At 43.1% G+C, this 72,089-nt stretch overlaps 1 protein-coding gene and 1 pseudogene across 1 annotated transcript; both read right to left on the reverse strand.

Annotated features, from left to right (window-relative positions):
- Positions 1-1,036: 1,036 nt before the first annotated feature.
- ZNRF1 (zinc and ring finger 1) lies at positions 1,037-31,176 on the reverse strand. The gene is made up of 6 exons (XM_060186370.1): positions 31,096-31,176; positions 27,597-27,660; positions 20,480-20,608; positions 5,097-5,202; positions 3,148-3,239; positions 1,037-2,005 (listed from the first exon to the last, which is right to left on the reverse strand). The coding sequence occupies exons 1-5, from the start codon at positions 31,174-31,176 to the stop codon at positions 3,182-3,184; spliced, it is 438 nt and encodes a 145-aa protein (XP_060042353.1). The 3' UTR covers positions 1,037-2,005; positions 3,148-3,181.
- On the reverse strand, positions 15,224-15,332 carry LOC132537172 (5S ribosomal RNA; annotated as a pseudogene).
- Positions 31,177-72,089: the final 40,913 nt, after the last annotated feature.

A 72,089-nucleotide genomic window follows, 5' to 3' on the forward strand; every position in this document is an offset into this window, starting at 1 on the left:
TATAGAACAGGGAGACACAGTTGCCAGGCAGAAGCAGGCTGGGCTGTGAATAGAACAGTGCTCTTTGCAGTGTCAAAGCTATGAGGGAGTTTGCTGTGCATGTGCCAGGGGCTCCTGGGCAGGTTATCAGTGACCTCGGAGCTGTGTGACTTTGCACTTGAAAGGCAAGGAATTTGAAGTTTAGGTGAAGTCAATTCCCACAAGGGCTTTCTGCCAAGCAGTTTAGAAGGCATATTCTTGCCACTGCAGTGATGGTCCCTAGGGTCTCCAGCCAAGAGCCAGACTCAAACAGAAAAACTCTTTAGTATTTTTCTGAACATGCTGAGCATTCCTGTGCTACAGCCTGTGTATGCCCACCAGCCTGCAATGCCCTTGTACAGCGCTGGTACTTCAGGACATGCTTGGTGGAAGATGGCTACAGAGCCAGGGCCTGGGGTATGTGTTAAGAGTCCATGGGAGCAATGACACAGGGGCAGGCAGCAGTCCTTTTCCTCCAGAGCTTTATTTTCAGGCTCTGCAGAAGCTCTGAAATGCTGAGCTTCCCACCCAGCCTGAGGTGTGCCAACTCTTGTCCTGAGTGGCTCCTCAAGGGTTCTGTGCTGGCTCTGGCCCAAATCAAGGCCTCTTTCTGGGCCTCAATGAAACATGCCCATGAGTCAGCACTGTGATGAGAGCTGAGCAACAGGCAGTGCAGGATGAGGATTAGGGGGCTTAAACCAAAAAATGGGGAGGGTCAGGCCTACTATCTGGAAGAACCCACATCCTTGCAGCCTCCATTGGCTGGAGAATCTTTGCCCCCATTGATCTTTCTAGAAGAATTCTGTCACAGATACTCTATGATGCTTGAAAGAATCACAGTACTGGTAGGACTGGCATTTGACCTGCATTCCCTCTGGGTAAGTATTACTACTGAGAACCATTTCACATATCTATAGGCACAAGCAGGAGTCTGGAGGAAGGCAAAGGAGGTGCAGGAGGGAACAGGGACAGGCCATCATCACTCACTGTTTGCTTGTGTAACCATAACTCATTAAAATAAAGTCACACAGTCCATCTTTTATTAGACATTATTTTAATACCATATCAAAACACCTTGACTAAGGAAGAAAGCTTTTCCCCCAAGCTTTGAACATTTTTTTTAAACATAAGGTTTTCTTTGTGTATGTATTTTAATATATAAATACAGAAACCTATCTTGCATGGGCTGATGCCACGTGTGAACATCAATGGCTAAGATGTCCTCAAACAGAGAGTGCCTGAAAATGGGTGGCTGCACATATTCCTTTAATAAGTCTTTTGTTTTTCTGGAAAATGAAAATCCACAAGGGCCTAAGAAAAATGTTCAGGCATTTTTGTAGGACACTTGTGATTGTTTAAGTCCTTTGAACTGACCAGAACCAGAAGGAAAAGAGGGGAGAAGAAATAGGGATGGTGGGTGATAAGGTCCTTGATGGTGGTGGCTTTTTTTTTTGGCAATGAAGTCAAGATATCAGAGTCCCAAGGGGGTAAAGGTGCAAAACCAAGCCAGAAAGTGAGAAAAAGAAAACAAGGCCGAGCGGTTGGTGATGGAAGGCCGGCGAGGGTGCCAGGCCATCAGAACAAGGGTGGTGAGAACCTGGTTCTGCTTGTTTCTGTCACTGAGTGGGTTCTAGCTGGACAGCAGACAGCAATCTGTAAACATCACGAGGGGAAACACCAGTCGACACTAGACTTTTTTTTTTTATAATTTTTTTTTTTTTTGTAAACACTTTAGAGACAGACCCATAACGCCTTTTTCAGCAGTGGAAAAGAAAATGCCCTTTCCCTCCTAGGATGAGGGGTGAGGGGAAGGGTAGCAGTTGATTCTTCTCTCTAACTTGCTCTCGTCCAATTTGATGTCTTCAGGGAGAAAGGGAGAACCATTCTCTGGAGTCAGTGCAGGAGGGGTGTCCTGTTCCCACTGGTGTCCCCAGCGTAGCTCTGCCCAGTGTCCAGCACTCCTCTTGGGAACAGGGGCTGGCTGTCCCTGTGTGGACCGTAACATATGAGTCGGCCTCCTCAGAAGCGTGCATCCAGCTGGGGTGTCTGGTTCCATCAGGGCAGCCCCACGAAGCCTCACATTGTGCCAGGAATGTAGACTCACACTCCAGGCCAGGCTGCAAGCCCTCTGCCTTATTCTCACCCTTGCTGTTTCTTCTCCCCGTGTCCTCACAGTTTTTGAGGTGAAGGTAAAAAGAGCAAATGTCCCTGATTTGCCTGATACCATCAGCTGTTCTGGGAGTTTACTTGGAATAAATAAAATAAACCTGACAAGGAACAAAAGAAACAAAAAACAAGAGAGAGAGAGAAAAGAGGTCCCCAAAACCTTTGGATGTGAGATGAGGTGGAGTCTGAACTTTGGGTATTCTGGGGGTTTGATCTATTTGCCAGATAAACAAGGCAAGTACCAGCCTAGAGCTGGAAGGGGTAGGTGGGGTAGGGGGCAAGAGCAGAATTCAACAATGAAAGAAGGTGCCCAGGGGAGAAAGGGAGAGGTCAGATGCATGGTTAAGTAGGGGAATGTGTATGAGCCTACGGGAGGCAGTGCTGTGCTGGCTTATGCTGGAACGGAAGGCTGTGTAGTATGGTGGCAGGAAAAATTTCTGTCTTGGAAGCCACAGATTGATTCATCTGGAAGCGAGGCTTAGGGGAGGGGCCTGCAGGTGGGAAGAACCAGTAGTGGAAGGATTGCTGACCAGCACTGAAGGCAACTGGTACAGTCCCACAGACTCTTGTTTATCACGAGTGATAACTAGATGAAGAGTGAGTGAGATTTCCAGTGGAGCACAAGACAGAACTGGCGTGCAAACTCCATGTTTAGTCCCAGAGTTCTGCTATTGTCCTACCTAGCACCTTCCAAGGGCATCTTTTTAAGCCTTCTTCAGGGAGGTTTGCCCTAGTTTTCTGGAACCAGTCAACTACTAATGTAATGACCGAGCAGGTTCCTCATACCCATGTAAGTTTATGTCCCTTAGGCTTCCCAGGGAGCCATCTCCCCTAGAGCCACTCATGGTAAAGTGCTCCTCAGCTCCCCTCCACTGAACATGTAGAGCTCAGCTCCCTAGCTCCAGTCTCAAGAGTGACTCAGCCCCAAGCCTTGAGCCTGGAGCACTCCAACCATTTACTCACCTTTGAGAGGAGCCAGCAAGCAAGCTCAGCAGGGTCAGTCCGCAGGGTGTTCTGGACAAGATCTGTTCACTTCAAACCATGAATCTATGCAACTGAAGCAGAGAAGCAGCAAGGGAAACATATTACTGCTGACCAGGATGCTTCTTAGAAGGCTCGCTCCAAAGGTCAATTCTTTGAGCAGGGTTTACCTAAATCTCTCCTGCAAGGACCTCAGGGATAAGTAGTCCTGTCCCCAGATACACACTTTTTGAAGCTAGGTGAAGGGGAAAAAAATGCCAACACCAATGTTGGCTGAGCTGGAGGCAGTTGCTCTGGCATGGAAAACAGTGGATCAGGGTTAATCTGGGCACCACAGCAAGGGGAGTGTGACCTCAAGAGGGACTAAGGCCTTATCTTCCAGGAGCCAAGAGGATGAAAGTAACTACCAGTGAGGAGGTGAGAGTGGGCTCTGCAGGGCATCTAGTCCCTGGGGCTTGGAAGGGGCAAGGGGGAAGGGGGAAGGGGAACAAAGGACTTGGGGCTGGCAGAACTCTGAGTCCTGACAGCCCTTTCCTGCATCAAGGGAACGGTTGTGAGACTTCCTCCACTACTGAGAGACTTATCACAAGGATTCCCCCGCCTGCCTCCCAAATTCTACTGAGCTCAGCGGGCTGTGGCTACAGCAGAGATGGTGATAAGGGGGAGATTTAGTAACACTGTCACACAGCAGAACCAGATGGGAGGCTGACAATAAAACCCTGGGCTTTAAGTATCTTTATAGCAGTGTCTCACCCAGAGAAGGAACAGAGTTTGCCCCAAGACAACTTTCTGATCTGTAAGGCAACATCTGGTTATTTTCAAAAACAGGAACCAGACAGATAATTTACATACTTCTTGCTCAAGGCTAAAGCTACTCTTTTCTGCTTCCAGTTGGTACCTCCCTGGGTCACTGGCGCACTCTGTGCTCCTCCCATGCCAAGACCCCCTCCCCCAGGGCAACCATGAGCCTCCCTGGTGCCACATCCTTGTGCCTGGCACTGGTCACTCTGTGGCTGGCGGCCCCATGAGTCAGGTTTTGGAAGAGCCCATGTTTGGGGAAGCTTCAGGGCTGGAGGAGTTGAGAGCAGGTGGTGGCCGCGGGCGGCACAGAGTGTCCTCCAGCCTGGGTAAGGTGTCTTCTTTCCAGTTGGAAACAAAACCAAGGCTCATGCTAGAGCTGAGGACAACCTCAGTCCCGCTAATTATAGCAGTTTTCCAAGCTCTAGCCCCTCAGGTAGTGGCTGTTCCTGCCTCCCAGCCCTCAGGGAGAGCAGTACAGGGCCAGCAAACATACCCCTCCATGTGGCCTTCTGGGTAAAGCTCAGGGTCCTTGCCACATTGAATCGAGTGGCCCACAGAGGAGAAGACAAAACAAAACAAAACAAATACCACCCAAGGAAATGGAGAATCAGGGAGTCGGGCTGTAGCACAGCGGGTTAAGCGCAGGTGGCGCAAAGCACAAGGACCGGCATAAGGATCCCGGTTCGAACCCCGGCTCCCCACCTGCAGGGGAGTGAAGCAGGTGGTGAAGCAGGTCTGCAGGTGTCTATCTTTCTCTCCTCCTCTCTGTCTTCCCCTCCTCTCTCCATTTCTCTCTGTCCTATCCAACAACGACAACAATAATAACTACAACAATAAAAAAAAAACAACAACAAGGGCAACAAAAGGGAATAAATAAATAAAAAAAAAAGGAAATGGAGAATCAAATTCTGAGGTGAAATTCTAAGTGCTCCAATCTCTGGAGTTCCCCATCAGCACCCATCATGCAGATGTCAGACCAGAGCAAAACCTCCAGCAGTTCCACTCTACTCACAGTTAATGTGTTCCATCTTTTTTCTGACCTCTCCCCTGACCCCACTAACAGCCCAAAGGGGACAGAGTAGCTAGTGAGCTAGTCCCCCTCACTCTAAACCCGCCCCCCCCCCCTGTACCTTTTGTGATAAATGCACAGGCAGGGCAGCCTGGCTATTGTGTCCCCCTGAAGCAGCTCCTCCAGGCAGATAACACACTCACCCGCGTCTTTAGTCAGCACGTCATCTGCAGAGGGGAATCACAGGAGAGCAGAGAGTCAGTTCACCAGTGGCACAAAGTAGGCGTAGGGTCTAGAAACTATTGGTTAACAGTGGCCACAATAGTGTGAGACTCCACACACACACAGAAGCCCAAGAAGGACTATGATCTGAAGACCCTCACTGCAGTGACAAGACATACACAATACATATTCATTTTTAGGACTCAAAAAATGACATTAATCACCAAATAATGTAGTAGCCTGGGTCATGGAGATGAAAAGAGTTTGGGGAGGGGTAGACATGGAGCAAAAGCAGCACGAGGAAAACTGTTTCCCTGGAAAGACTTCCCTCTAAACATACACTCATACTAAACATATCAATTTCTGGTTTGGAAAGATCTAATGATGGGGAGAGTGAGTAGTAGAAGGGAAGAATGGAGGAAATGGATGTTTTAGCATACACTTGTAGATGTATGCCTATAACATCATGATTCTTCACTGTGAAAAGTCTGAAACAACCCAAATTACTACTAGTTGGACAGGATAAACAAAATGTAGTATACCCACACAATGGCATACTAATCAGTCAAGAAAAGGAATGAACTGATGGATGCCACAATGTGGGGAAATTCAAAAGATTTTATGCTAAGTGAAAGAAAACAGATACAAAAAGCCATATACTGTTTTTCTTTCTTTTTAAAATTTTATTATTGGATAGAGACAGAGAAATTGAGAGAGGGGAGAGAGATAGAGATAAACACCTGCAGATCTGCTTCACCATTAATGAAGCTTTCCCCGTGCAGGTGGGGACGAGGGGCTTAAACCTGGGTCCTTATACACTGCAGTGTGTACACTTAACCAGGCACGCTACCTCTTGGCCCCCAAAAGGCCATCTATAGTAGATTCTATTATAAGACATGCACAGTATAAGTAAATTCAGAGATAAAAAAAAGTCAGGGGCTGTGTGTGTGAGAGAGAGAATACTGATTTGTTTATTTAGAGGTTTGCTTTATATGAAAGCTGTAAGAGAACAATACATTATATAGTGCACCAGATATCAAACCTGGAGCCTCATGCATGTAAGCCCTATGCTCTGTCTGCTGTGAAGTGACCCTCCTGCAGGTGGGGAGCTGGGGGCTCAAATCAGGATCCTTAAGCCGGTCCTTGTACTTGGCTCCTCGTGTGCTCAACCCACTGTGCTACTGCCCAACTCCCCAATGGGTTTCTTTCTTTCACTTATTTATTATTACCTTTTTGTGGTAAGACCACTTAATATAAGACCTATCTTCTTTCGAAATTTTTCAGTGTTATAGCACAACACTGCTAAGTATATGTACAATCTATAGTAGATCTCTAGAACAGCCAGGGAGGAGCTGGTGCCAGAGTAGAATGATGGGACTGCAAGCATAAGCTTCACTTCAGTCCTCAGCACTGTATATAGTAGAGTGATGCTCTGGCTCTCTCTCACTAATACGTAAGTAAATAATTATTTTATTTATTTTTTTTTTACCAGAGCACTACTTCTGGTGGTGGTAGGGACTGAACCTGTGACTCTGGAGTCTCAGGCATAAAGTCTTTTGCATAACTACTATGCTATCTCCCCAGACCATAAATAATTACATTTTAAAAAAAGAATGTATTGGGGGTCGAGTGGCAATGCAGCAGGTTAAGCGCACATGGTGCAAAGGGCAAGGACCAGTGTTAAGGATCCCGGTTCAAACCCCCGGCTCCTCAACTGCAGGGGGGTCGCTTCACAAGCGGTGAAGCAGGTCGGCTTTCTCTCCCCCTCTGTCTTTCCATTTCTCTCTGTCCTATCCAACAACGATGACATTAATAACAACAACAATAAAAAGGAAACAAAAGGGAAAATAAATATATAAAAAATTAAAAATATATAATTTAATGAAAGAGTGTTGTAGAGGGAAGGAAGGAGGGAGGGAGGTCAGGAGGGAGGGAGAGAGAGAGATGTGTATCAGAGCACTGCTTATTTCTGGCTGATGGGGTCACTGAGTTGTACCCTGGACCTCAGAGGCTCAGGCATGAAAGTATTTTGCATAGCATTATGATGTCTTTCCAGTCCTTTTTTTTTTTTTAAGATACAGAAAGATACCACAGCACTGGAGCTCTCCCCGGGGTCATGGCACTCCCACTTAAGTGTGCTGGGGCTCAAACCTCAGCCCAGCATGTAGCACAGATAGTAGCCTACCAGGTGAACTATCTCTTTAGCCCCTGGGGTTGATTGTTTTAGATATCTCATGCTAGTGAATAGGGTGTTCTTTGGGACTGATGAAAATATTTGGGACCAGATAGAGATGATGATTGTAAAACAGTGTGAATATCCTAAATGTTACTAAACTGCACATATAACTGTTGTGCAGATAGCTCAAATGGTAGTGTTGAATTAAAAAAAAAAGATTTATTTTTTAATATTTTATTTATTATTTATTCCCTTTTGTTGTTTTATTGTTGTAGTTATTATTAATGTCGTTGTTGTTGGATAGGACAGAGAGAAATGGAGAGAGGAGGGAAAGACAGAGAGGGGGAGAGAAAGAGACACCTGCAGACCTGCTTCACCGCCTGTGAAGCGACTCCCCTGCAGGTGGGGGGTAGTGTTTTCATGCCTGATGTTCCTGGTTTGATCTTTGGCACTGCATGTTGATCAGAGTGGTGCTACAGCTTGCCCCCCCCCCATCTCATGTGAAACTCTCTCATATAAAATGAATAAGATAAATCTTAAAAAGAATGTAACAAGAGAAGAGCAGAGCACTCCTCAGATCTGGAATAAGGTGGTGCAAAGAACTGAACTTATGGCCTTGGGTCTCAAGCATACAAACTGGTGTTTTAACAGGTTGAGCTATCTCCATGGCCTGAGCTGGGGGAACCAGACAGGAGTAACAGTGTCACCTGCCTTTTTTTAAAACTAGGACACTGAAGCCAGGAGATAAATTTGCCTAAGTCTGAGGGTTTATGAATGAAGAAGTGACTAAAGTATAGATCTAGGGACCCTCCTTCCCTATTCTGTGTCCTCTGATTGCTTTGGTGGAAAGGGAAACATCTGAGGCCCATAAAATGAAGGTTCTTTATAGTGTAGATGCTACTGTGACTCAGAGCGCCACTGTCCCACTAGGAGCCCCCAATCCCAATATGTTAGAACCTACCCTTGTGCACAGGAGCTATGAGACAGGTCACTCTTGACTTCCCTGGTGCCATAACAACCTGTGGCCCTTTTTCTCTTACATTTTCAAGTGGACCCAAAGGTTCACCAGAAAGGGCAGCGAGGTTAAAAAAAACATGGCCAGCACAATAAAAAGATATAATCCTATTTTCATTTTAAAGTACTAGCTACCAGATATATTTAAGTATTTGCATGTTAATTATCTTTGTGCACATAAGCACACTTAATAGTGGAAAAGAGAGAATTAGAATAAACTTCAGTGATCCAGAAGGTGGTGTAGCAGGTAAAGTATTGGTATCTCAAGCACAAGGTCATCAGTTCAAGTACTAGTACCACTTGTGCCAGAGTGATGTTCTGTTTTTCTCTTTCTCCTCCTCTTCTCATAAATAAATAGACAAGTAAATAAATCTCGTTTGTTTTTACCAGAATACAGCTCAGTTCTGGCTTATGGTGGTACTGGGGATTGAATCTGGGACTTTCGAGCCTCAGGTATGAAAATCTTTTGCAGAGCCGTTATGCTATCTGCCCAGCTCTATATAAAAATCTTTTTTTTTTTTTTTTGCATGCTTCACTTTATTTTTTATTTATTTATTTTTTACATGCATAACATTCCCCAGATTCCCATTTAGCAATAAAACCCCCACTATTTCATTCATCATTTTTCATGGACCTGTATTCTCCCCACCCACCCACCCACCCCAGAGTCTTTTACTTTGGTGTAATACTCCAATTCCATTTCAGGTTTGACTTGTGTTTTCTTTTCTAATCTTGTTTTTCAACTTCGGCCTGAGAGTGAGATCATCCCATATTCATCCTTCTGTTTCTGACTTATTTCACTCAACATGATTTTTTCAAGGTCCATCCAAGATCGGCTGAAAACGGTGAAGTCACCATTTTTTACAGCTGAGTAGTATTCCATTGTGTATATATACCACAACTTGCTCTGAATGACTCTGAAAATGTCCAATAGTTCTAGGTTATCTATCTCTTCATTTAGCTCCCTTATGTCTTTACTGATTTTCTTCCTGGATGATCTGTCAAGTTGAGATAGTGGGGTGTTGAAGTCCCCTACTATGATTGTGTTACTGTTAATATATTGCTGTAGCTCTTTCAGTAGAAGTTTGATGTATTTAGATGGCTTCTCATTGGGTGCATAGATATTAATAATTGTTAAGTCCTCTTGATTGACTGATCCTCTGAGCATTAAGTAGTGTCCATTCCTATCTTTTTTAATCTTATGTATTTTAAAGTCTATCATGTCAGATATGAGAATAGCTGTTCCTGCCCTTTTTTGTGGGCCATTGGCTTGAATGATAGTTTTCCATCCTTTCACTTTAAGTCTGTGTTTGTCTTGTTACGTTAGGTGAGTTTCCTGTAGACAACATATTGTTGGGTTGTGTTTTCTGATCCATCTTCCTACTCTGTGTCTTTTAATAGGTGAATTCAGGCCATTCACATTTATTGATATCAAAGATTGAAGATATTTTAACGCCATTCTTGTAGAGTTTTAGAGTGTTTTGATATATGTTCTATTTGTGGTGGTCTGGTTGTTTATAGGAAACCTTTCAGAACTTCTTTCAAGGCAGGCTTGGTGATGGTTGCTTCCTTCAACTGTTGCTTGTCTGAGAAGGTTTTGATGCTTCCATCTATTCTGAATGACAGTCTAGCAGGATATAGTATTCTTGGCTGAAAGCCTTTCTCATTGAGCAATCGATAAATATCTTGCCATTCTCTTCTGGCCTGTAGTGTTTGTATGGAGAAGTCTGCTGCTAATCTTATGGGTTTTCCTTTGTAGGTGACTCTTTGTTTTTCTCTTGCAGCCCTGAGGATCCTTTCTTTATCCTTATTCCTTTCCAATCTAAGTATGACATGTCTTGGTGTCTTTAGGTCTGGGTTAATTCTGTTTGGGACCCTCTGGGCTTCTTGAATCTTTATGTCTTTGGTGTTGTCTAGACTAGAGAAATTTTCAGCTATTATGGCCTGGAGAACGCTTTCTTCCTCCCCTTCTCTTTCTTCCTCTGGTAAGCCAATAATGCGTATATTGTTTCTTTTGAAGTCATCCCATAGGACTCTGTTGTTGTTTTCAGTATCTCTTAATCTCTTTTTGAGATCTCTTACTTCTTCTTTAGTTGTCTCTAATTCATCCTCAATCTTGCTAATTCTGTCTTCAGCCTCATTGATTCTATTCTCTCTGCCCTCTACTGCTTTCTGGAGTTCATCTATTTTGTTGCCCTGCTCTGATACTGTTTTAGCTTGTTCAGCTAGTTGCCTTCTTAGCTCAGCAATTTCAGCTTTCAGCTCTCTAATAACCATGAGATAATTAGAATTTTCTTCCATATTCTCATTTGTTGTTCCTGCATTTCTGATTACAATTTTTTCAAATTCTTTACTCACTCCTGTTATTATTTCCTTAGCTAATGTTTGGATGTTGAACTCGTTGTTTTGTGCTTTGCCCTCTGGAGGACTTTTAGCTGGACTCTTGTCCTGGTTCGAGTCTCCATTATTTTTTCTTGTTGTTTTAACCATTTTATATAAGTTAAGAGGTTTTTCAATCCCTGAGTTGGAGTTCAGTGGTGTAAAAGCCTTTTTTTTTCCCCCTGTAGGCTATGGTAGCCTGAGGGCTTTTAAACTATCAATAGGCTTCTTGGCTTAATCAATGACTCCTGACCAAGAGATAAAGCAGGGTGTGGCAGAGGTAATCCAGTGGTTATGCAAAGAGACTTTCACAGCCCTTCAGCTATGCCACCGAGGTATAGGTCTTCTCCTGAGTTTCCCGGTTAGATCTCTGTGCCCTGGTGTCCCTCCCTGTTGCTGCTCCAGATTCTGAGGGTAGTAGCAATGGGGACTCAGAGTTGTACTTGGTGAGTCTCTGGGGAGTCCTTTCCTCCCTTCAGCTGTCCCCTTGTTGGTGGAGCAGACTGGAGGTGGTGTCTCCACTGACAAACTGTCGAACTGTTAGCAGTCACTTAATCTCTCCTTAGGCCCCTCTCTCCTCTCTGTCACCAGCCACGCGTGTTTGTACTCACGGGTGATTTACTGGGTTTCTGTGGTCATTCTAGTCCTGTCTTGTTTCGGTCCGGGTGGTCTCCTTTGGTATTCCTAGTTGATCCGGGAGAGGAGAGGAGAGGAGAGAAAGCGATCTGCTGCTCGTAGCTCCGCCTCCGGAACAGCATCATAAAAATCTTTTTTTGGGGGGAAGTGGAACACCAGGTTGAGCGCACATAGCGTGAAGTGCAAGGACCCAGGCAAAGATCCCAGTTGGATCCCCTAGCTCCCCACCTGCTGGGGGGTCACTTTGCAAGTGGTGTAGCAGGTCTGCAGGTGTCTATCTTTCTCTCCCCATTTTCCCCTCCTCTCTCAATTTCTCTCTGTCCTATCCAACAACAGCAGCAACAACAATAAGAATGAAAAAAAGATGACAGGCAGAAGCAATGAGTTTGTAGTACAAGTACTGAGCCCCATAGATAGCCCTGGAAGTAAAATAAAAGAGAAGGCAGAGCTTTTTCTCACTGTTTCCCAGGCCCCTCCTGAGCTTCCTGATACCCCAAATCCAATGTCACTGTTCAAGGGGGAGTTTTAAGTGTACTTTGGCAGGCTGCCCCTCCAATCAGGAAACCCAACGAGAGGTAAGCAAAGGTCTCTAGTGACAAAATGGGAGCTGTAATACCTGTGTCAGGCCTGAAGGCAGGAGGCAAAGGCAGGCTCTGCTCCCTCCCTCCCTGCTGTTTGTCAGAGAAAAGAGATCTTGGAGGAGATAATAAGCCCTCATTTAACAGGCTGGGGGTATGGGTCGACCTATCAATGCCCATGCTCGGTGGAAAAGCAATTACAACAATTACTCCCATCTTTTGCTCCCCCAAATTAACCTTGATCCATACTCCCAGAGGGGAAGAAGTGATAGGATGAAAATAAGAGGACTCTGCACTCCAGCTCCATTAGCACCCAGCAAGAGAGAAGGAAAAGGAGAGGGACATGTGAAGGTAGTTATGTTGTCATGAGTGGCTCGGAGGGAAAGAAAAGATTGAATCAGGAGAAAAAGGGACAACTATATATAATGTGGACAGATAGTTGTAGAGATGATGATTAGCTCATGTCTACAACCTTAGGGGAACTGTGGTGGATTGCAGTGGGGAGACTTAAGATTCAGAACTCTGGTGGTGGGAATGGTGTGGATTTAAACCCTTGTTGATATGTAATTTTTGTGTAAAAAAAAAAAAAAAGGTCTCAGTGATACAGCAGGAACTTTACAGTCACAGTCACATCTCAGTGAATCCCAAAGACCCTGTGTGTGTGGGAGGGGTGTCTCTGAACTGGCTCCCGAAGCTGCTGAGTGGTCATGACACAGGAGTGTCAGTTCTTTCCACTTGGGTACCTTGCCTCTTTTTCTTAAAAGACTGGGCAACAGGGACTCACCCTGGAGGCTAGAAAGCACCAGCTGTCTTTTTGTAAATGTATGCATACAGGAGGGGAGGAAGGAGGTGCTGTGGAAATTGCATCATTCCCCTCCCCACCCCCAGTACTGACTCAGCACTCCCCAAGGGTCCTGGGCAGGGGCTGCAGGTGTTCGGGTGGCAGGGAGGGGAAAGGGAAGCCCAGCCACCGCTAAGTTTTCCTCCAACTCTCCCAGCAGCTGAGAGCAGGACGTGCATAACACTTTCCCCCATGCCTGCTGGAAGCTTAGGCCCTGGTAGGAGGGGAGGTGGGAGCCTGAGGGAGAACCCCAAGCAACCCAAGCAAATGATGCAGAGGCACAGGCCCCACCCCCTGGCCTCATTTCCAGCCTAGGTGCGGGAGAATCTGTTCTTGAAGCCACTTCAGTATGCACAGAATGGCTGGCCTGGTCCCCTGAAGGGCAGGCAGGGCAGTGCCACCATATGCATGCAGCGCCTTGCCAGCTCCCTCCTTGGAAACACTCCAGGCGAAGGGGAGACTGAGTGGAGAGAGCTCTCTGCCAGTGGTGGCATTCTCACTTCCCCACCCTAGGATTGTGAGGTGTGATCTAATTGTTTTGGTGAGTCAGGGTGCAATGATGAGAGCCCAGAAAGTGAGCCAAGTGAAGCTCAAGTCCAGAGGTTTTCATATTCACTACAGCACCCCACAGCTCTGCATTCTGGTCCCCCCTCCCTCCCCACCCTCACCACAATCACAGGCCTCCCTCCAACCTACTCACTCCTCACTCACCCAGCCCTCTGCCTCTCCCCTGCAGGAGGAGCACTGGGACAGAAACCTCTGCAACTAGATTCCAGTGATAACACCTGACATTAGCTGTTGGCAGTGCTCCACTAGGCTTCCTCTAGTGAGAGGAAAGAAAAGAAAGGCACTTCTAGCCCAACCACAGGGTCTCTGAGAGCAAGAGACACTGGCTAAGTAAGCACCATCTACACACGATTGCTAGCTTGGCTCAGGATAAGCTGGCAGCAGGTATTTCTGCTCTTAGGGGAGACTGATTCCCTCTCCTTCAAAGACTTGTGTGACATTCAGCATTTTAAGAACCCTGAAATAGAGCAATGACCTCTAACAGGACAGGGAGTGGCAGTCAGGAACTAAGATGGTGAGGATGGGTCTACACTCCAGAAAAAGTTGAGGAGAGAGAATTTTTTAAAGCAACTCTAAAAGCTACTAACTTCTTTTTTTCTCTAACAGGACAGAGGGAAGTTGAGAGAGGAGGGAGAGGTAAAGAGGGAGGGAGAAAGAGAGAGAGGGGGAGGGAGAGGGAGAGCGAGAGCTATACACTGCTTCACGGCTCCTGAAACGTCCCCATGCAGGTGGGGACTGGGGGCTCAAACCTGGGTCCTTGAGCATGGTAATGTGTGTGCTCAACCAGGTGCATCACTGTCTAGCCACCCCAAGCTCTCCTTAATACTGCTGGCAAATGAATCTGCCCCACTACAGGCTCCCAGGAACAATAGCCAAGGACCTCCAGCTGGCCACAGAATTAGTGTCCCTTAAGCTTTATTTATTTATTTATTTTCCCTTTTGTTGCCCTTGTTTTTTTATTATTATTATTGTTATAATTGATGTCATCATTGTTGGATAGGACAGAGAGAAATGGAGAGAGGAGGGGAAGACAGAGAGGGGGAAAGAAAGACAGACACCTGCAGACCTGCTTCACTGCCTGGGAAGTGACTCCCCTGCAGGTGGGGAGCCAGGGACTCAAACCGGGATCCTTAGTCGGTCCTTGCACTGAGCGCCACCTGCGCTTAACCCACTGCTCTACTGCCCGACTCCTGTCCCTTAAGCTTTTAACAGACAGCTGGTCATTTGTCTACTGGAGAGAATAGTTGTCCCCCCTCCCCACCCCATAGTATTATAACTCTTCTGTTCACAGTAGAATCAAGTTAAGCATCCTGATCAGAATTTGAATGTATATTCTGGAGGGTAAAAACCTCAGTCTCAGAACTACATGTACAAGCTGTAAGGGAGAGAAACTGAAAAGCCCAAACTAACTACATTTACCAGCAAAAAATGGGTCCAAATACCTCTTTCCTCTCCTATGTAATGTCCTCATTTTCCTTTTTCTTTTTATATTTATTTCCTTTTGTTGCCCTTGTTGTTTTTTATTGTTGTTGTTGTTATTGTTGTTGTTGTTACTGCTGTCGTCATTGTTAGATAGGACAGAGAGAAATGGAGAGAGGAGGGGAAGACAGAGAGGGGGAAAGAAAGATAGACACCTGCAGACCTGCTTCACCACCTGTGAAGTGACTCTCTTGCAGGTGGGAGCTGGGGACTCAAACCAGGATCCTTACTCCTGTCCTTTCGCTTGGTGCCACATGTGCTTTATCCACTGTGATACCGCTTAACTTCCAAGAGAAGCAGGGCTCCAGTGGCAATGGCAAGATCCTGGGCAATGCGCTGTACTGGCAGGCATCAAAAGCCTACAACACCCGGTATTCCCAGGCGGTCTCCCATCCAAGTACTAACCAGGCCCAACCCTGCTTAGCTTCCGAGATCCGGCGTGTTCAGGGTGGTATGGCTATAGACCTCATTTTCTAGAAGTCTGGGTTCAGAGGGCAAGGAAGGGTCAAACATCTAGTGCTCTGAGGTTGGGGCCCTTCTCTTCCTTTTGGCCTGGATTAGGTATTCATGAGCCTTCCCTGCCTGGTGCTGGGCCTGGGCTGTTAGTGGTCTTCACATTTCTTTTTTTTTTTTTAAATATTTATTTTATTTATTTATTCCCTTTTGTTGCCCTTGTTGTTTTATTGTTGTAGTTATTATTGTTGTTGTCGTTGTTGGATAGGACAGAGAGAAATGGAGAGAGATGGGGAAGACAGAAAGGAGGAGAGAAAGATAGACACCTGCAGACCTGCTTCACCGCCTGTGAAGCGACTCCCCTGCAGGTGGGGAGTCGGGGTTCGAACCGGGATCCTTATGCTGGCCCTTGTGCTTTGCGCCACCTGCGCTTAACCCGCAACGCTACAGCCCGACTCCCGGTCTTCACATTTCTATTGAGCACTAGGTAAACCAGTTAGACTAGTCTTGACTTTCCTAAAAAAAAAATTTTTTTTTTTTTTAAATCTGGCAAGCAGCTACTGGAGGCCTTCCAACCCACAGTTCTGGCCAACCCTCATAATAAGAAAAATACTACTTTCTATCTGCCCCATTTAGATGGTTTCTACTTTTTTTTCCCTTCCCTTTGGTGGTTAACTAAATTTCATCTTATATAACCACTGTACTAAAGGACTTCCCAAATTGGTACCAGCAGTTATAGAAAGAGAAAGAAACTCCAGGGCAGTGACCAAGAACTCTGTGAAACTTCATTCTCTTCACTAAGAAAGTTTCATCTTACAAACTTTTTCTTCTTTTTTTTTTTTTTAAATCACAGGCCCTAGGAAGCCTGTTTGATAGAGCCCTAATCATATTCTCTTCTTCCTGTTTTCTTCCTCTTCCTTCTTCCTGTCTTTCCTCTTCCTCCTCAATTCTCCTTCTCTCTCTACTTTTTAGATAGAGACAGAAAGTGACCACAATACCATAGTCCCAAAGCTTCCTTCAATGCAGAATGGACTAGGCTAAACCTGGGCCTCCCATGTAGCAAAGCAGAACATAATTTAAGTGAGCTATTTCATCATTCCCTACTTAATGTGCAGCTTGACGATACGAGAATCCGGCATGAAGCCCAGCCAGTCTATCTTGGCGTTACTCTTGATCGCACTCTCATTTCACGAACATCTCATAAAAACTGCAGCAAAGGTGGGCGCGAGGAATAACATTGCAAGACTGGCCAGCTCCTCATGGGGCGCGAGCGCTTCCACACTACGATCATCATCTCTGGCATTATGCTATTCCACTGCAGAATACTGTGCCCCAGGATGGTTCCGTAGCCCCCATGTCCACTTGGTCGATTCCAAATTATATTCCTCCATGAGGATAATTTCTGGAACCATCCGTTCCACCCCGGTTCCATGGCTGCCAGTTCTTAGCAACATCGCCCCGCCAGATATTCATTGGGATGTGGCATCATCTAAGTTCATTTCCCACGTCTACGCTCGACCGGACCTGCCAATATACGTGGATATCTTCGCCCACCCTGTCCAACGTTTGATGTCTCGTCATCCAATCTGGTCCCCTACGCCTACACTGAACTTCTCTGTTCCAGACTCTTGGAAACAGAGTTGGCAGTCAGCTGAGGTAAAGAACAAACAACCTCATCACAGACCCCTGCAAGCGTCAACCCGGCTTTGACCTAGCACGTTATGATTGGGCCCTCCTCAATCGCTATCGAACAGGCCATGGCCGGTGCACCGCTATGTTCCATCGCTGGGGAGCCAGAGATGACCCGAACTGCCCCTGTGGCTACAGACAGACTATGACCCACATAGTCAACGACTGCCACCTCTCCAGATTCAAAGGAGGTCTCGAAACTTTACATCAGGCTCAACCTGACGCTGTTGACTGGCTACGGAAGAAGGGCAAACGCTAGAAGAAGAAGAAGAAGAATAATGGACTATTTAAGTTCCTTCATAGTTTCTTTTTCTTTCTTCTTTTTTGTGTCACTGGGGCTTCACTGTTCTGGACAGGGGGTGGGGGTGGGTGATCATAGCACCAAAATTTCTTCCCAGTGCAGTGAGGTTTGGTCTTGAACTTGGGCAATGCACATGGCAAAGCAGGCATGCTCCCAGATGAGCTATCTTGCTGGACCTCTTTCTTTTTTAATAGCAAAGACACAGAAAACTAGGGAGGTTCAGGTGATGAGGAAATCAAACACAATGGCAAGACCAAAATCCTGGATAGAAAGAGAGAGAGGAAAAGGGGGGGGGTAGAACTTACTGGTGTTATTATTTTACTATAATAGTCCCAGACCACATTTGCTCCAGAGACTTCTGCTCCATATGCAAACCCCAGATAGTATACATAGGGTCTAGAAGCTAAATGTGAACAGCATAACCATAATGGCTTCCTTTGATCATCAATAGTGTGCACAGAGGGGCCAAACCATGTTTATGAAGTACTTTCCTCACCTGAAGACAAATTCCACTGATACAGCATGCCTTTATCTTAGCACTTGGTCATAAATGACAAGCTTTGCAAAAGGGATCCTGAGTTTAAAGCTTCTAGTTTCTTTTTCCTCAACCTCTCTCTCTCTCTCTTTCTCTCTCTCTTCTTTCTCTGTCTCTCTTTCAGACTTTTGTAACTTTTTAGTTAGACTTTTTAGTTAGTTGAGGAGATTGAAAATGGGAACAAAGGACACCTATTATTATGCCTTGGGCTAATCCTCTTCCTCCACCAGGACTCTGACTTGGAATGTACTTCTGTGGGTGACCTGTGCTCAGGCTGTGCTGCCAAACTTGCTCTGTTTATGAGGGTAAAGGTGAGAGGGAAGGAGGACCCTCTCCTTTGGAGGAGGCCTACAGGCAGTGCTGGCAGTCACTGCTAAGGCAGGGGCAGTGTGTTCTGGGCAGCAACCACCTTTCACAACAGTGTTCAGGTGGCCCCATGAGCACTCTGTCCCCTGCAGCTGCTCTCATAAAGTGTTTCCTGATGAGAGCATGGTCTTCTCAGGATGAGCCCACTCTGAGGCTGCTTTGTGTTTTATGACAGCAGAGGGAATGTCTGCAGAATACTTTCTCCAGAAACCCAGGGGACAGAAAATACAGGCAATGCTTATGTGGAGAGTAAGTGAATACAATTTCTGAGGTCGTGTAAGAGGAGGGTTGTGAGCCACAGGAAGAAACTTCTCTCACTCAATGGCCCCAGGCAGAGACAAGGAATAGAGCTGAGAGGGGCTAGAACATCATCAAAGAACCCAACACTGAGCAGCCTGATGGGAATCCCAGAGTGCACATGTCAACAGACATACATGAGAGTCGTCAGTCTCTGAGAAGAAGGCTTCTGAACACCAAGTAGCATACAAAGGGGGAGGAAATGCTGGGTGTGAGACAGGGCCAAAGATTGCCTTGCAGCTGGCTGCTCACCTATCCTGAGCAAAGTTTGTTAGGCTGAGTGTAGCTGAGACAAGTTGGTGGCTAGTCTGACCACCTGTATCCAGAATCTTTTGGCTGACGGAGCACAAAAGGGTTAAGGGAATGGTAGGATGTGTTTTCAAGAGGTTAGTGTAGGTCAATTATTACAGATTAGTTTAGCAGGAACAATCTGGAGTGATAAGGCTTCCCCTGAAAGAAAGAGCACACCAGGGTGAAGTAACAAGATCCCAAGGACAGGTCTGTTTCCATTCAGGAAGCTTTCATCAAAAGGATGGGGCCCACTGGTCAGGTTCACCTCTGTTCTAATCTTCAGACTGTAATAAATCATAGAACTCCTTTCCTTCTGCCATAATCCTAGCTGGTGACCCAGTGCCAGGATTGACTTCCCCTAACCCCCCTCTGCACACACACTCAGATCCAGTGTTCCTTCTCGTTGAAGACACAGTCCTTAGATAAGTGTAGTCCAAGGACACACTAAGTACATAAAACTATTAACTACAGCAGCCCATGGTAAACAGCTTTAAGAAGTCAGTCCACTCTGGAAAATTATAAAAAGAAACCCCTAGATGGTCTAGCAACTTTCTTTTGTGGTGAATATCCCTATCAACGGCAGCTGTGACTTCCTAAGTTCTGACTTTGTCCTGGGCTCTGTGTTGAAGGGTTTTATGTGAAATATTTTTATTCAAGCAACAATCCTATGAACCAGGTATTGACAGCCAGAAAACCAAAGTTCGGCTATACCAAGTGACCTGTCACAGTAAGTAGAGGCTGGCTTTGCACCCAAATTAGTTGGGCTTTGAGACCTAGCCACAGCATACCAGGCAGACGCTGACACTCATTTTGCATACAGAGGGCCAAGCTAGGGTGATGTGGGCTGCACAGACTAACCTGGTCAATACTTTCTTCTGCATTAGCTGACTATGTCTGAAGCAGTCTCCAAGGTAGGAAGCAGCATGGTTTTGGAGAGGCAGTGTAGCCAAGTGAGTTTTCTTGTTTGTTTGTTTTTTAGTGGAGACAAGAGTTGAAAGAGAAGGGAAAGTAGAGAGGGAGAGACATTTACCTGCAGCACTGCTTCACTGTTCATGAAGACCCCCTGCAGGTGGGGGCCAGGGGCTTGAACCCGGGTCCTTATGCATGGTAATGTGTACACTCAACCACGTGCACCATTGCTTAGCCTGTAACACTTCTGACTCCCACAGGTATCCATGCACTGCACTTATTCTGTGGTGAAAGTCAGGGCTTATGCACTCCATGTAAAACACAGACTCCCTCTTCCCTCAGGGCCCTCTTCTGCTGTTAGGGAGTGTGAATGGGTGAAGGCATTTCTCTGTCTCCCAATCTGAGCTAGAAGAAATTAGGAAACAGAAGAGAGGGGAGCAACCCAAGTGCTCAGGGAGGTGGCGCTGTGGATAAAGCATTGGATTCTCAAGCGTGAGGTCCTGAGTTCGATCCCCAGCAGCACATGTACCAGAGTGATGTCTGATTCTTTCTCTTTCTTCTCCTATTACTAACTAACTAACTAACTAACTAACTAACTAACTAAGAAGAGCAACCTAAGATTTCCTGGTGCTGAGGGCCTGACCCCAGGGCCTTCTGACTTACCCCACTTTCTCCTCTTTTCCAACTGGGCCAGCAAGGCTTCCTGGATACTTAGACTGCTCAGCATTCCTGCCAGAATGTGGGTGCACATGCTGCAGAGCCAAGACTTACCATTGTAGGAGAGGCGAGGTTTGCTCAGACACATTATAAAGTGCATTTCCATCTCATCAGAAGCCACAGACTTGGAGCAAATGGGGCACTTGAAACCTGAAAGAAAGGAAAATAGGGGTGAAATATTTTCTCCAAATCAAGTAGATGCAAGAATACAAGAGGACTTCTATTAAAAAATGCATAACTTTGGCCATGTCAGAGCCATGTGGAGAAATACAATTGGAAGGGTGGGGAGATAGCATAATGGTTATGCAGACTCTCATGCCTGAGGCTACAAGGTCCCAGGTTCAATCCCCCACATCACCATAAGCTAGAGCTGAGCAGTGGAAAGAGAGAGAGAGAGAGAGAGAGAGAAATACAACTGGATAAATCCTTGCCCTTTACCAGACCTTTTCTTCATTAAATCATGCAAAGTTTTTGCCAGTGTCCTCCTTCCCTTTTTTTTTTTTTAAAGTATTATCCATCATATAGTCCTCATTAAAGTGTACCAGAAGTCACTGACAGCTGATTTGAGACTTTTACTTTAGCATTTTCCCCAAAGAAGTATAAAGGGCAGCAAAGATAGGCAGACCTCAGATCAAGGTAACTGAATAATTTGTTTAACACCCTTCCACTCCATAGCCCTCACACCACTTGGTTGGATTCCTTAGTCACTGACACCTCAGCTCTCACCCATTCATAACCAGGTGGCATCTCCAGCCCTGACCCCTTTATCTCTGCCTCCCTGTGCTGAAGACAGCTGTCCTCTGGGTAAGTAAAAAAAAAAAAAAAAAAAAAATCACATTGCAAAAGGACCTCTGTGGTGGGAGGCATCATTAAGTCTTCTCTAAAAACAGTCTACCAGAGAAAGTTTTCTCTTTCTTAGTTATTAGAGCAGCAATCCTGCGTGAATTATAGTTTGACTTCAGAGGATGCCTAAATACAACATGTGCCACCAAGAGTAGCAGCTGTTTTACAAGGCCAAGTAAACAGAGGATGCTGTGACCCTGTCCTTGTAATTCCCAAGGAAGCTTGGACAGCTCACACACTGGAGGAGTTTCATCAAAATTTTATCAGGATTAGAAGTTGGGCCTGAGAATCTTCTGAATTGAACTCCACTATGAAAATCTAGTCCCTTTATCTATTTTTTATAAGTGACTTTACATTTATTTATTTTATTATTAGATAGAGGCAGAGAGAAAAAAAGTGAAGGAGACTACAACACTGAAGCTTCCTTCAATGAGTGGAGGCTGGGCTTGAGCCTGGGCTGTGAACATGGAAAAGCAGCACCTTATCCGAGTGAGCTATTTCACCAGCCCTATAAGCTATTTTTCTTTCTTTTTTTAATATTTACTTTCCCTTTTTGTTGCCCTTGTTGTTTTTTTGTTGTAGCTATTATTGTTGTTGTTACTGATGTCATCATTGTTGGATAGGACAGAGAGAAATGGAGAGGAGGGGAAGACAGAGAGGGGAGAGAAAGATAAGACACCTGCAGACCTGCTTCACCACTTGTGAAGCAACTCCCCTGCAGGTGGGGAGCTGGGGACTCGAACCAGAATCCTTATGCTGGTCCTTGAACTTTGAGCCATATGCACTAAACCCACTGCACTACTGCCCAACTCCCTAAGCTATTTTTCATAAACATAATAAGCTATTTCTGATTTCTTCCATATTTATTTATTATTATTATTATTATTGCCCCCAGGGTTATTGCTGGAGCTCGGTGACTGCACTACGAGTTCACTGCTCCTGGAGGCTATTTTTTCCCCCTTTTGTTGCCCTTGTTGTTTATCATTGTTGTTGTTATTGCTGTTGTTGTTGGATAGGACAGAGAGAAATGGAGAGAGGAGGGGAAGATAGAGAGGGGGAGAGAAAGATAGACACCTGCAAACCTGCTTCACTGCCTGTGAAGCGACTCCCCTGCAGGTGGGGAGCTGGGAGCTCGAACCGGGATCCTTATGCTGGTCCTTGCGCTTTGTGCCACCTGAGCTTAACCTGCTGTGCTACCGCCCAACTCCCAAGTCCGATGTTCTAACGCTAGCTGTCTACTTCCCTCCCCTTCTCACTGATTTCTAAATGAATTACTTTTCATGTAAACTCTACCAAAAAGATATGACACTTAAAGTTACTTATCTGTCTACATTAAACTTTTTTTTCTACATGTATCTGTCCAATTGTTCCTGCACCATTGTTGAAGAGGCCCCCTACTCCCCCACTGGATGGTTTTGGCCACTTTGTGATATATTAGATCATTATATATGTGTGAGGCTATTTCTGGGCTTTCAATTCTGTTCCATTGATCCCAGTGTCCTTTTTTTTTTTTAAAAAAAGATTTTATTTATTTATTTATGAGAAAGATAGGAGGAGAGAGAAAGAAACAGACATCACTCTGGCACATGTGCTGCCAGGGATCGAACTCAGGACCTCATGCTTGAGAGTCCAAAGCTTTACCACTGCACCACCTCCCGGACCACTGTGTACATCAAATTTTACACATCATACTTTCACCCATTTTGTGACCATAATTCTGACCTACTCAGGCTAGATACCTTTGGTCAGTACATATAAATAAATACTGCTGTGAAGATTTAACTTTCTTGCTAATTTTTAGTCCAAATGTTCCATGCTATATCACTGAGTAGTGTCTGTCAGCAACAATTATTATGAAACAGATAAGAGATGAAGGTTCTTGTTGGTTGTTAGCTGCCAGAGGAAAGAGGAGGAGCTTATGCTTTCCTTAAGGTCCCTCCTGAGGCCTCATTCATTCTGCCTGTGAAGTCCTCCATTCTGACAGCTGGTGGTGCTGAGACAGGAAGCAAGCTCTTATATCTCATGGAGGGCAAAAGTATTTAGCTCAATGCCTTCTCCAAGGGCCGGGTGGTAGCACACCTGGTTGAGCGCATGTATTACAGTGTGCAAGGACCCAGGTTCAAGCCCCTGGTCCCCACCTGCGGGGGAAAGCTTTATGAGTGGTGAAGCAGGGCTAAGGGTGTCTCTCTCCCACTCTGTCACCCCTCTCCCTCTTGATTTCTGGCTGTCTTTATCCAATAAATAAAAATAATAATAATAACTTTAAAAGCCTCAAACTACAAGACCAGAGAGAAAAATTCAAAGTTTGGCTGAGAATAGACAGAGTCGACTTTGGACTTTGGCACAATTCACATTTCTTCAACCCCTTTTCTCAAAGATCTTTAGTTTCGAAGTAAGCATTTTTGGATAAACAGTCTCTTTAGTTTTGGAAATGACAATGAGTGGTCTGGGAGGTGGTGCAATGGCTAGAACCCCTGACTTAAAAGCATGAGGTCCAGGGGCCAGTGGCACACCCAGCTGAGTGCACATATTATATACAAGGACACAGATTCAAGCTCCCGGTCCATCTGCGGGGTGGGAAGCTTCACAAGCAGTGAAGCAGTACTGCAGGTTGGTTGGTCAGTCAGTCAGTCAGTCTGTCTACCTACCTACCTATATCTCTCTCTCTTACCTCTACCTATATCTCTTCCTTACCTTTCAATCTGTCTCTATTCAATTAATTAAAAAAGAAAGTTCTTTAAAATTTTTAAGTGGATCCTTCGCATTTCACATACCAGAGTGATGCTCTGGTTCTTTCTCTCTCTCATGCAGATAAATAAGTAAATGATTAAATAGATCTTGGCCTGCAGACTTTGGCCAACCTGAGAAAAGGTTAGATTTTATTTATTTATTTATTTATTTATTTATTTATTTATACCAGAGCTCTGCAAAGCTCTGGCATATGGTGGTCTGGGGAACTGAGCCTCAGACACAATTTTTTTTTTTGCATAACAATTATGCTATCTTTACTGCAAGAAAAGGTTGCATTTCCTCATCTCTGGGTGTTTTCAAATTCATTAGTAACAAAACTAGAAGAAAAAAAAGAAAAATGAGAGTGTATAAAAAGAAAAGGAGAGTGTATGTGTGTATGAATTACCCTCAGTTCTCTGGCCAAACGGATCTCAGATATGCCTGGCTGACTCCTTATTAATCCAGCACAAAGCCCAGCAGACCCAATCTCACACATGAGTGATGAATTTGAATCTTATTGAATGAGGATATCTTCACATCTAATCTAAGTCTCTCTATACTCTTTGATCAGCCTCATGCCTGTGCCTTGAAAATAAACTAATACATACATATATATGTTAAGTACCACTCTATATGATGACCAATCATAGGGAGACTGTTTGATTTTCTTAAGAAATTTTTCATTTTTAATTTAGATTAAAAGCTTAAGGTGCTGTAACACTAAGTGTCTTCAGGGTGCTTCTACTTCCAATGTGTTTTGAGCCCTGTCTGCAGGCAGGCTGGAATGGAGGTAAGCCTTGTCTAACCGCAGGTCTAGAACAATCACTGGGAAGGGTTAAAATGATTTGTTACTAATAAAAAGCCTTGCACATTAGTGGCTCTTCTGGTAACAGAGAACAGATTCATGGTTACTGCTATAATAGCATCATTCAGTCCCTACATTCCAATGTAATTCCTTGAGTGTGAGAGGGGAGTCAAGTTACAGCCAAAGGTGCTAGGAAGAGGCCACCCAACAAGGTCCACAAGGGACTGTCACTGGATATTTATGTCCTAAAAAATAGTTGAAACTCACAGATTTAGACCAGTCAGTCCAGTAGTTGTGCAGAATGAGTTGTTCAAACGCGTGTGTGTGTGTGTGTGTGTGTGTGTGTGTGTGTGTGTGTGTGTGTGTGTGTAAGGGCCCGCTGGGACCAAAATTGGGCCTCTTTCTCTCCCTCTCTCACTCCCTCTCTCCCTTTTTCTTTCTCTTCTCTTCCTTCCTTTCTTTTTGCTTTTCAATATTTATAATTCAGTATGTTGTGATATAATTGCTCCCATATGCAGATTCTATTGTTTCTGAGCCAACTTTTTCATTCTTTCTATTCCAGATAGAGACACAGGAGGAGATGGTATAATTAGAGATTTCCATGGTGCTACCATGGTTCTCCTATCTTATTTTATTTTATTACCACCAGGGTTATTACTTGGGTTTGGTACCTGTACTATGTACCTACTGCTCCTGGTAGATATTATTTTTTCTTTCTATTTTTGGTAAAGACAGAAATTGAGAGATAAGGGAAAGATAGGGAGGGAGACACCTGCAGCACTGCTTCACCACTCCTGAAGCTTCTCCTTGCAGCATGGGAACAAGAAGCCTAAACCATATCCTTTGATGGTAACATGTGTATTCTATCAGGTATGCTACTGTCCAGCCACTGCAACTAAGTTTCAAGCCCAGACTACACGGCACTGGAGGAAGCTATGGGCTATAATATTTTCCCCTTTTTCTATTTGAAAGAGTAGGTCTGTAGTGGTAAAGCCCCAGCAATGACCTTCTCCCTCCAAAGGGGGAAAAAAAAGATGAACACAGATATGATATTGTGATGTGATAAATAGAGCTCTGTCCTGGCATATGTGGGTCTGGGGATGAAACCTGGAACCTAATGCACACAATTCCTGTATTCTACTCACTTGAGTTACCTCCCCTGGCTGTGATACTATGACTTATAATAAGATATATGTATTTGGTCTTCCTCTCACTTCTGGGACAGAACTCCTAAAACATTTGACATTTCCTAAGCACAAAGAGGATGGAAGCATCTTTTGCTATATTTGGTCTATTGTTCTGAAACAGCTCCACAGCACAAAAGGTAAGAGGAGTATGGGGCCAGGAGACAGTTCACCTTGTAATGTACACACCTGGTCTTAACGTCTGGCTACGATACGGGAGTACCATGCAAAGGGGAAGCTTCATGAATGATAGAATAATGCTATGGTATCTCCTTTTTTTCTCTCTTGGTCTCTCTGCCTATCTTGTCTCTCACTTTTTTTTTTTTTTTTTGCCTACAGGGTTATTGCTTGGGCTCACTCAGTGCCTGCACCATGAGTCCACCGCTCCTGGAGGCCATTTTTTCCCCTTTTGTTGCCCTTGTTGTTGTAGCCTCATTGTGGTTATTATTGTTATTGTTGATACCTTCATTGTTGGATAGGACAGAGAGAAATGGGGAGAGGAGGGGAAGACAGAGAGGGGGAGAGAAAGACCTGCTTCACCGCCTGTGGAACGTACTCCCCTGAAGGTGGGGATCTGGGGCTTGAACCAGGATCCTTACGCCGGCCCTCACACTTAACCCACTGTGTTACCGCCTGACCCAGAGAAAGAATCTGACAGGAGTGGTACTGGGTTTTTGGAAAAGTCATGACACATTTTTGTAATGAAAAACAGAAAAATATGTCATGACTTTTTTCTTCTCTCTCTCTCTCTCTTTTAAAGATTTTATTTATTTATTAGTGAGAAAGATATGAGAGAGAGAGAAAGAGCCAGACACCACTCTGGTACATGTGCTGCTGAGGAGTGAACTTAGGATCTCATGCTTGAGAGTACAATGCTATAGTTACTGCACCATCTTCCAGACCACCATCATGACTCTTCTTTCTTTCCTTCCTTCTTTCTTCCTAATATTTATTTATTTTATTTTAATGAGAGAGAAAGATAAGGGGTGGGGAGACAGCATAATGGTTATGCAAAAGCCTTTCAAGCATGAGGCTCTGAGGCACCAGGTTCAATCCCCAGCCCCGCCATAAGCCAGAACTGAGCAGTGTTCTAGTCTTGCCTGCCCTTCCCATATCTACTCTTTCTCATTATAATAAACTAAATCAATCTCTCTCCCTTGCCCCTCCCCCCCCCACATATATATGAGAGAGAGAGATACCAGAGCACTGCTCAGCCCTGGCTTATGGTGGCACTGGGGACTAAACCTCAGACCTCAGAGCCTCAGGCATGACAGTCTTGTATAACCATTGTGCTATTTCCCCAGCCCCCGCCATCATGACTTTTCCAACAACTGAACAGAATTAAACAAGCTAGAAGCCACAGTAGGGAAAATAAAGTTAAGGAGTATCAAGCCCCTTTCAACAATACCAGTTTTTTTTTTAAAGATTTTTATTTATTTATTCATGAGAAAGATAGGAGAGAGAGAGAGAGAGAGAGAGAGAGAGAGAGAGAGAGAGAAAGAACCAGACATCACTCTGGTACATGTGCTGCTGGGGACTGAACTCAAGACCTCATGATTGAGAGCCTAATGCCTTAGCCACTGCGCCACCTCCCGGACCACAACAATACCAGTTTTTGTGAAATAGGTAACCTCTGGAGAGCTCCTAGGTAAACTAAGAATGGAGGCTGGTTGCTAGGGGGACAGATAAGAGTAGTAGGACTTTCAGTTTCATTCTCCATGTCCAGGGAGCAGAGACAGCTAAAGATAGAGTCCTATCACTAATCAATTACATCTCTGTAAAAATTCTATAGGGCTCAGTCCAGAGAATTACCCTGAAGTGAACATGTGGAGGTGGTGAGAGATGAATGGCTGGCTAGAGCATGGAAACTCCTTTTTTCCCAGATCCTGCTCTTTCCTTTCTGAATACATTTATTTATTTATTTATTTATTTATTTATTTATTTATTTATTTATTTATTATTCATTTATTTACTTATTTTACCTCCAGGGTTATCGCTGGGACTATACTGCTCCTGGTGGCCATTTTCCCCATTTTACTGGATAGGACAGAGAGAAATTGAGGGAGGAGGTGGAGATAGAGAGGGAGAAAGAAAGATAAGACACCTGCAGACCTGCTTTACTGCTTGTGATGCAAACCCCCTGCAGGTGGGGAGCTGGGGGCAGAAGAAGAAGACATCAAGGTAAGCCACCTGCCATGGGTAAGGCAGCCAGACAGACTCTGGGATGGCACACAGCACTTGGGAAGTGAAAGCACACAGGCAACATCTTGCTTGCTGGGCTGTGCAACTGATCTTACCTAGCAAAAGGAACATCAAATGCTACATAGATACAGACAGCACTAAATACTAACTTCAAACCACCCACATTGCCCCCACAATTTCTCCTAAAGTACCCAGTTTACAAGGAATCCTCTATAATGAGACAAATGGTCAATTTTCCTGGGTAATTCTATTAATATGGAAGGACAGAATCCTACTTTCCATTTGGCACAGAGTCTAAGCACTGGTGGTAAAATGCTGAGCTTGCAAATTACTGTTTAAATAGAAAATAAAGGGCAAAAAGCAAAAGGGATAGGAAAATATGAAAAGCTAACCCCTACTTCTTTTCCTGCAATGCCAACCAATGATCAAGATGTATCTACCACTCTATAGGCTTAGTCTTTTCACATAATTCAGCACCAGACAATCCTAAGGAATAGTAATACTGTTTTTTATGAGTTATCTGCAGGTCAGAAGAACATTTAGGGAATGCTGATTTCATTTTGGGAAGAAAAAAAAAAGAACCAGGAAGTTTCGGGGTAGTGCAGCAGGTTAAGCGCACATGGTGCAAAGCGCAAGGACCACCGTAAGGATCCTGGTTCGAGCCTCCGGCTACCCACCTGCAGGGGAGTTGCTTCCCAAGCGGTGAAGCAGGTCTATGGGTGTTTTCTCTTCCCCTCTCTGTCTTCCCCTTCTCTCTCCATTTCTCTCTGTCCTATCCAACAACAATGTCATCAATAATAACAATGATAACTACAACAATAAAAAAACAAGGGCAACAAAAGGGAAAATAAATAAATCTTTAAACATATTTAAAAAAACAAACTAACTAAATTAAAATCAACTCCACAAAGACAAGCTACTAGCCTATAAAAATCATTCAAGCAAAATGACTTAATAATTTTTGCAAGAGACCTTCCTCAGCACACAGGAAGTGTGTGTGAGATGATTATTTTCCTTTATAAGAAAGCTACAGGTGGAGGCTTTAGGAAACCCCCTCACTGCACTTGAGGCCAAACTGCCAGTCATGTGAGCAGAGAGTAAGTACACCCAGTAGCTTTACCCTCAACTACTTGCCTAATTTCTTCTTATAGACAGTATCTTGCATGTATTGTATATTTAATTTAGCTTTTTGTCACTGACAGACTGAAGGGAGGCAATGGGCTATCTGCTCAGCATGGTTCCCTAAGTCATTGTCTGTTCCCACCACACAGGCAGAAGTAGGAAATTTACTGGGTTTCTAGTCTTTTTTTTTTTTTAATTAAGTAATTGGACAGAGACAGAGAGAAATTGACAGGGGAGATAGAAAGGGAGAAAGAGTGGTCTGGGAGGTGGCGCAGTGGTAAAGCTTTGGACTCTCAAGCATGAGGTCCTGAGTTCGATCCCCGGCAGCACATGTGCCAGAGTGATGTCTGTTTCTTTCTCTCTCCTCCTATCTTTTGCATAAATAAGTAAAATCTTTAAAAAGAAAAGAAAAGAAAGAAAGAAAGAAAGAAAGAAAGAAAGAAAGAGAGAGAGAAAGATGGACACCTATAGAACTGCTTCACCGTTTGTGAGGTGGGGATCGGAGTCTTGAATGGGCTCCTTGAGCAGGTCCTTGAGCTTTTTAACTATGTGCGCTTAACCCGGTGTGCTACCGGGTTAAAAGAGACAGGGAGACAGGGAGAAACCTGCAGCACTGCTTGTGAAGCTTCTCCCTGCAAGTGGGGAACAAACCAGGACCTTGTGCATGGTAACGTGTGCTCAACCAGGTGTGCTACTGCCAGGGCCCCCTAGACCTTTTCTCTTTTTTTTATATTTATTTTCCCTTTTGTTGCCCTTGTTGTTTTTTATTGTTTTTGTAGTCATTATTATTGTTGTTATTGATGTCGTCATTGTTAGGACAGAGAGAAATGGAGAGAGGAGGGGAAGACAGAGGGGGACAGAAAGATAAGACACATACAGACCTGCTGCACCACTTGTGAAGCAACTCCCCTGCGGGTGGGGAGCCAGGGGCTTGAATAGGGATCCTTAGGCGCTTAACCCGCTGCACTATTGCCCGACTCCTCCTATTCCTTTTCTACTAACTTCTCAAAAGGAGGAATGAGTGCTAACACAGAGAAGTTGTCTACAATTGCCTGATTCTGTGCTGAATGGAGTTTTCCAAGCAAATGCTTCTGCACCATCCCTTCACCCTACTCAAGACTGACAGAGAAATGGAAACTTTATTTCCTTCCTTCCTCTTGTTGTCAGATCAGTTCAAGGCTGTGCTGAGAGGGGAACCCAGCTGTTTCCTGTCTTTCTCCCCCCCCCCCCCCCCCCCACTTTGTTGCCCTTGTTGTTGCAGCCTTGCTGTGGTTATGATTCTTGTTGATGTCATTCGTTGTTGGATAGGACAGAGAGATACCTGCAGACCTGCTTCACTGCCTGTGAAGCGACTCCCCTGCAGGTGGAGAGCTGGGGGCTCGAACCGGGATCCTTACACAGGTCCTTTCGCTTTGGGCCACGTGCGCTTAACCTGCTGCGCTATTGCCCGACCCCGTTTCCTGTCTTTCAACAAATTCTTGCTAAAGTGGAAGAATTCTCAGCTAGATCAAGATTCCCCAGAGAAGACAAGCCTACACTTAGGATGGAATGCAGGACTTGATCCCTATTACCATGGGGTCAAAGGGACACTCTCAATGGCAGGCTAAATCTACTGGTGGGTGAAGAAAATAGTGCCTCCAGGACTGTGAACAAAACAATGTGAGCATCCAACATCTTTCTGGGATAACATGACTGGGACCTTCACACTTTACCCCCCCTTGACACTGAGAAGGACAGGCCAATCAGCTCAAGTTATAACCACACTCCCAATTCTTTACACTGACCTTGTAATATAAATAAAGGATTTTCTCATTTTCCAAAATGGCAAGCTTCTCCTTTAAGACCTGATTTCTCTGGTGGGACATGTGCTCTGCACGTTGCCCCAGTTCTCTCCCCAATCTCCCTCAGATGCTGATGCGCTATTTTAATGGCTGTCCCAGTTCTGCCTGTCTCTGGGATCGCCTCAAGAGAAGAAGCAAAAGCAGCTATCAGGATCAAGGAAGGCACTCCAGGCAGACCCTCCTACCCCAGGAATAGGGGCTGACGTGGACTCCGCTCACCTGGGAGCTCAGTGTCCCTCTCTCCGCCCTCTACACAGCCCTGTTGTTGAGATCCTGGGTCTTCAGACTGGTTTCCCCCTTACCTCTTTAGGAAGCTTAATGTTTGTTAATGAGACCTGACTCAATGAATGTCCTTTCTCCGTTTCTTTTCCTTCCCATTCTTTTTTTCTTGTTGCCAGGGCTTCACTGCTCAGAATCGGTCTTTACAGACAGAGATGAAAGACACCACAGCACTAAAGAGTCCCCCAGTGTGCTGGGTTCACACAGACACCTTCCTCCCAGGTGAGCTATCTTGAGTTTCATCAAATAGGATCTACTACAAGGAAGGGTGATGATGACGGGGAAACACAAGATGACTTTCTTTTACATTTTTGTCCCACTGAGGTGTAACCAAGAACACACCAACTCTCTAAGAAATAATGGAAAGCACAGTTTACCAGTTGCTGAGATGTGGTCAGCGTCTCCTGGAGAACATGCTGAACTAGGGATAGGGCGAGCAGTCATGACTTATGCCGCGTGCCTCTTTCCAACTCACCTTTGTCACCACAGCTTTTTTTTTTTTAAAGCTATTTTCTCTTTCTTTTAAAACTATTTTATTTAGGAGCTGGGTGATGGTGTGCTTGGTTGAGCGCACATGTTATAGTGCTCAAGGACTTGAATTTGAGCCCCCAGTCCCTACCTACAGAGAGAAAGCTTCACAAGTGATGAAGCAGGGCTACAGATTTCAGTCTCTCCATTCCTTTCAATTTCTGGCTGTCTCTAGCCAATAAAAATAAAGATAATAAAAAATTTAAAATACATATTTTATTTATCTTGTTGAGAGAGAGACAGAGACAGAGACACCAGAGCACCACTCAGCGCTGGCTTACGGTAAGGGAGTGAAAAAACCTGGGGGTGACAAAATGTTGTGCATTGTGAGAAGGGTTTGAGTTGCACTTAATGCATGCATTTATTATAACTCAGTGAATGTACATTTAAGACCTGAGATTTCGGGAGTCGCGCGGTAGGGCAGCAGGTAAGCGCACATGGTGCGCAGAGCGCAGGGGCCCGCGTGAGGATCCCGGTTGGAGACCTTGGCTCCCCACCTGCAGGAGGTCGCTTCACAAGTGGTGAAGCAGGTCTGCAGGTGTCTTATCTTTCTCTCCTCCTCTCTGTCTTCCCCTCCTTTCTCCATTTCTCTCTGTCCTATCCAGCAACAACAGCAGCTATGGCAACAATAACAACTACAACAAGCACAAGGGCAACAAAATGGGAAAAATAACCTCCAGGAGTAGTGGATTCGTGGTTCAGGCACGGAGCCCCAGCAATAACCCTGGAGGCAAAAAAAAAAAAAAAAAAGACATGAGATTTCATTGTTTGTAAATTGTACTGGGGTGGTGGTGGACAGTGGCACACCTGGTAGGGTGCACACACTGCAACATGAAAGGACCCAGGTTCAAGCTCCCCATCTCCCATCCCTACCTGCAAGGGGGAAGCTTCACAAAGTGGAGAAGCAGTGCTGCAGGTGTCTCTCTTCTTCCCTCCTCTATCTCTCCCTTCCCTCTTGATTTCTGTCTCTAGCCAAAATAAATAAATAGGTAAGAATGCAAAAAAATTTAAATTGTACTTCAACCAGAGAAAAACATGAGCAAATACTGAATTATTGTTCATGATATATTGTATTTTTTCCTATGTTTTTCTATGCAAAAATGTGTCATGACTTTTCCGGTAACCCAATATATGCTGGCACATGTGGAGGAAGGTGTCCTGAAATGTTCATAGTAAAGCACGAGGGAAGATATCAGACAGTAGAGAGAGAGAGAGAGAGAGAGAGAGAGAGAGTGTGTGTGTGCGCGCGCGTGCGCGCGTGCACTGATTAGCTACAGCGCTCAGGGAAGGGCTCCCTGCAGGGATCATGGGGTGGGCTGGGGCACAGAATTTGCTATATCAGAACAAAAGCAAGGCTAAGTTCCTGGGCCCAGGAAATATTAGGGTTGCAGGCAGCAGTGGGAATGTTGACTCTTTTTATTTTGACAGCTGAATGGCTGTCTTGTCTGTATATAGGAATTTTTTTTGTTTAATTACACTACAGCTGACAAATAAAATTATAATATATTAAAGGTGTACAAGATGATCTGACATAGTTTTTTTTTTTAAAGATTTTATTTATTTATGAGAAAGATAGGAGGAGAGAGAAAGAAACAGACATCACTCTGGCACATGTGATGCCAGGAATCAAACTCAGGACCTCATGCTTGAGAGTCCAAAGCTTTACCACTCCGCCACCTCCCAGACCACTCTGACATACTTATACATTGTGAAAGGACTCCCACATATTAATACATTCATTACCTTTTTTTTAAATTTATTTGCCTTTTTGTATGTGAGAAAGAGTAAGAAAATTTCAATTGCACAATACAGGATTTTACCATCCTCAGTCTTAATGCTCAAGTCTTTAATCCATGTTAAGCTGATTTTTATTTAGGATATGAGATATGGGGCCAGTTTCATTGTTTTGTTGGTTGATATCCAGTTTTCCTGGTACTATTTTTGGAAGAGAGATTATCTTTTACTTATTATTGTGTATTCTTGGTGTCTTTGTTCAAGAGTAACTGACAACACAAACAAAGGTTTACTTCTCAGCTCTATCTTTTGTTTCTACTGATAAATCAGGAAATGGGATTCTTTTAACCTTATTCTTCCTTTAAATTGCTTTGGTTTTTGGAGTTACTTATGATTTAATTATCAATGATTATCAATTATCAATGATTCAAATATCAATTTTGATAGGGACTTTACCGAGTCTGTAAATTACTTTTTGCATTGTGGATATTGTAACATTATTAATTAATTAACTAATTATCCTTTTTTTGCCATCTGGATTATCACTGGGGCTTGATACTTGCACAATGAGTCCACTGGCAGCCATTTTTAGCATTTTTTCCCTTCTATTTTTATTTGACAGGACAGAGAGAAATTGAAAGGAGGGAAGATAGAGAGGAAAAGAGAAAGACACTTGCTCATGAAGTGTATGCCTTGCAGGTAGGGACCCGGGGCTCAAGCCCGGGTCCTTGCGCTTGGTGTTATGTGTACTTAATCAAGTGTGCCACCTCCCAGACTCCATATTATTAATTCTTTATCCTTTCATTTATTTGTGTCTTCTTAATTTTTTAATCATACATTACAGTTTTCAGTATACAGATCTTTTACATCTCTGGCTAAAATAATCCCTAAATATTTTACTGTTTTAAGCTATTGTAAATGGCTTATTTATTTATTTATTTTATGCAACTAGGGCTATTGATGGGGGTTGGTGCTGGCACTATGAATCCTTGCTCCTAATAGTCCTTATTTTCATTTTTTAAAAAATATTTATTTTCCCTTTTTTGTTGCCCTTGTTGCTTTTCATTGTTGTTGTAGTTATTGTTATTGATGTTGTTGGATAGGACAGAGAGAAATGGAGAGAGGAGGGGAAGACAGAGAGGGGGAGAGAAAAATAGACACCTGCAGACCTGCTTCACCACCTGTGAAGCGACTCCTCTGCAGGTGGGGAGCCAGGGGCTTAAACTGGGATCCTTAGGCCGGTCCTTGCACTTTGCGCCACACGCACTTAACCTGCTGCGCTAACCCAACTCCCCCTTATTTTCACTTTTTAAAATATTTTATTTGATAGGACAGAAAGAAATTGAGAGGGGAGGGGGCGATAGAGAAAGATAAATGGGTAGGGGTAGATAGCATCATGGTTATGCAAAGAGACTCTCATGTCAGAGGCTCCAAAGTCCCAGGTTCAATCCCCTGTACCACTATAAGCCAGAACTGAGCAATACTCTAGTAAAGGAAAAAAAAAGGTCTGGTGTTGCTGAGGAGTTATTCTGATGCAGTCTCCGCCCCCAGGTTTTACTACGCCCAACGAAATCCTAGCAGTGCCCCCTTCAACCAATCCTGGCCCTACACGTCACCCCTGGTTGTCGCCCAATAAAAAGCCCCCTCACCCCTCCCCCTCTGGGCTCTCAGCTCTCCCTCTCCGAGATCTCGCCCCCTGCTCTCCCCCCTGGTCAGGTAGTGGGGACGGCCATTGCCGGCTGGCCCCACGTGGTCTGAACCAAACTCCCCCCATCCTATAATAAAGATTTGTGTACCCCTTTGCTCTGGACGTCCACTCTCTTCTCCGAGGTGCAGCCCGACACCAGACCACCACAACAACAGTCTGGGAAGTGGTGCACTGAATAAAACATCACACTCTCATGAAGTCCCAAGTTCAATCCCCAGCAGCACAAGTACCAGAGTGATCCAGCACAAGAACCAGATGATCTCTGGTTCATTCTCCATCCCTCTCTCTCTCTCTTCTTATCCTTCTCATAAATAAATAAATAAATAAATAAATAAATAAATAAATAAATAAAATATTTTTAAAAGGAGGTCGGGTGGTGGTGCACCTGATTGAGCACAGGTTATAATGTAAAAGGACCCAGGTTTGAGGCCCTGATCCCCACATACTGGGAGAAAGCTTCACAAGTGAAGCAGGGTTGCAAGTGTCTCTCTCTCTCCCTCTCTCTCTCTCCCCTACTCTCTTGATTGCTGGCTGTTTCTATCTAATAAATAAAGATAATAAAATAATTAAAAATAAATATTGAGAGAGAGACCTGCAGGTGGGGAGCAGAGGCTTGAACCCAGGTCCTTGAGCATGGTAATGTGTGCATTCAACTGGGTATGCCACTGCCCAGGCCCCTTCTGCTCATTAAATATACATACTCATATCCGCTCTAATCCACATACTTGTCATTTTCACTGCCTATGTATTTTATACTGATGATACATTATGCTTATCTATTTTCTTCTGTGTTTGGAGTCCCAATTTTTTTTCTACTACAAAGATTCTCCCAGTAGTTATCTTTCTTTTCTCCTCTAAGCATGGTATATTCCACCCCCAACATAGTCAACCTATTTTAAGCTGTTGCAGGATTGTAAATTGGCTGGTTTAAAAGAAAGAAAATCCCATTAGGAGTAAGAGGAACAGGTTCTCCCAATTAGGCTTCTGGTCTTGCAAAAACTTAAGCCAGATTTACATACTGCCTTGCCCACAGTTGAATTATTCTAAAGCCAAACACAGATCTGTACCTGCTCTGTGCAAACTGAAGCCATGTGAAATGTGGGGTGACCATTTTATCAGGCTGCATCCAGCATAGCTCAAATATACTGAAGTTTTTGGTAACCTGCACACTTGAGGATATGTACAAAGCTTTCAGGCAAAGAAGAAGTGGAAAATGAGCTGGCTCTACAAAACATATTTTGTGGACTCTAAGATATCATCAGTTTCAAGAGGTGTCATTATGAGCCTTGAAGAGAGAAAAAAAAAACCCACCAATTATATTTTTTTAAATGTGATTATATGACACATCCTGATTTTAGAGTTGTTAAATTCTGAAACACATGTTCAGAATAACTATGTGAAAAGCATTATACATGGATCTTTAAAATAATTTATTAACAAAACCTTTTTTCTTATTTATCAGAATACTGCTCAGCTCTGGCTTATTGTGGTGCTGAGACCTCTGATGCCCCAGGCATGAAAGTATTTTTGCATAACCATTATGTTGTCTCCTCAGCCCTGTTGATGTTCTTAAAAATATAGACTCTTGTGGGTGAGAGTGTTCTGCAGAGAACTTTTCAAGGAGATGAGAAATTGTATCCATGTCAGTGACAACACTGTAAACCATTATCTGCCTCCCTAATAAACATGATAAAAAATAGAGGGAGAGAGAGGAGAAAGAGAGACTGAAAAGATACAGCTGAATTATAATACATTAATTCCTTCTCTTTTACTGTTTTACTGTAAATGAAAACAGGCTCAATGAAAACACCTACAGTGGGAACAAAGAGAAGAACTGCAGGCTGTGCATGTGAATGTGTTCTGCTGACGCCTCATTACGTGCTGCTACAGCAAGGCCAGGCTGCTACCCTGGCAGGTGGGGCAACAACAGCATTCCAGCCAGTGAAGATCAGGAGAAGCATTTGCCAGGAAGAGTGATGGCTAAAATTGGTCCTGTTCCCTCTGACCCTCTAACCCATTTATTTTACAGAGGCTCTGAAAGAACTGTTTAAAAGGGTGATGGGGGTGGAGGAGAGGATAGAAGGTAGTAGGGACATGATGGTCTGATGGCCTGAGCAAGAACAAACATGAGAAAAGATGAAAGCCTTGGTGTGAGTCTAATCAGGTCTCCACCTACTAGTCAGGAAAGATTAACATCACATTATGATCCTCGCCTGTCACCTGGCTATCAAGCCTGGGCAGGTAAAGGGCATCCATTCATGACTGAAACAGTATAGATAAAGTCTCCAGCTGAACATCTGGCTTCCTTTCTGCAGATGGCTAATTTAAAGCCATCTGTTGAAAGAGGAAAACTATTCAGTATCCAGTCATGATTTCTTCCCAAGTTCTTAGATATTAGGGGTTAGACACGTGTGACCAGGAAAACTATAATTATTTAGCTGAACATCCGATTTCCTGTATTCAAAGAATAAAGGTTTCCTCAGTGGACTTTCATAGAGAAACAGGATTGGGCCTTATTGCTGGCCTGCATCTCTCCTGAATGACAGGCCAAAAAGAGTTCAAGTCCTGGGGTCTTCATATAGACAGAAGCACAAATTTCAACCTTTAACTACTTTTTGAATACAGTGTAATCGGGGGGGGGGGGGCAGATGTGTGTTTGGAGGCAGGTTTGGAATTAGGGGAGGGGAAAGGAGGAAAATTTCACACAGAATCTATATAGAACAAACAGTTGATTTCTGGGTTGCTGAAGGCATGTCTACCCAATGTTCATATGAATGAAATGGACTTTTCACTGACAAAGTGCTTGAGCACACTATTAGATCATGGTCAGCTCACCAGGCAAATGGATATAGACAGCACTTATATTTAAGTGACTGCTCATACTTAAAACCACTATTTGCAGGGCACTACGGAATGTACACCTATTGCTGCTGACAGTCCTCATCTGCTAATTAGTGGAAGCCTGCTAAAGGCTCCTAATGCACACTCAGGATGCAGAACATGTCACTTCAGGAAGACCATCGTTTCTGGCTTGAGAGCTGGCATGTAGTAACACGGCAGGCTGAACTTGGTTATTTGATGGAATGAATGCTGGCTGGCTTCCTGCTCAGACTTAAGACCTACACGGCATCCTCTGTTTAGCTATACCTCTAACACAGAAGTAAATGGGGGGGGGGGTAGGCATGCAGAGCCCATATTCCTGCTTTGAAATAGCATCTAGAGAGAAGAAACCAAAAGAATAGAAGTGATTGTTTTGAAAGCTCAACAGCAGTGGAATGGCCTATACTATCAGAGGGAACTGTTGAGCTTTCAAAACAATATTTAACTATCTCCCTGTTATAGGTGCTCATGCACTACTCCTACCACTAACTGAAAATTTCCTTCACCACGGTATACTGGGTCCCCTGTGTCCCTTCAACCCTCTTCTGCCTCCCCAAGTACATCTTATAAAAAGAAAAAAGATTCAGGGTCTGAGAGATAATTCACTAAGTAGGAAGTGTGTCTTGCCATGTGTGTAAACCCAGGTTCAAGTCCCAACACCACAGGAGGTACTTTGGCATGGGAGGTGTTGGTATCTCTCTCTCTCAATGAAAAAGCTGTCACTCAGAGCAGTGAAATCAAACATGTGCAAGGCTTTTGGGGACACACATGTAAAGTATGCTTAGGTGACTCTAGGGGGCTGTGCAGTAGAACAGCTGGTTAACCACACCTGGCACGAAGCCATGGACTGGTATAAGGATCCTGGTTCGTGCTCCTGGCTCCCCACCCGCAGGGGATCGCTTCACAGTGGTGAAGCAGGTTTATCTATATCTTCCCCTCTCTATCTTCCCCTCCTCTCTCAATTTCTTTCTGTCCTATCCAACAACAATAGCAATAACAACAATAATAACAACGGCAACAAAATGGAAAAAATGGCTTCTAGGAGCAGTGGATTCATGGTGCAGGCATTGAGTCCCAGCAACAACCCTGGAGGCAATAAATAAATAAATAAATAAATGTACTCTGATGTGGTCACAGGGACATGACAATGCCTCAAAAATCTGCAATTCTAATAATAATTCCAAGGTTGGGAGTCAGGTGGTAGCGCAGCAGGTTAAGGGCACGTGGCGCCAAGCGCAAGGACTGGCATACGGATCCCGGTTGGAGCCCCCGGCTCTCCACCTGCAGGGGAGTCGCTTCACAGGTGGTGAAGCAGGTCTGAAGGTGTCTTTCTCTCCCCCTCTTTCTTCACCTCCTCTCTCCATTTCTCTCTGTCCTATCCAACAATGACATCAATAACAACAACAACAACAAAAGGGAAAATAAATAAATAAATAAATATAAAAAAATAATCCCAAGGTTAACAAAGACAGGGGTTTTCTAATGAAATCAATCTGGCTGGTTGACAATTAAAACATTTGTGAGATGATGTAACATTACAGTGTATGTTACCAGACACAATATTATTAAGCCAGTAAGCGGTCTCTGTACTAAACTTACAAACATAAATGTTTATAGAATGAAAAGGCCACAAGAACTTGGGATTCCTTCATTTTGACTTTGGCCTTGACAACTATTTTAACACAGATTTTGACATTTTCTCATTTCTAGTCACCACTTCATCAACTTCCCAGAATATTGGCATCAGTAATCTAAATATTGACAAATACAGCTCATTGAAATCTGTGGGAGATAAAACTTAATAAAACAAGCAGCCAAACAAAATGGAACAATGTGGATCTGGAGTAAGGATTCCAGCATGACATCTTAAAAGTCATGAGTCATGCAGTCAAGGGCAAGTTACCTAACATCTTTTCAGATTCTATTTCCTTATCTGAAAAAAATGAGTAAATTATATCAGTCTAGTCACTCCATGAGAATATATGTACAGATAGTTTGTACAAGTATGTGTGGTAGGCAGACTAATGGTCCCCCAAAGATAGTCATACCCTAACCCTTGGAACATGCACATTGTAAGTGAAAAGGACTTTGTATAAGTATAAATAAAGGATTTTTTTTTAATTTTTTTGTATTTTTTATTTATTCCCTTTTGTTGCCCTTGTTGTTTTATTATTGTAGTTGTTGTTACTGATGTTGTTGTTGTTGGATAGGACAGAGAGAAATGCAGAGAGGAGGGGAAGACAGAGAGGGGGAGAGAAAGACAGACACCTGGAGACATGCTTCACCACCTGTGAAGCAACTCCCCTGCAGGTGGGGAGCCGGGGGCTCGAACCGGGATCCTTCCGCCTGTTCTTGTACTTTGCATCACATGCGCTTAACCCGCTGCGCTACCGCCCGACTCCCCATAAATAAAGGATTTTAAATGGATTATCCAGATGGGTTGGATGCAATCTCAAAAGCCTGGTAAGGAGAAGAGAGAGGCAGGAGAGTCAGCTGTCAGATTCACAGATGCTAAACTGCTAGTTTTGAGGCTGGAGGAAGGAGTCATGAGTCAAGGGGAATAGATGTTCTCTAGAAGCAGGACAAGGCACAGGTCTCCTCTAGAACCTCCAGATGGAATGCAATTCTGCTGACACCTTGATTTTAGCACATTGAGACCATTTCAGACTTTAAACCTCTGAAAATGTTAGGAAAATTTGTATATTCACATTTGTGACAATATGTTATAGCAGTAATAGGAAACCAATACAAAATACTACAGGAGGCAAGTTTTGTTTTTGTCTTTTTACCCCCAAAGGACGACATTTTACAAGGGAGAAATAGCAGAGATTGACACCATTGAAAAATGCAGTTTTCTTGTGATCCGGGAGGTGGCGTAGTGGATAAAGCATTGGACTCAAGAATGAGGTTCTGAGTTCAATCACCAGAAGTACATGTACCAGAGTGATGTCTGGTTCTTTCTCTCTCTATCTTTCCAATGAGTAAATAAACACATTCTTTAAAAAATTTGCAGTTGTGGCCCAGGAGGTGGTACAGTGGGTAAGGCATTGGATTCTCAAGTAGGAAGTCCTGAGTTCAATCCGGGCAGCACATGTACGAGTGATGGCTGGCTCTTTCTCTCTGTCCTTCTATCTTTCTCATAAATAAATAAAATATTTTTTTAAAAAATTGCAGTTATCTCAAGTAAAAGTGAGTCTGTCTTTCAGTCTTTTCTATTCCAGTTATTGAGTGGTAAGGAAACATGAAAAAACATTAATAAAATTTCTATCCTCAAGGAACTGATGGCTTACAGAAGAGAAGACAAGACAAGACACCTGCAGACCTGCTTCACTGCTTGTAAAGTGACTCCCCTGCAGGTGGGGAGCCGGGGGCTCGAACCGGGATCCTTATCCTGGTCCTTGCACTTTGAGCCATGTGCGCTTAACCCACACTGCACTACCGCCCGACTCCCAATAATAATTAATTAAAGAGGTGGCAAGTGAAATACTGGATTGTTGGAAAAGTCATGATGTATTTTTCTATTTTTCTTTACTGTTAAAATTTTCCTTAAGTTGTTAAAAGTTTGTTGCAAGATTATAAGATTACAATTTATAGTTCCACAACATATTTTTCTATGGAAAAATGTGTCATGACTTTTTCCGACCCAATAGCAAGTCAAACTAGGCTAGAGCCTGGTCCCTACCACATTAGAAGAAGCTTAGGTGTGTGGTCCAGGAGGTGGCGCAGTGGATAAAGTATTGGACTCTAAAGCATGAGGTCCCAAGTTCAATCCCCGAAAACACATGTACCAGAGTGATGTCTGGTTCTTTCTCTCCTTTCTCATTAATAAATAAATAAAATCTTTAAAAAGAAGGAGAAGATGATGATGATTAGTTGCTGTGGATTCTCTATTTTTGTGACTCTATCTGCAAAAAGCCTGGATTATGAGAGCCCTGGAGATAACAAAACATTAAAAAAGCAAAATAAAATAAAATAAAATAAAGCAAAGTTGTGTGCAATGGCCTTCTTCATTTCCATTACCTCTTGAAATACTCCAACCCTCCAAATCACCCTTAAGAAGTTTACCAATTGTCTCCCAGCAAGGAACATTCCTCGTTCTCTATAAAACTTGCATTTCTCCCAGTCCTGGAACCTGATCCAGCTTTCTAGTCCTATTCTTAACTCTGATACCATCTTCCCAGATAATACTTTTAGCCCACCTGCATGGGCTCTGGCAAAAATTAGTAAAGTCACAGGCCCCTTTGTAACATACCTAAAATAGACTTCCTAGCTTCTTCTAACATGAAGACTCCAAATCTCACCTGCCACATTCTTTTTTTTTATTATTTATTTTTTTATTTTCTCTTTTATTGCCCTTGTTTTTATTGTTTGTATAGTTATTGTTGTTGATGATGTCATCGTTGTTAGATAGGACAGGAAGAAATGGAGAGGAGGAGAAGACAGAGAGGGGGAGAGAAAGATAAGACACCTGCAGACCTGCTTCACTGTCTGTGAAGCGACTCCCCTGCAGGTGGGGAGCCGGGGGCTTGAACTGGGGTCCTTACACCTGTCCTTGCGCTTTGCGTCACGTGCCCTTAACCTGCTGCACTACCTCCCGACCCCCTCACCTGCTATATTCTTACCTTTAGATTCCTGATTATTAAACAATTTGAAGGGCCAGGTGATGACACACCTGGTTAAACACTCACATTACAGTGCTCCACGACCTGGGTTCAAGCCCCTCGTCCCCACCTGCATGGGGAAAGCTTCACGAGTGGTGGAGCAGGGCTGCCAGTGTCTCTTCTCTCTGTCTTTCTCCCTTCCCTCTCAATTTCTGTCTCTATCCAATAATAAATAAAAAATTAAAAAAATTAAACAATTTTTTCTGCTTTATTTCTTAATGTTTTTCAGCCACCACATTGCAGATGCTACCATGAAGCCAACCTGATTTCCCAGAGCAGATGACCTCACCAATGAGTCCTAGAACCCCGCCTCTATAGGGCTCTACCCCACTAGGGAAAGACAGAAACAGTCTAGGGGTATGGATCAACCTGTCAATGCCCATGTCCAACAGAGAAGCAATTACAGAAGCCAGAACTCTCACCTTCTACACCCTATAAAGATTTCTGGTTTATATTCCCAGAGGGATAAAGAACAGGAAGCCTTCCGATGGAGGGGATAGGCAAACAAAGTCCCAGGTTCAATCCTCTGAATTCCACAAGCCAGAGTTGAGAATGCTTTTATAACAAATAAATAAAACATAGTAACAACAACAAAAAGATTATCAATGGACTCCACATGGTGGTATCTTTAAGTCAATTCTCAGTCAGCAGCATTTGAAAATGGTGAACCTCTTCCTCCACCTGTCCCAACCACATTGCTGCACTTGTTCTTTGGTTGACCACAATGTCTTTCTCTCTGACACCTGCTAGATCTCTCTCATTTCCTAAGGCAACCCATCTAAAACAGTTACCACTCTTATACTCCCAAAAGCTTTGGCAGCTTCTTAGGACTCACCCCCACTATATCTACTGTCTTGTCACTTTCATTATCCTATAAGCTTAAAGAGTCTATTTTATTGTTCCCAAAGCTTGGTGTGTTAGTATGAACAGCCCATGAAAACAGATTTGGGTGAATGAGTTGATCATCATACTTGGAGGAAATGTGTGGAAAGGCACAGTTGAAAAATAGGTAACAAATGACTGGATGGTAGTGCACTTGGTAGAACATAAGCACCTATGTTCAAGCCCCTGACCTCCACCTGCAGGGAGGATGCTTCACGAGAGGTAAAGTAGTGCTGCAGGTGTCTTTCTTTCTTTATCGCTCTGTCTCTGTCAAGAAAAGAAAAGAGAAAGACTAAGAAAAAAATGACCACTAGGCATGGTGGAATCATTGTGCAGGTATAAGACCCAGAAGTAACCCTGGTGGTAAGTAAATAAATACGGAGATATAACAAATGAAGGAGATCTCAGATAGTTGTTTGAGTCTTTTCCTGTCAAAGAATACCTTCTGTCACTAACAGTTCCAGCAATTGTCATACCACAGTGGGGTTTAAGTGGGACAGTAAAGTGTCAGACAGAATGTTAGTTTAAACTTGATATGATCATGCTATTTCCTGTGTGCCCCATGGTTCCAATAACGGGTGCAGATAACAACCACACATGCATAGGCACAGACTACAGCACCCCACCACAGGCACCGTGCCGTGCTATGGGTGTGGAGCGATCTGCTCTGGTTGCCACCTGGGTAAGTCTTGAAAGTGCTAGAGGCTGGAAAAAAGGTCAGCCCCAGCTCCTGTGCAAAACCCAGTCAAGTTTAACTAAAACAACCTCCAGCTTCTCATTTCCCCTACTAACAAGGGCAGGCATGGCCTCTCAACCTACTCTCCCCTTAGAGGTGGTGATAGGGCAGCACTGGGCTGTCTGGATTTTTTCTTTTTTTTCTTTTCTCTTCTTTCTCATTCTTCTCTCTCTCTCTCTCTCTCTCTTTCTCTTTCTCCTGCTATCAGAGCTCAGCTCTGGTTTATGCTGCTGCTGGAGATTGACCCTGGGACCTCTGGTGCCTCAGGTATGACAAACTTGTTGCATAAATAACCATTTATTCTGTTTTCCCAGCTAAACTTCCCATTTCTTAAAGGGGGTGGGGGTTCCTAAGGACCCAGCAGCTATCTCTCAGACAGTAGAGTCTTCTGAATGCTTCAGTATTCTAATCAACATATTTTATTTTACTTTTACATCACCATAGCCTTACTCAGATGTGGTTTCACTGCTCCCAGACAGTGTTTTTGTTTATTTATTTTTTTAAAGCTTTTCATTATTTATTTATTTATTTTCCCCTTTGTTACCCTTGTTGGGTTTTATTGTTGTGGTTATTATTATTGTTGTTGATATTGATTGGCTCCCTTTTTTATTTTAGAGAGAGAGGGTGAAGGTGAGGGTGAGGGAGAGAGACACCACAATACTGGACTTCCTCCCTTCCTCAAGGGCTGTGGCACTCTCACATGGTGTCAGGGTACACACCCAGGCCACGTGGCTATGCTCAGGTGAATTATCTTTGGCCTCAATATATTTCCTTTAGAAAAAAAAATCCAAACAAAACAGAAGCAAGCAAACTGTAAGACATATGAGAACTATGGTGGTTATCTTTGGGAGGTAGGAGGGTGGGGATACAGACCTTTGATGGTGGGTGCGGTGTGGAACTATACAATCTTGTAACAAATTATTAATAAATAACAAAGGCTTTCAAAATATTATCACCCAGCTTTCACAATGATCAGTTTAGGGTAAGTCTAATTTTCCCTGAGGTCAGTCTTTCTTTCTTTTCTTTTTTAATTAAAATTTTTTATATTTATTTATATTTATTTTTCCCTCTTTGTTGCCCTTGTTTTCTATTGTTGTAGTAGTTATTATTATTGTTGTTGTCATTGTTGGATAGGACAGAGAAATGGAGAGAGGAGGGGAAGACAGAGAGGGGGAGAGAAAGACACCTTCACACCTGCTTCACTGCCTGTGAAGTGACTCCCCTGCAGGTGGGGAGCCGGGGGCTCGAACTGGGATCCTTACACTTTATGTCATGTGCGCTTAACCCACTGCGCCACTGCCAACTCCCGGTCAGTCTTTCTTTCTTAAGATATATTTCTTTTATTATGAGAGGGGGTGGGCAAGAGACAGGACCAGAACACTATTTGGTGTGGCAGAGGTGGTGGTGGAGCTTAAACTTGCAGTCTCTGGGGCCTCAGGGAAGCAGTGAGTTATCTTCCTGTCTTGGGGTATCTACTTCTTGGTTAACCTAGACAATGGCATTTTAAGCATATTGACCTAATGTATTTAATAGCCCACTTTTTAGTCTCCAAACTCCCTAGGACTGGACATAAATTATATAGTCATTTAATCTTTGCTCTCATAAACTCCTCAAATCACCTAAATTATTTTGATGCAAATTCAATTGTATTGCACCAAAGTAAAGGACTCTGGGGTGGGGGAGAGGATTCAGGTCCTGGAACATGATGGCAGAAGTGTTACACATGTACAAACTATTGTATTTTACTGTTGACTGTAAACCATTAACCCCCCCATAAAGAAAAAAGTACATTGTATTTATTTACTTACTTATTTATTTATTTTTGATAGAGACAGAGAGAAATTGAGAGGAAAGGAAGGGACACCTACAGCACAGCTTTACTACTTGTGAAACCTCCCCCCTGCAAGTGGGAGTTGGGGTTTGAACCCAGGTCCTTGTGCATAGTAATGTGTGCTCTCTACCAGGTATGCCACTGCCTACCCCCACTTGCCCTCATTCACATATATTTCACAATGTTAAGCCAAAGACTTTGACACAGCTTGGTACTCTCTAGATACCAACTTCTGTAACAGCTGAGCTTTTCCTCTTAATACTCTCACTGGTAAGTGAGAAGCCAAAAACAGAAGTAGACTGATTCCTTGGTAGACTGTGCTGTGTGTTCTGTGGGGGTCCCATACACCCAGCTTGTGGGCCAACCTGTGAGTGGAGCTGGCACACACCTGGAAAAGCCAAATTTGCACCTCTGCCTCTGTGATTCTACTGTAAGGCCTCCTCCCACTGCACACTTCCTCCATGCAGAAACAACCAGACAGCAGGATACCAGGATAGACCTCAGCAGTAGTAACTCACTTCAGAGAAGAAGCAGTGTTGATTTGAACAATCCACCATGAAGGAATGTAAACTTCAAATAGACATAAAAGAGAATAAAAGCCCAACATGTGTCTCTTCTCTCTAGAAGGTATCACTGCAAAATCCCAGAGCTAGGATGAAAGTAGGAGCAGTTTAGTATCTTTTTTTTAAGAGGAAGTAGGGAGAGAAAAAGGTCAGAATCACCTCATTTGAGTGATCAGAAAAAAATGATACTAAGGACCAGGGAAATAGTGTAACACACAGGACTTGCATAAGGTTCCAGGTTTAACCCACAACATAATATAATGCTAGAGCTGAGTGGCGATCTGGTTTTTCTCTCATAACAGTAAGTATTTGGCCCTGGAGCCATCCAGTGCATAAAATGTTGGTCTCTCTCTACCCCACTAGGGAAAGACAGAAACAGGCTGGAGGTATGGATCGACCTGTCAATGTCCATGTACACCAGAGAAACAATTACAGAAGCCAGACCTTCCACCTTCTACTCCCCATAAAGGTCTCTGGTCCAGTGGTATGGGAGGTGGTGCAGTGGATAAAGCATTGACTCTCAAGCATGAGGTTCTGAGTTTGATCCCCAGCAGCACAAGTACCAGAGTGATGTCTTGTTCTTTCTCTTTCTCCTCCTATCTTTCTCATGAATAAATACAAAAAATCTTTTTTAAAAAAATCTTTGGGGGCCAGGTGGTGGTACATCTGGTTAAGTGCACACATTACAGTGTGCAAGGACCTGGGTTCAAGCCCCTGGTCCCCATCTGTAGGGGGAAAGCTTCACAAGTGGTGAAGCAGGGCTGTAGGTATCTCTTTCTCTCTCCCCTCTCAATTTCTGGCTGTCTTTATCCAATAAATAAAAATAATAAAAAAAAATCTTTGGTCCATTCTCCCAGAGGGACAAAGAATAGGGAAATTTCCAATGGAGGAAATGGGATATGGAACTCTGGTGGTGGGAACTGTATGGAATTGTAGCCCTCTTACACCACAATCTTATTGATAATTATTAATTTCTAATAAAACAAACCAAAAAATGTTGGGCTCTCAAACATGAAGTTTTCAAACATGATGCTTTGGTTTTCTCTCATGCTAATAAAATAAAATCTTTTAAAAAGATAATAAATAAGTAAATCTTGAAAAAAAAAATCTTTCTTAATGAAAGAGAAAGAGTATGAGAGAGAAAGCCAGAGCACCATTCTGGCAATGCAATGCCGGGATCAAACGTGAGACTTGCGTGCAAATCTAGTTCTCTACCCACTGTGATCCTCCTGAACTGCTTTAAAATTTTTTAAGGGGGAAAAATTGATTGTATGTCTAACAAAGGGACTTTTCAAAGTTAACCCAACTACCAAAGAATGTGATGATAACAGTAACTATCCATTGTCTTCTTGAACCCTAAGACAGCAGGAATCTCACATTTCCACTATAGAGCCTAAACTTCCCCCAGTCCGGGGACCCTAGGGTAGGGCCCACTTTCCCGCATGCTTCTCCCAATTCTTATCAAATAATATTGCATCCGCCGACCCCAACCTAATCAACGCAAGGAGTGCCACCCCAGCATGCTTCACTTCAGACTGTGTCTAGAGACTTCAGGCGTGGAACGACAACCCTTCAGCTTCATTACTCGGGTGAGACCTTTCCTTTCATAGTATTCTCTAATTCCATCCCAGGTGGTTCACTTCCTAACAAAGTCCCAAAACCTAGATATAGACCAGGTTCCAGGAGATAGAGCATATGCTCACACGTATCCATAAACTAGGGCAAATGTATACCTGAAAGCAGTATACACTAGAGTTTGCAGTGAGTACCCCCCAACACTTCATCTCCACTATTCCAACCTTTGGGTCCATGATTCTTCTACAATTTGTTTGGCTTTGTATGTTAACTCTCTTTTCAGCCACTAGGTTCCAGATGCCATCAGGATGCTGGCCAGGACCCCACCAATGTGTCCTGGAGCTCGGCTTCCCCAGAGCCCCACCCTACTAGGGAAAGAGAGAGGCAGACTGGGAGTATGGACCGACCAGTCAACGTCCATGTTCAGCGGGGAAGCAATTACAGAAGCCAGACCTCCCACCTTCTGCAACCCACAACGACCCTGGGTTCATGCTCCCAGAGGGATAGAGAATGGGAAAGCTATTGGGGAGGGGATGGGATATGGAGATTGGGTGGCGGGAATTGTGTGGAGTTGTACCCCCCCATCCTATGATTTTGTTAATGTCTCCTTTCTTAAATAAATTAAAAAATAAAAAAATAAAATTAAATAAATTTTTGTTTAATATATATTAATGAGAAACATAGGAGGAGACAGAAAAAGCCAGACACCACTCTGGTACATGTGCTGCCGGGGACTAAACTCAGGAACTCATGCTTGAGAGTCCAATGCTTTATCCACTGCGCCACCTCCTGGACCACTTTTTTTTTTTTTTTTTGGTAAATTTTTTTTTTAAATATTTATTTTATTTATGTATTCCCTTTTGTTGCCCTTGTTGTTTTTATTGTTGTAGTTATTATTGTTGTTGTCGTTGTTGGATAGGACAGAGAGAAATGGAGAGAGGAGGGGAAGACAGAGAGGAGGAGAGAAAGATAAGACGCCTGCAAACCTGCTTCACCGCCTGTGAAAAGAGTCCCCTGCAGGTGGGGAGCTGGGGTTCGAACCAGGATCCTTATGCCGGTCCTTGTGCTTTGCGCCACCTGCGCTTAGCCCGCTGCGCTACAGCCCGACTCCCCACATTTTTTTTTTTATTGCCACCATTGGTTATCACTAGGGCTTGGTGCCTGCATGTTCCTGGTGACTATATTCCCCTCTCTGCCTTTTTTCTTTTTATTTTGTTAGAACAGAGAGAAGCTGAGAGAAAAAAAATACAGTGAGACTGAGAGAGACACCCGCAGCACTGCTTCACCACTCATGGAGCTTACCCCTACAGATGGAGACTGGGGGCTTGAACTCAGGTCCTTGCACATGGTAATGTATGACTCTATGGGGTGCATCAATGCCTGGTCCATTGACTTTTTTTTTTTAATTACAAGAAAATTCACTGGTCTGTAATCCAGCAAGATAATGTCTGGGTATGTTTCCCAAAGAAATCCTCACATAGGGAGTCAGGTTACGGTAGTGCAGCGGGTTAAGCATAGGTGGCGCAAAGCACAAGACAGGCGTAAGGATCCTGGTTTGAGCCCCCCGGCTCCCCACCTGCAGGGGAGTCGCTTCCCAGGCGGTGAAGCAGGTCTGCAGGTGTCTATCTTTCTCTCTCCCTCTCTATCTTCCCCTCCTCTCTCCATTTCTCTCTGTCCTAACCAACAACGACGACATCAATGACAAAACAGTAATAACTACAACAATAAAAACAACACAAAGGCAACAAAAGGGAATAAATAAATATGTTAAAAAGTCCTCATATAGGCTTATCAGCAGTCAGCATAATGCCCAGATGATGCCCAGGCAGAGTGGGCACTAGCCCATACTATGACATGGTATGCAGCAGGTTATCAACAAGGGACTGAATGTACACACAGCACAGATCAAAATGCGAAACTGTGCTGAATTAGGAAAAGTATCTAAAGCACCAAATCATTTGCCTAAAGTATATATCCACATGAATAACAAAGATCCAAAGACAAAACCAAAAAACGCACTAAGGCAGACAAAGCAACAATTCATAATACGTGAGAGAATAGGCATCAAGTACATTCGAGGTTAGCTATGGAGGAAAGGGGAATGGAGGTAGAATCAAAGGAAATAAATCAGTGTTGGAATGAATAAAAGCAAGAGAGCAGTGCTGATGAGACCAATGACAGTGTGCTACAGACAGGGGAATAATATTAACTTGACTCTGCACCAGAGGGCTAAGAAGAGGGAAGAGGGGAGTTGGGCAGTAGCGAAGCGGTTAAGCGCATGTGGTGCAAAGTGCTAGGGCCGGCTTAAGGATCCTGGCTTAAGGATCCTGGTTCGAGCCCCCAGCTCCCCACCTGCAGAGGATTCGCTTCACAGGCGGTGAAGCAGGTCTGCAGGTGTCTGTCTTCCTCTCTCACTCTCTGTTTTCTCATCCTCTCTCCATTTCTCTCTGTCCTATCTAACAACGACAACATCAATAACAACAACAATAATAAAAAAAAATGGCAACAAAAGGGAAAATAAATAAATATAAAAAATAAAAAAAGAAGAAGAGGGAAGAGCTGGGAGACAACTCACAATAAAAGCTAGCAAACTGGGCGGTAGCGCAGCAGGTTAAGAGCATGTGGCGCAAAGCACAAGGACCAGCTGGCTCCCCACCTGCAGGGGCGCCCCCTCATAGGCGGTGAAGTAGGTCTGCAGGTGTCTATCTTTCTCTCCCCCCTCTGTCTTCCCCTCCTCTCTCCATTTCTCTCTGTCCTATCTAACAGCGACATCAATAACAATAACTACAACAACAATAAAAAAAAGACGACAAGGGCAACAAAAGAGAAAATAAATAAATAAAATTTAAAAAAAGACTTTAAGAAAAAAACAACAGAAACTAGCAAACCATCATTGTCTGTAAAAAGAAGCACGGCCTCATTTTTTTAAAAAAAGTGTTTTGTTATCCAAGTAGATAGCTAGTTAACAAACAGCTTAAGACCTGAGAAAAAGAGAGAACAGAAGAAGTTAGAAAGATTGCCTCACTCCTGTGAAGACACAGAAATTCAATCTTGCTGTTTATGCATAAGGTATGATGAATGGTGGTATATGGGCTTCATCACTGATCCAAGACAGTCCTGCATTTCCCATTTACAGCAATGCCTCCACATAAGAGTGTGGGCCTACAACTGCTGGACCCAGAGCCACCTGCTTCCAGTTGGATGACTCATGTCACAGCTGTTTACAGTTCTTACCAACAAAAGAAGGGAGTTTGATGTGATGATTGAATCCAGAAATTCTCCCTGCTCTAATACTGAAATGTGTGTGTGAGAGAGTGTGTGTGTCCTATAAGACAGCTAGTTCCATGTATTAAACTGTACTAATGCTCAATTTTCTGTTTACATCACTGTCTCTGGTGGGTGGACCCTTAAGGCTGAATCCATTTTATCCAGTTCACTGAGGGTTACTCAGTGCCAGGCACTGATCAGCATGCAAAGCAGAAAGAGCCCTTCACGGAGCTGAACTCTGACAGAGGATACACACAAGTACACAGACAAGCACACAGTCTCACAATCACATTATGACAGGGTCAGGATGAGGTGCCAAATAGAACTGATAGTGGCAGTGATATCAGGGAAGATTTTCTGGAAGACTGGAAGACTAAGAAGGCCAGGGGGATAACGTAGTGGTAGCACAGATTTTCATGCCAGAGGTCTCAGAGGTCCAAGGTTCAGTCCTCAGCACCACCATATGCCAGAACTGAGCAGTGGTCTTGTCTCTCTCACTAAAATAAATAAATATTTCAAGAATTTTTAAAAAGAGGGGGCCAGGTAGTGGTGCACCCAGATGATCTTACACATTACCCTGAGCAAGAACCTGTGTTCAAGCTCCAGGTCTCTACCTACAGGGAGATGCTTCACAAGCAGTGAGGCAGAGCTGCAGGTATCCTTTTCTCCCTCACCATCTCAATTTCTCTCTTTCTTAACAAGTGAAAAAAGAAAAGGGAGGGGAGATAGCCACTGGGAGGATTCATTGTGTAGGCATAGAGCCTCAGAGATAATTCTGATGGCAATAAAAAAAGAATTTAAAAGAGAGAGAGAGGGGAGGAGGAGAAGGAATGGGTGAGGTGACACTAAATAGTAAGTGAAGCCAGTCAAGCAGATTTTGGTGGGGAAGCAAAAGTTTGTAAAGACAGAAAGGATTCCTAGTAGAGAATGGTGTGTCCAGAGGCATTAGGGGTGACAAAGAAACTTTTCTTTCAAAGAATTGAAAGCGTGTTGGTGTGATTAGCTCAGGAAGGTAGGCACATCATCAGCTGAATGATACAGTGGACTGCACTTTCCAAAAGTGGATTTAGGACTATTCCCAGTCCCATACACACCTCCAGAACTATGTGGCTCTTCGTTACGCAATGCAGTTTATTGTCCCTCCCTTGAACACTTGGGTGAGCTTGTGACAGATTGAGTATAACCAAAATGCTGTAACTGGTTAGACTGTTGTATGAAAGACACAGCTGCTGCCTAGCACTCTCTCAGGACCCTCAGCCTTGGAACTCTGCCACCATGCTGTGAGGAAGCCCTGACCACATGGAAAGGCCATGCTCCTCAGCGGTCTGGCTGACAGCCCAAACTGAGGTCTCAGAATTAAAAGGCCATCAAGAGACACAGCACTCCTGCTTTCTAATTTCCCAGCTGAGGCCTCAGAAATTGCGAAGCAGAGACAAGCTGCTCCTGCCATGTCCTATGCAAATAAATACCTGATCCACAGAAAACCTGAGCATAATAAGTAATTGTTCTATACCTCAGTCTTGAGCACTTTGTTATGCAGTGTGAGTACAGAAACAAAAACATGAAAGATTCACATAATGGAAAACTATTATAGCAAAAGGAATGGAAGGTTTATAAATATGATAATAATATGGATGTCTCTTGCAAACTGTTGAATGAAGCAGACATAAAAGTAGATACTATATGATTCCATTCATTTAAAGTACAAAAATAAATCTGTGTTGTTACACATTAGGACAGTGGTGTTACGCCTGTGTGAGTTTTGACTGGTAAGAGACATCAGGCGGTCCTTCTGGATGCTGGGTATACTGCGTAGAGTCAGTTTGTGGAAGTTCATCAGGATGTACACTTACAGTATATTGGTTGTTAGGTTGCATTTTTGCATAGAAAAAAATATGGCATGACTTTTCCAACAGCCCAATATTATAAGTACTTTTCTGCAAGTATATTAAACTGTAATAAAAATAGTTCCCTGTGGTCCGGGAGGTGGTGCAGTGGGTAAAGCATTGGACTCTCAAGTGTGAGGTCCTGAGTTCAATCCCCGGTAGCATGTGTGCTAGAGTGATGTCTGGTTCTTTCTCTCTCTCCTCCTACTTTCTCATTAATAAATAAAATCTTTTTTAAAAAAAGTTCCCTTTTTGTCACTTTTGACAGAGTGGCAAAAAAAAAAAGTGGAAGCTAAAGAAGTAAGTAGGAGTTAGATGTCACAGGTCTTTATAAGGAACACTGACGATGTGGCTGTGTGATTCCAGAAATATTACAAAACTACCCAGCCCAGTGTTTCTGAGATGGACTGTAGTAGACATACTTCTATGGCCACAGTGCACTAAACGGATTAGCGTAGTTTCAAGGCTTACAGAGCAGTTAGAAGGTGTGGATGGAGAAGAGATGGTCTGGCCCAGGACACCTAGTCACCCGCCAGCTCCTGGAAAATATTAAGGTACTGGTACTACTACTGGAGGGGCTGTCTACTGTGCCATCTGGTGACGCACAATTCAGAAGAAGCATCTGGTTAATTTGACTGGACTATATATCTTGATTACTGAGGTGTTTTTTTTTTAGCATCCCCTTACTTTGTGCCCAGTCCTGGGGAAAAAGTGTATGACTTAAGAACTCTAATGGGCTCATTTTCTTGGATTTACTATCTTAAAAGTCAAAGGACTGGGTATAGAAGTAGTTAGAAATTACCTTTACCTGTCTGGTTTCAGAAACTGACTAAATGGTGATTTGCATAGACATACAAGTCCTAGAATGGGGCCAGGGAGACAGTACAGCAGTTATACAACAGTCTTTCATGTTTGGGGCTTAGAGTTACCAAGTTCAATTATTGTTAGCACTGTAAATCAGAGCTCAGCAATGCTTTGGGTTTAAAAAAAAAAAATGGTTGTGATGGGGACAGGGACATAATGGTTTCTGGTTTGAGGAAACTAAGAGACATAGACCCATCTGGTATAAGGAGCTATGGCCCAGATGGAGGATCTGGACTGGAAATGGATTGTGTTCTCTCTCTCTGTCTCTCTCTCTCAGAACTTTAGGAATAGATGGACTCCCACTCTAGGAGAAATTAGAAGGATCCATGTCTGAGTTCATAGCAAGTACTATGGAAGAGCCCACACTTAAACATGTGTACAAGGATCGCTGAGACAGTTTATCTGGGAAGGCTTCTGCTTTACCAGGTTCAGCCCAGGTTCAAGTTTTTGACCCCTGTGATGTTTCTCCCTTACTCTCTGGAGGAAAAAAAAAAAGTCAATACAGAGCAGATGGAGGCGCAGTGATAGCAATAGCAAAAATCACAAACATGGATATTGGAAATAAAGGGGAGGGGCTAAGAATAATATTTACAATATATACCCTGGGAGAAAGAGACCTAAAGTATAGATAATTATCTTCAAAAAAAAAAAAACTCTTTTTGCTTTCTTGTTATGGTTGTTCTTCATTTTGAACTATAAAGGTAATAGTATTAGCCAAGGACTTTCTCTGAACTTGACCTAAACTTAATTCAGATTAAAAAAAAAAAAAGATTTATTTACTTATGATAGGGGAGGAAGAAAGAGAAAAAACACCAGAACATCACTCTAGCACATGTGATACTAGGGATTGAACTCAAGACCTCATGTTTGTGAGTCTAATGCTTTAGCCACTACCCACCTCCAAGACCACAATTCAGATCTTTAAGCCAACTAGGGGACTGAGTGGTGGTACATCTGGTTGAACACAAGAACCAGGGTTTGAGCCCCCACTCCCCACCTGCAGGGAGGAATGCTTCATAAGAAGTGAAGCAGGTAATAGCAGAAGCAAGTCTGCAGGTGTCTTTCTCTTTCCCTCTCTCCCCCCACCCCTCTCAATTTCTTTGTCCTGTCAAATAAAATAAAGGGGATGGGCATGGCTGCTGGGAGTGGTGGATTTGTAGTGCTAGCACTGAGCCCCAGCAATAACCTTGGTGGCAATAAAAAAATAAAAGAAAAAGGGAAGGGAAAAAAAAGTCAGTGACCACTGTAGCTGTTCCTAGCTAAGGAGCAGCAGGAAACAGTAAGCTTCTCATTTTCTTTGGCTCTACTAGTTCTCAGGTATTAGTTTGGCCCCATCCATTTGCCTAATGAAATTGAGAAGGGTCTGGAACCTCACAGTCACTTGGTAAGGTAGCTTCAGTCCCTTTTACAGATGAGGAAAGACTCCTAAGAATAAGGAAAGGGAGCCGGGCAGTAGTGTACCTGGTTAAGCACACATAGTACTAAGCACAAGGACCCAAGTAAGGACCAGGGTTTGAGTCCCAACCCCCACCTGCGGGGGAGGGCACTTTAGAAGAGGTGAAGCAGGTCTGCAAGTGTCTTTCTCCTTCTCTCTCTCTCTCCCTCCCCTTTCAATTTCTCTCTCTCCTACTGAATAAAATGGATTTAAAGGGGGGGGGTGTCGGGCGGTAGTGCAGTGGGTTAAGCACACATGGTGTGAAGCTAAGGACTGGCTTAAGGATCCTGGTTCAAGCCCCCGGTTGCCCACCTGCAGGGAGCGTTTCACAAGCAGTGAAGCAGGTCTGCAGATTTCTTTGTCTCCCCGTCTGTCTTCATCTCCTCTCTTGATTTCTCTCTGTCCTGTCCAGCAACAACATCAGTGGCAACAATAATAACAAGGGCAACAAAATGGGGGGGGTAGCCTTCAGGAGCAGTGGATTCCTGCCACAGCAATAACCCTGGAGGCAAAAAAAAAAAAAAAAAAAGGAAAAAAATGGCTGCCAGGAGTGGTAGATTCATAGTGGCAACAAATGGAGGCAAAAAAAAAAAGACACATATTAAAGAGACCTGTCCTCAGATTCTGATCTCCAGGGCTAAATTTTAAACTTGGGTTAGGGAGATTGCATTTCAAGCTTTAGAGGGAGTTGGGCTTACTGACTGCAGGAGAGCTACAAAAGCTTGCTGTGTACACTTCAGACCTCAGGACAAGCCTCAGCATCCTCACCACAGCAGCTGCAGCTAGAGACCCTTGTACACATCTTGCTCACTCCAAAACAGCAGCACTGGGTCTTTAACTTTTTGAATTGACAAATTTTTGGGTTTGGCTTTAATAGGCAAAACTAATCAACTAGACCCCATGAAAATGGAACAGCGGGTATGGATTAGGATCCAACTCAGTCTTCTGAGAAAGGGATTAGTCACACCACCCCCTGTACTTCACACAGGCTAAGCCCATCCCTCAACCCCCATGACAAGGCATCTTTTCCCACTGCTGGGGATAGTATAATGTTAGGGATCCCTCCCCCATGACTTAAACCATACTAGAAAATGTTCACCAACTTTTAAATGCCACCCCCACCTCCACTCAAGGCTTTCCCAGTGTACTATATTCTTGGGAGTCCTCTAATGTCAGAGGCTTATCTAACATGAACCACCCTCTCAATGCACATAGATTTTATTTTAAATATGTTTCTGGGACTCCTGCAGGCGGGGCTACGAGCAGCAGCAGATCACTTTCTCTCCTCTCCTCTTCTCTCCCGGATCAACTAGGAATACCAAAGGAGACCAGCTGGGACCGAAACGAGACAGGACTGGAACGACTGGAACAACTACTGGAACCCACCAGGTCGCCGGTGAGTGCAAACACGTGTGGCTGGTGACAGAGAGGAGCCTAGGGAGAGATTAAGTGGCTCATAACAGTCTGGCAGTTTGTCAGTTGAGACACCACCTCCAGTTTGTTCCACCAACAAGGGGACAGCTGAGGGAAGGAGAGGACTCCCCGGAGACTCACCAAGTGCAACTCTGGGTCTCCATTGCTACTGCCCTCAGAGTCTAGAGCAGCGGCAGGGAGGGACACCAGGGGACAGAGATCTAGCCAGGAAACTCAGAAGACCTATACCTCAGTGAGCAGTGGGGCTGTGAAAGTCTCTTTGTATAACCACTGAAGTATCTCTGCCACACCCTGCTTTATCTCTTTATCAGGAGTCAGTGATTAAGCTAAGAAGCCTACTTGTAATTTAAAAGCCCTCAGGCTCCCATAACCTACAGGGAAGAAAAAGAAAAAGAGGCTTTTAAACCACTGAGCTCCAACTCAGGGATTAAAATACTATTGAAACAACTGTTAACTTCCACCACTGTGAACTCTTTAATTACCTTACTTAGACACAAGTCAATCCAGGAAATAGTGATCAGTAATTTGAAAAGTACTAAGAGAGGGAACTCATAACATAATATATAAAATGGGTAAACCAACAAGAAGAAATATTGGAGAAACTAACCAGGACAACAGTCCAGCTAAAAGCCACCCAAAGGGTGAAACCCAAAATAACGAGTTTAACATCCAAACACTAGCTAAGGAAATAATCATAGGAGTGAGTAAAGAGTTTGAAAGAATTGTCATCAGAAATACAGGAACAACAAATGAGACTCTGGAAGAAAACACTAATTATCTCAAGGTTATTAGAGAGCTGAAAGCTGAAATAGCAGAGCTAAGAACACAACTAGCTGAACAAGCTCAAACAGAATCAGAATAGGGTAACAAAATAGATGAACTCCAGAAAACAGTAGAGGGCAGAGAGAATAGAATCAATGAGACGGAAGACAGAATTAGCAAGATCGAGGACGAATTAGAGACAACTAAAAAAGAAGTAAGAGATCTCAAAAAGAGATTAAGAGATGCTGAAAACAACAACAGAGTCCTATGGGATAACTTCAAAACAAACTATACGCATTATTGGCTTACCAGAGGAAGAAAGAGAGGGAGAGGAAGAAAGCATTCTTCAGGCCATAATAGCTGAAAATTTCTCTAGTCTAGACAACATCAAAGACATAAAGATTTAAGAAGCCCAGAGGGTCCCAAACAGAATTAACCCAGACTTAAAGACACCAAGACACATCATACTTAGAATGGAAAGGAATAAGGATAAAGAAAGGATCCTGAAGGCTGCAAGAGAAAAACAGAGTCACCTACAGAGGAAAAATCCATAAGATTAGCAGCAGACTTCTCCACACAAACACTACAGGCCAGAAGAGAATGGCAAGATATCTATTGAGTGCTCAATGAGAAAGGCTTTCAACCAAGAATACTATATCCTGCTAGACTGTCATTCAGACTAGATGGAGGCATAAAAACCTTCTCAACAAGCAACAGTTGAAGGAATCAACTATTACCAAGCCTGCCCTGAAAGAACTTCTGAAAGGTCTTCTATAAACAGTCAGACCATCATAAATATGTCATATGTCAGAACACACTAAAACTCTACAAGAACGGCGTTAAAATATCTTCAATCTTTGATATCAATAAATGTCAATGGCCTGAATTCACCTATTAAAAGACACAGAGTAGGAAGATGGATCAGAAAATACAACCCAACAATATGCTGCCTACAGGAAACCCACATAACAGGACAAACACAGACTTAAAGTGAAAGAATGGAAAACCATCATACAAGCCAATGGCCCACAAAAAAGGGCAGGAACAGTTGTTCTCATATCTGACACGATAGACTTTAAAATAGATAAGATTAAAAAAGATAGGAATGGACACTACTTAATGCTCAGAGGATCAGTCAACCAAGAGGACTTAACAATTATTAATATCTATGCACCCAATGAGAAGTCATCTAAATACATCAAAGGTCTACTGAAAGAGCTACAGCAATATATTAACAGCAACACAGTCATAGTAGGGGACTTCAAACCCCACTCTCTCAACTTGACAGATCAGCCAGGCAGAAAATTAATAAAGACATAAGGGAGCTAAATGAAGAGATAGATAAACTAGAATTGTTGGACATTTTCAGTCATTCATCCCAAAAAACTGGAATACACATTTTACTCAAATCCACATGGGTCATTCTCAAGGATAGACCATATGTTAGTCCACAAAGACAGCATTAGCAAATTCAAGAGCATTAAAATCATCCCAAGCATCTTCTCAGACCACAGTAGAATTAAACTAACACTTAACAGTCAACAAAAGACTAGTAATAGTCACAAAATGTGGAAGCTCAACAGTACACTTCTTAACAACTTCTGGGTCAAAGAGGAAATCAAGGAAGAAATCAAAATGTTTCGAGAACTCAATGAAAATGAAGACACAAGCTATCAAAATATTTGGGACACAGCTATGGCAGTACTGAGAGGGAAGCACACATTAGGAAACAAGAAAAAGCACAAATAAACAGCCTGGTTGCACATCTTAAAGACCTAGAAGAAGAACAACAAAGGAACCCTAAAGCAACCAGAAGGACAGAAATCACTAAAGTTAGGGCAGAAATAAATAACATTGAGAATAAGAAAGCCATACAAAAGATCAACAAAAGTAAATGTTGATTCTTTGAAAGAGTGAACAAAATCGACAAACCTTTAGCAAGACTCACAAAACAAAAAAGGGAGAAGACCCAAATAAATCGGATAGTAAATGAAAGAGGACATATCACAACAGACACTGCAGAAATTCAACATATCATGCGAGGCTTCTATGAACAACTATATGCCACCAAGCTAGAGAACCTGGAAGAAATGGACGATTTCCTAGATACCTACCAACTTCCAAAACTAAGTAAAGAGGAAGTGAATAACATGAACAGGCCCATCACAGCTAATGAAATTGAAACAGTTATCAAAAATCTCCCCAAAAATAAAAGTCCTGGACCAGATGGTTTTACAAATGAATTCTATAAAACCTTCAAAGAAGAACTAATAACTCTACTCAAAAGTCTTCCAGAAGATTGAAGATACTGGAATACTCCCTGCCAGCTTCTATGAAGCCAACATCACTCTGATACCAAAAGCAGACAGGGACACAACCAAAAAAGAAAACTACAGACCATATCTCTGATTAACATAGATGCTAAAATACTGAACAAAATTCTAGCCAACCAGATACAACAGTATAGTAAAAAGATTGTTCATCATGACCAAGTGGGGTTTATCCCAGGCATGAAAGGTTGGTTTAATATATGTAAATCAATCAACGTGATCCACCACATCAACAAAAGCAAGACCAAAAACCACATGGTCATATCAATAGATGCAGAGAAAGCCTTTGACAAAATACAACATCCCTTTATGATCAAAACACTACAAAAAAATGGGAATAGATGGAAAATTCCTGAAGATAGTGGAGTCTATATATACCAAACCTACAGCCAACATCATACTCAATGGTGAAAAACTGGAAGCATTTCCACTCAGATCAGGTACTAGACAGGGCTGCTCACTATCACCATTACTATTCAACATAGTGTTGGAAGTTCTTGCCATAGCAATCAGGCAGGAGAAAGGAAATAAAAGGATACAGATTGGAAAAGAAGAAGTCAAACTCTCCCTATTTGCAGATGACATGATAGTATACACAGAAAAACCTAAGGAATCCAGCAAGAAGCTTTTGGAAATCATCAGGCAATACAGTAAAGTGTCAGGCTACAAAATTAACATTCAAAAGTCAGTGGCATTCCTCTATGCAAACACTAAGAAGAAATTGAAATCCAGAAATCAGTTCCTTTTTCTATAGCAACAAAAACAATAAAATATCTAGGAATAAACCTAACCAAAGAAGTGAAAGACTTGTATACTGAAAATTATGAATCACTACTCAAGGAAATTAAAAAAGACACAAAGAAGTGTTCATGGGTTGGAAGAATTAACATCATTAAAATGAATATAATACCCAGAGCCATCTACTAATTTAATGCTATCCCCATCAAGATCCCAAGCACATTTTTTAGAATAGAACAAATGCTACAAATGTTTATCTGGAACCAGAAAAGACGTAGACTTGCCAAAACAATCTTGAAAAAAAAAGAACAGAACTGGAGGCATCACACTCCCAGATCTCAAACAGTATTATAGGGCCATTGTCATCAAAACTGCTTGGTACTGGAACATGAATAGACACACTGACCAGTGGAATAGAATTGAGAGCCCAGAAATGAGGCCCCACACCTATGGACATCTAATCTTTGACAAAGGGGCCCAGACTATTACATGGGGAAAGCAGAGTCTCTTCAACAAATGGTGTTGGAAACAATGGGTTGAAACATGCAGAAAAATGAAACTGAACTACTGTATTTCACCAAATACAAAAGTAAATTCCAAGTGGATCAAGGACTTGGATGTTAGACCACAAACTATCAAATATTTAGAGGAAAATATTGGCAGAACTCTTTTCCGCATAAATTTTAAAGACATTTTCAATGAAACGAATCCAATTACAAAGAAGACTAAAGTAAGTATAAACCTATGGGACTACATCAAATTAAAAAGCTTCTTCTCAGCAAAAGAAACCACTACCCAAACCAAAAGACCCCTCACAGAATGGGAGAAGATCTTTACATGCCAAACATCAGATAAGAGTTTAATAACCAACATATATAAAGAGCTTGCCAAACTCAACAAAAAGACAACAAATAACCCCATCCAAAAATGGGGGGAGGACTTGGACAGAATATTCACCATAGAAGAGATCCAAAAGGCTGAGAAGAAACACATGAAAAAATGCTCCAAGTCTCTGATTGTCAGAGAAATGCAAATAAAGACAACAATGACATACCACTTCACTCCTGTGAGAATGTCATACATCAGAAAAGGTAACAGCAGCAAATGCTGGAGAGGGTGTGGGGTCAAAGGAACCCTCCTGCACTGCTGGTGGGAATGTCAATTGGTCCAACCTCTGTGGAGAACAGTCTGGAGAACTCTCAGAAGGCTAGAAATGGACCAACCCTATGACCCTGCAATTCCTCTTCTGGGGATATATCCTAAGGAACCCAACACATCCATCTAAAAAGATCTGTGTACACATATGTTCTTGGCAGCACAATTTGTAATAGCCAAAACCTGGAAGCAACCCAGGTGTCCAACAACAGCTGAGTGGCTGAGCAAGTTGTGGTATATATACACAATGGAATACTACTCAGCTGTAAAAAATGGCGACTTCACTGTTTTCAGCCGATCTTGGATGGACCTTGAAAAAATCATGTTGAGTGAAATAAGTCAGAAACAGAAGGATGAATATGGGATGATCTCACTCTCAGGCCGAAGTTGAAAAACAAGATCAGAAAAGAAAACACAAGTCGAACCTGAAATGGAATTGGCGTATTGCACCAAAGTAAAAGCCTCTGGGGTGGGTGTGTGGGGAGAATACAGGTCCATGAAGGATGATAAATGACATAGTGGGAGTTGTATTGTCAAATGGGAAACTGGGGAATGTTATGCATGTACAAACTATTGTATTTACTGGTGAATGTAAAACATTAATTCCCCAATAAAGAAATAAATTTACAAAAAAAAAAACTGCTTGGTACTGGAACATTAATAGACACACTGACCAGTGGAATAGAATTGAGAGCCCAGAAGTAAGCCCCTACACCTACGGACATCCAATCTTTGACAAAGGGGCCCAGACTATTACATGGGGAAAGCAGAGTCTCTTCAACAAATGGTGTTGGAAACAATGGGTTGAAACATGCAGAAGAATGAAACTGAATCACTGTATTTCGCCAAATACAAAAGTAAATTCCAAGTGGATCAAGGCCTTGGATGTTAGACCACAAACTATCAGATACTTAGAGGAAAATATTGGCAGAACTCTTTTCCGCATACATTTTAAAGACACCTTCAATGAAACAAATCCAATTACAATGAAGACTAAGGCAAGTATAAACCTATGGGACTACATCAAATTAAAAAGCTTCTTCACAGCAAAAGAAACCACTACCCAAACTAAGAGACCCCTCACAGAATGGGAGATCTTTACATGCCATACATCAGATAAGAGTTTAATAACCAACATATATAAAGAGCTTGCTAGACTCAACAACAAGACAACAAATAACCCCATCCAAAAATGGGGGGAGGACATGGACAGAATATTCACCACAGAAGAGATCCAAAAGGCTGAGAAGAAACACATGAAAAAATGCTCCAAGTCTCTGATTGTCAGAGAAATGCAAATAAAGACAACAATGACATACCACTTCACTCCTGTGAGAATGTCATACATCAGAAAAGGTAACAGTAGCAAATGCTGAAGAGAGTGTGGGGTCAAAGGAACCCTCCCACACTGCTGGTGGGAATGTCAATTGGTCCAACCTCTGTAGAGAACAGTCTGGAGAACTCTCAGAAGGCTAGAAATGGACCTACCCTATGACCTTGCAATTCCTCTCCTGGGGATATATCCTTTTTTTTTTAATTTTGTTTATTTATTTATTTATTTATTTATTTATTTATTCCTTTTGTTGCCTTTGTTGTTTTTTTATTGTTGTAATTATTATTGATGTCACTGTTGTTGGATAGGTCAGAGAGAAATGGAGAGAGGAGGAGAGAAAGACAGACACCTGCAGACCTGCTTCACCGCCTGTGAAGTGACTCCCCTGCAGGTGGGGAGCTGGGGGCTCGAACCGGGATCCTTCCGTGGGCCCTTGTGCTTAGCGCCACCTGTGCTTAACCCGCTGCGCTACCACCCGACTCCCCCTGGGGATATATCCTAAGGAACCAAACATATCCATCCAAAAAGATCTGTGTATACATATGTTTTTGGCAGCACAATTTGTAATAGCCAAAACCTGGAAGCAACCCAGGTGTCCAACAACAGCTGAGTGGCTGAGCAAGTTGTGGTATATATACACAATGGAATACTACTCAGCTGTAAAAAATGGTGACTTCACCGTTTTCAGCCGATCTTGGATGGACCTTGAAAAATACATGTTGAGTGAAATAAGTCAGAAACAGAAGGATGAATATGGGATGATCTCACTCTCAGGCCGAAGTTGAAAAACAAGATCAGAAAAGAAAACAGAAGTAGAACCAGAAATGGAATTGGCATATCGCACCAAAGTAAAAGCCTCTGGGTTGGGTGGGTGGGGAGAATACAGGTCCAAGAAGGACTCAGAGGACCTAGTGGGGGTTGTATTGTTATATGGGAAACTGGCGAATGTTATGCATGTACAAACTATTGTATTTACTGTTGAATGTAAAACATTAATTCCCCAATAAAGATATAAAAAAATATGTTTCTGGATTAAAATATTTACATGAGTCATTTTTAATACCATGCTATCTATACTATTTTGATGCTTGCATATTCTATTTTCTTTTTGTCATGCTGCGACTTGGAGGAGAGAGAGAGAGAGAGAGAGAGAGAAGAGAAGAGAAGAGAAGAGATCTGGAGCGGAGAGGGAACGTAATTCTTTATTGGGGGCACCTCAGAGTTGGGTGAGAGCGCAGTGGTTCGGGCCATGTGGAGCTAGCCAAAATAGCCGCTTCAAGTAGCACCCTTTTCTGCATCTAACCACTGAGGTGAAAACCCGGGCAAAAGAGAGAGGGGCAGAAGAAGGGCTTTATAGGGCAAAAACTGGTGTGATGAGCCGGGACAGGATTGGTTGGGAAGGGCACTTCGAGAATATCGTATTAACTCTCATGGGAACTGGCACTAGCCTGAGGGGACAACATGGCGGAACAAGTGCTCTGAGAATATCCCAACTCTCGCGAGAACTGGCACTAGCCTGAGGGGACATCTGCACAGCATCTTTTTATTATATGTGTGTACATATATATATATACACTTATTTTTCCCACCAGAGTTTTTGCTTGGTCTGTCTGTATGTGCAGTTCCACCATTGCTGGTAGACTTTTTTTTTTTTTTAAGATTTTATTTACTTATTAATGAGAAGATAGGAGGACAGAGAAAGAACCAGACATCACTCTGGCACATGTGCTTCCGGGGATCAAACTCAGGACCTCATGCTTGAGAGTCCAAAGCTTTATCGATGCGCCACCTCCCAGACCATGGTAGACTTTTTTTTTTTAAAGACAGGATGAGAGACAGAGAGAGAAACAGAGATAAAGAGAGACATCATAGTAGTCTGGGAGGTGGTGCAGTGATAAAGCTTTGGACTCTCAAGCATGAGGTCCTGAGTTCGATCCCTATCAGCACATGTGCCAGAGTGATGTCTGGTTCTTTCTCCTTCTATCTTTCTCATAAATAAATAAAATCTCTAAAAAGAGAGAAGGGGGGAGATCATAATACTATTCCACCACCCATGATGCATCCCCATGCAGGTGTTCATGTGGCAGCTGGGGGCTCAAACCCAGGCCTAGAGTGTGGTAAAATGTGCACTCTGGGTGGTGGCACACCTGGTTGAGTGCACATGTTACAATATGCAAGGACCCAGGTTTGAGCCTCCGGTCCTTACCTGCAGGGGGAAAGCTTTGCAAGTGGTGCTGCAATGCTGCAGGGGTCTCTCTGTCTCCCTTCTTTCCCTCTCAACTTTTTTTTGTTTTGTTTTTGTTTATTTATTTGTTATTGGAAAGAGACAGAGAGAATTGAGAGAGGAGGGGGAGATAGACAGAGAGACACCTGCAGACCTGCTTAACCACCTGCAGGTGGGGAGTGGGGGCTTGAACCGGGATTCTAACCAGTCCCTGCACTTTGCGCCATGTGTAGTTAACCCACTGTGCTACTGCCCGAGTCCCTCTCAACTTCTGACTGTCTCTATCCAACACATAAAGATAATAAAATAAAAACAAATGTGCACTTGACCATGTGAGCTAATTTCTGGCTCTAGCTTTTTCATTTTATTTTATTAAACTTAATTTTTTATTTTTTCCCTTTTGTTGCCCTTGTTTTATCATTGTTGTTGATGTTATTATTGCTGTCACTGTTGTTGGATAGGTAAGAGAGAAATCAAGAGAGGAGGGGAAGACAGAGGGGGAGAGACAGACACCTGCAGACCTGATTCACTGCCTGTGAAGAGACCCCCCCCTGCAGCTGGGGAAGCTTTTTCATTAAAAAAATTTTTTTAAATTTATTTTCCCTTGTGTTGCCCTTGTTTTTTATTGTTGTTGTAGTTATTATTGTTGATGTTGTTGTTGGATAGGACAGAGAGAAATGGAGAAAGGAATGAAAGACAGAGAGAGGGAGAGAAAAACAGACACCTGCAGACCTGCTTTACTGCTTTTGAAGCGACTCCCTCCCCTGCAGGTGGGGAGTTAGGGTTCGAACAGGGATCCTTATACCAGTCCTTGTGCTTCACACCATGTGAGCTTAACCTGCTGTGCTACCACTGAACTCCCAGAAGCTTTTTCATTTTTAAAATAAATTTTCTTTCCATGAAAATAATAATATCATCTCCCACATGCCCTTTCATGAAAGGGCTCTACTGGAAGGGAAATAGTTCAACTGACAGAGCACTGGATTTAATGCCGGAAGTTCCTAGCTTGATCCCCAGTGCTGCATGTACCACAGTGGTGTTCTTGCTTCTCTTTCAGTCAATCTCCTGTTGATGTGAAACTCTCTTTCTCGTACACAATAAAATAAATTTAAATTTTATTTTGACAAAATGAATTTTAAAAATGGCTATATAAACAACAATAATAACTACAAGGGCAACAAAAGGGAATAATAAATAAATATATATTTTTAAATGGCTATATAGTGCCTATCACATGGAGAAAAATTTATCTAGCTAATTTCCTGGATACAGAAAAGTGTTTCTAGTTTTTTTAAGTATTAGAAACAACACTGAATCTTGGCACAACTTGAGAACCTTAGACACTTGTCCAATTTTATCCTTTGTGTAAATTTCACAAAGTAAAACTGCTTAGTTAAGACAGACACTTTTGGTAGAGTGTATGCTATGAAGCACTGGGTTGAATCCCTGGCATTTCTCCCAGACTGCCAAAAGACATAAATATTTCACAACAATTATACTGCAAAAAAGGGCCAGGGAAATAGCATCATATGGAACACAACAGACTTTCATGGTGTGATGTCCCAGGTTCAACACCCTGCACCACCATAAGACAGTTGAGGAGTGCTCAACACCAAAAACCTATTCAACAAAAGAAGACAAGGCCCAAGAGGTGATGCAGTAGATAAAGCTTAGACTCTCAAGTATGAGGTTCACATGTGCCAAAGAGATGCTCTGGTTCTTTCATAACTAACTAAATAAAAATATATATATACATGGGGAAAAGTAAACAGTTCTCATTCCACTAGCCTGGAGGTAACTGTTGACAAGTTATCTTTTTTAAAGAAAAAATTTTTATTATACTTATTGGATAGAGAAAGCCAAAAATTGAGAGCAAAGGGGTGATAAGAGAAACAGAGAGACACCTGCAGCACTGCTTCACCACTCGCAAAGCTTCCCTCCATCAGGTGGGGACCGGGGGCTTGAACCCAGATCCTTGCACATTGTAATACATGTGCTCAATCAGATGCGCCACCACCTGGCCACAACAACAATTATCTTTAGTGTTCTAGGAAGAACATTAATACCACACTATGCCTGAGATATTGAGGTCCTCGCTTCAATCCCCAGCACCACCATAAGCTAGAGCTACGCAGTACTCTATATGGTATAAATAAACAAATAAATAAAGTAAGTAAGTTAGTTCTTGTACCAAGGAGATAGCTCAACCTCAGCACAGAACTTCCATGTCTGAGGACCTAGTAGCCAAAGGTTCAAACCCCAGCACCATTATAAGCCAGGGCTCATCAGTACTTTAGTATTTCTTTCTCATCAATCTTAGAGATAGCTCACCAAGTAGGGCACCTGCTTTGTTATGCACAGGCCAGGTCTGAGCTCCAGCACAACATAGGAGGTGTTGCAGTGTCTTACTGTCTGTCCCTCTTTCTATGTCTGTATCAGAATGAAAAAAAGTGACCCAGAGTGGTGAAATTGTGCATGTGTGAGGCCCCATCACCACACACACACACACACACACACACACACACACACACACACACACACAATCAAAAACCAATCAAACAACAACAAAAAAATAGGGCCAGGTAGCTGAGAGGTGGTACAGTGGACAAAGCATTAGACTTTCAAGCATAAGGCATGAGGTCCTGAGTCCAATTTCTGGCATCACACATATGAGTGATATTCATTCCCCTCCCTCCGCCTTTCATTCACTAACATATTTTAAATGGGACCAGGGAGGTGGCTCTATGGTGGAGGTCATGCCTACATGCCTGAGGCTTTGAATTCAACTATTGGCACTACATAGAATCTGGCCTCTGTTTCTCTTAATTAAAAAAAAAAAAATTCTAATTTCTGGATGGACTTGTGCTTGTGGCAGACTCTTATTTTCCAAAGATAGCTGTACCAATATATGTCTCATCCCACATGCTCTTCTTGCAATGCAATATTAACATTCCCCTAATGAGGAATAAGGTCTGTTTTCACTTTTCTCTTACATTGGCACCTGCCTCAACCAATAACATAGTAGAGGTGACACCATAAGAGTTGCAAGGCTGAGTCAAAGGGTGATATGGCTTCTACCTGGTTCTCTTTTGGGACAAGGACAATGGGAGCTATGGGCTGGCATGGATGCAGACCAGTTACACTGGAAACATCAGGCTAGGCTGATCATGTGGAAAGCTTGTACAGAAATAGAGATGTTCAATGAGCTCCAGCAGTCCCAGCTTCTAGTTGCTTGAATTTTGCCAGATCAGGCACTAGGCATGTGAGTGGAAAAGACCGAGATGATTCCATCCATAGACACCATCTGACTGCAACCACATGAGAGGCTTCAAAAGGCAAACATGTTTGGAAGAGTTGCTCCCAAATTACTGGCTCACAAAAAACAAGAGATAATGATTATTATTGTTTAAGCTATTATGTTTTGGGGTAATTTGTTACTACACAGTTGTTTGAAACGCAGTAGACTTATAAATCAATGTAAACACTGATTGTAGTCACATTGATTATGTATGTGTGTGTGCCATCTTTACAACATTTGATCTTGTGTAGGAACACATTTACTTAAATCTATTATAAAGCTTTTATACAGACTGATTTCAGTTAACTGTCAGAAGCTTATGGTTCTCCACTTTCTTTTATTTCTAGTTGATTTTGCTGGCATAGGGAAATACAATTTGATTTGAAAAATTTAGCTTGTGTCTGATCAATTCATTTAAAAGTAAGTATTCTCTTTTCCCTCCTAATTCTCTCTTTCACTTCTCTCTCTCCCCCCCCCCCCCCCAAGAGCACTATTCAGTTCTGGCTTGTGGTAGTGCCGAAGGATTGAACTTGGGATCCTGGAATGTCAGGTATAAGTCCTTTTTTTAATAATTATTATTATTTTTTCAATTACCTTTTATTTATTGGACAGAGACAGCCAGAAATTGAGAGGAAGAGGGAGAGAGACACCTGCAGCATTGCTTCACCACTTATGAAGCTTCCCCTCTGCAGGTGAGAACTGTGGGCTTGAACCTGGGTCCTTGCCTGGCTTTACAAACTAACAGTTCTCCAGTAAAATCTTTCTTCAGTGGACTACAGACCCAGTTTGGAGTCAAGGACCAAAAAATTTGGGTCAAGGTATATCATGTTCAGACCTTCAAATGTATCCTTTTACTTTCAAGGAGAGCAGTATCAACAGAATAATAATCTGTGAGTGTCCATATGATAAACCAGTGGGAAGTCAAAATAAAAAGCTAAACTTCATTATACTAGTTTGTCCACAAACTAAATTTTTTCAAGTTTTTTCCCACTTAATTAATGAACTTTTTAATTTATTTTCCTTTTTGTTGCCCCTTGTTTTTTGTTGTTGTTGTTGTTACTATTGATGTTGTTAATGTTTGATAGGACAGAGAGAAATGGAGAGAGGAGGGGAAGACAGAGAGGGGGAGAGAAAGATAGACACCTGCAGACCTGCTTCACTGTCTATGAATCACTCCCCTGCAGGTGGGGAGCCGGGGGCTCGAAGCGGGATCCTTAGGCTGAAGCGGGATCCTTAGGCCGGTCCCTGTGCTTTGTGCCACATGCGCTTAACCTGCTGCACTACTGCCCGACTCCCCCCCCCCCCTTTTTTTTTTAATTTATGAAAGAAAGGGACAGAGAAAGTCATCACTTTGGTACATGCAATTCTAGAGACTTAACTTAGGACCTCATGCTTCAGAATCCAACACTCTAGCTACTGCACTATCTTCAAGGCTAAACAATAAACTGAATTTTAAAACACAATTAAGTCACAGAGCAATAGAGTGTGTCACCCTCAGAAAACAAAGAATTCCTTACATGTTTGTGGGTTCTAAGCACAGACACACCCTTGTACCTGGGCTACTCTTATCAGACTGGGGCCAGAGAAGGGCCAGAACCTTTCACGACTAGTACTCCAAACTCTTTGATGGTGTGATACTGAACTCAAATTAGTTTCATAATTACAATAGGAAAAAAAAGTCACTTTTTTCTCTTTGTCTCTTTCTGTCTGAAGAAAAAGAGAGAAAAGGAAGAGGTGTGTAGGGGCTGGGAGGTGACTCACCTGGTACAATGCACACTTTACTGTTTGTGGCCTTGGGTTTGAGTTCCCAACTACCATGTAAGGAACACCTGCATGGAAGTGAAGAGGTGAGTAGTAGTGTCTCTTTTATCTCTACCTCCCTGTTACCTTTTAAATTTTTTTAAAATCTTTATTTATTGGATAAAGACAGCCAGAAATTGAGAGGGAAAGGGGTAATAGAGAGGGAGAGAGACAGAGAGACACCTGCAACACTGCTTCACCACTCATGAAGCTTTCCCCTTGCAGGTGGGGACTGGGGGCTTGAACCTGGGTCCTTGTACACTGTAATGTGTGCACTCAACCAGGTGTGCCACTACCCAGCCCTCTCTATTTCTTTTATCTTAAAAAAAAAAAAAAAAGAAAAAAGAATCTGCTAGGACTAAAGAATTGTACAGGTGTGGAGGGTTCAGCAAGAACCCTAGTGGTGATGGGGGCACATAGGAGAATGAAAAAGAAGGTGTAGCCTACAAGTCAACAGTCAGTGTCTAGGAGTGACTAGTCGGAAAAAAAAAAAAAAAAGAAAAAAAAACCACAGAAATTCACAGTCAACAGCTGTACTGAGGTCCATCCCCACTCAAGGGTGCCACATACCACAACCAGACCTGCCAGCCTAGTGAAGAGCTTCCCTCAGTCTTTATCCTTCTTGCTGCTCCATCTCCATTATCAAAGCAATGATTTTTCCTTATTTTTATTTATTTCCTGCCATGCCAGGGAAGTCAGTGCAATACTGCTGAGTGGGCCTCCCTGTCCCCATTTTCTCATTTTTCATTTAGAGAGAGGAAAGACACAGTGCCAATCTACTATCCATTGTGGCCCCATGGGACATCTGACATTAATCCAGAAGGCCAGATGATCTGATGGCCTGAAGATTAACACCCATCCTTGTATCTTTTGTCTTCAAAACAATCAACAATTTAAGACCTACTCAAGTCCTATCCTGTTTATCCCAAAGCCCCACTTTTTTTTTTAATGAAACAACTAAAGTCTCTAGTTTCTCCTTTTACCTGTACAAATATGCTCCTGGGCTGAGGTGACAACATAATGATTATGCAAAA

This window comes from Erinaceus europaeus, chromosome 2, assembly GCF_950295315.1.
Source record: "Erinaceus europaeus chromosome 2, mEriEur2.1, whole genome shotgun sequence".
In the NCBI taxonomy this organism is placed as follows: Eukaryota; Metazoa; Chordata; class Mammalia; order Eulipotyphla; family Erinaceidae; genus Erinaceus; species Erinaceus europaeus.

Bases quoted from the DNA above. Each gene is read 5' to 3' on its own strand.
- ZNRF1 (XM_060186370.1), bottom strand. From the start codon at position 31,176: ATGTCCCACCAGAGAAATCAGGTCTTAAAGGAGAAGCTTGCCATTTTG. The intron at 5,203-20,479 runs GTAAGTCTTGGC...TCCCCTCTGCAG, and splicing joins ACCTCGCCTCTCCTACAATG to ATGACGTGCTGACTAAAGAC. The intron at 3,240-5,096 runs GTACAGGGGGGG...TCTCTGCTTCAG, and splicing joins CTGTGCATTTATCACAAAAG to TTGCATAGATTCATGGTTTG.